Source organism: Trifolium pratense, linkage group LG2, assembly GCF_020283565.1.
Source record: "Trifolium pratense cultivar HEN17-A07 linkage group LG2, ARS_RC_1.1, whole genome shotgun sequence".
NCBI classification, from domain to species: Eukaryota; Viridiplantae; Streptophyta; class Magnoliopsida; order Fabales; family Fabaceae; genus Trifolium; species Trifolium pratense.
Genome location: NC_060060.1, coordinates 47,041,626 through 47,113,488, shown reverse-complemented (window position 1 = coordinate 47,113,488; position 71,863 = coordinate 47,041,626). Strand labels below are relative to the sequence as shown.

The 71,863-nt window shown below is 32.1% G+C and overlaps 8 protein-coding genes and 1 long non-coding RNA gene across 25 annotated transcripts; all 9 read right to left on the bottom strand.

The window, feature by feature from the left end:
* Positions 1–7,063: 7,063 nt before the first annotated feature.
* Positions 7,064–11,726, bottom strand: LOC123905929 (pentatricopeptide repeat-containing protein At1g12300, mitochondrial-like). Its single transcript, XM_045955737.1, has 2 exons — positions 11,658–11,726; positions 7,064–11,534 (listed from the first exon to the last, which is right to left on the bottom strand). Exon 2 carries the CDS (start codon positions 11,479–11,481, stop codon positions 9,829–9,831), a length of 1,653 nt encoding a protein of 550 aa, XP_045811693.1. The 5' UTR covers positions 11,482–11,534; positions 11,658–11,726; the 3' UTR covers positions 7,064–9,828.
* A 4,510-nt stretch (positions 11,727–16,236) lies between these two features.
* LOC123905931 (pentatricopeptide repeat-containing protein At1g12300, mitochondrial-like) lies at positions 16,237–21,197 on the bottom strand. Of its 2 annotated transcripts, XM_045955739.1 has the most exons (4): positions 21,099–21,197; positions 18,748–20,804; positions 17,758–18,067; positions 16,237–16,835 (listed from the first exon to the last, which is right to left on the bottom strand). In XM_045955739.1, the coding sequence occupies exon 2, from the start codon at positions 20,749–20,751 to the stop codon at positions 19,102–19,104; it is 1,650 nt and encodes a 549-aa protein (XP_045811695.1). In that variant the 5' UTR covers positions 20,752–20,804; positions 21,099–21,197; the 3' UTR covers positions 16,237–16,835; positions 17,758–18,067; positions 18,748–19,101. The 2 variants fall into 2 exon arrangements, with proteins under 2 accessions (XP_045811695.1, XP_045811694.1); XM_045955738.1 differs by having other exon boundaries at positions 16,237–18,067.
* On the bottom strand, positions 16,237–29,804 carry LOC123905935 (pentatricopeptide repeat-containing protein At1g62670, mitochondrial-like). Of its 2 annotated transcripts, none has more exons than XM_045955744.1 (2): positions 28,074–29,804; positions 16,237–18,079 (listed from the first exon to the last, which is right to left on the bottom strand). In XM_045955744.1, exon 1 carries the CDS (start codon positions 29,730–29,732, stop codon positions 28,107–28,109), a length of 1,626 nt encoding a protein of 541 aa, XP_045811700.1. In that variant the 5' UTR covers positions 29,733–29,804; the 3' UTR covers positions 16,237–18,079; positions 28,074–28,106. The 2 variants fall into 2 exon arrangements, 1 of the variants encoding a protein (XP_045811700.1); XR_006808636.1 differs by lacking the exon at positions 16,237–18,079 and adding an exon at positions 26,232–26,830 and having other exon boundaries at positions 27,753–29,804.
* A 4,954-nt stretch (positions 29,805–34,758) lies between these two features.
* LOC123905937 lies at positions 34,759–43,025 on the bottom strand. Of its 9 annotated transcripts, none has more exons than XR_006808640.1 (13): positions 42,605–43,025; positions 42,380–42,472; positions 42,195–42,285; positions 41,574–41,650; positions 40,654–40,755; positions 39,693–39,769; positions 39,233–39,309; positions 38,522–38,621; positions 38,304–38,358; positions 38,087–38,159; positions 37,055–37,413; positions 36,085–36,199; positions 35,504–35,901 (listed from the first exon to the last, which is right to left on the bottom strand). It is a non-coding gene; the product is annotated as an uncharacterized LOC123905937 (long non-coding RNA). The 9 variants fall into 9 exon arrangements; XR_006808639.1 differs by having other exon boundaries at positions 37,055–37,174; positions 38,050–38,159; positions 42,605–43,023; XR_006808641.1 differs by having other exon boundaries at positions 37,055–37,174; positions 42,605–43,022.
* Positions 43,026–46,689: 3,664 nt separating this feature from the next.
* LOC123905934 (pentatricopeptide repeat-containing protein At1g62670, mitochondrial-like) lies at positions 46,690–49,165 on the bottom strand. Of its 2 annotated transcripts, XM_045955743.1 has the most exons (2): positions 47,649–49,158; positions 46,690–47,050 (listed from the first exon to the last, which is right to left on the bottom strand). In XM_045955743.1, exons 1-2 carry the CDS (start codon positions 49,062–49,064, stop codon positions 47,042–47,044), a joined length of 1,425 nt encoding a protein of 474 aa, XP_045811699.1. In that variant the 5' UTR covers positions 49,065–49,158; the 3' UTR covers positions 46,690–47,041. The 2 variants fall into 2 exon arrangements, with proteins under 2 accessions (XP_045811699.1, XP_045811698.1); XM_045955742.1 differs by lacking the exon at positions 46,690–47,050 and having other exon boundaries at positions 47,061–49,165.
* Positions 49,166–51,494: 2,329 nt separating this feature from the next.
* LOC123905928 (pentatricopeptide repeat-containing protein At1g12300, mitochondrial-like) lies at positions 51,495–54,738 on the bottom strand. Of its 2 annotated transcripts, XR_006808635.1 has the most exons (3): positions 52,892–54,738; positions 52,655–52,751; positions 51,495–52,112 (listed from the first exon to the last, which is right to left on the bottom strand). XR_006808635.1 is itself a non-coding variant. In XM_045955736.1 (1 exon), the coding sequence occupies exon 1, from the start codon at positions 54,639–54,641 to the stop codon at positions 53,010–53,012; it is 1,632 nt and encodes a 543-aa protein (XP_045811692.1). In that variant the 5' UTR covers positions 54,642–54,738; the 3' UTR covers positions 52,772–53,009. The 2 variants fall into 2 exon arrangements, 1 of the variants encoding a protein (XP_045811692.1); XM_045955736.1 differs by lacking the exons at positions 51,495–52,112; positions 52,655–52,751 and having other exon boundaries at positions 52,772–54,738.
* Positions 54,739–57,057: 2,319 nt separating this feature from the next.
* LOC123904810 (casein kinase 1-like protein 3) lies at positions 57,058–59,137 on the bottom strand (the record flags this gene model as incomplete). Its single annotated transcript, XM_045954421.1, has 8 exons — positions 57,058–57,297; positions 57,677–57,803; positions 57,909–57,996; positions 58,103–58,163; positions 58,241–58,302; positions 58,472–58,542; positions 58,642–58,737; positions 59,012–59,137. Coding segments are annotated over 8 exons (744 nt in total), but the record flags the coding sequence as incomplete, so codon positions are not given.
* On the bottom strand, positions 58,759–60,622 carry LOC123905927. Of its 5 annotated transcripts, none has more exons than XR_006808634.1 (6): positions 60,230–60,612; positions 60,012–60,105; positions 59,708–59,809; positions 59,552–59,583; positions 59,197–59,270; positions 58,761–59,014 (listed from the first exon to the last, which is right to left on the bottom strand). XR_006808634.1 is itself a non-coding variant. In XM_045955734.1 (5 exons), the coding sequence occupies exons 1-4, from the start codon at positions 60,436–60,438 to the stop codon at positions 59,205–59,207; spliced, it is 471 nt and encodes a 156-aa protein (XP_045811690.1). In that variant the 5' UTR covers positions 60,439–60,622; the 3' UTR covers positions 58,759–59,014; positions 59,197–59,204. The 5 variants fall into 5 exon arrangements, 3 of the variants coding, with proteins under 3 accessions (XP_045811690.1, XP_045811689.1, XP_045811691.1); XR_006808633.1 differs by having other exon boundaries at positions 58,761–59,057; positions 60,230–60,611; XM_045955734.1 differs by lacking the exon at positions 59,552–59,583 and having other exon boundaries at positions 58,759–59,014; positions 60,230–60,622.
* Positions 60,623–61,775: 1,153 nt separating this feature from the next.
* On the bottom strand, positions 61,776–64,695 carry LOC123905926 (putative pentatricopeptide repeat-containing protein At1g12700, mitochondrial). Its single transcript, XM_045955732.1, has one exon. The coding sequence runs from the start codon at positions 64,385–64,387 to the stop codon at positions 62,711–62,713; it is 1,677 nt and encodes a 558-aa protein (XP_045811688.1). The 5' UTR covers positions 64,388–64,695; the 3' UTR covers positions 61,776–62,710.
* Between the last annotated feature and the right edge of the window lie 7,168 nt (positions 64,696–71,863).

The following is a 71,863-nucleotide window of genomic DNA, read 5'->3' as shown; positions in this document are numbered from 1 at the left end:
TCATTTGGCTTCTTGACATTAGTTTTATTGCCATCTTTGTCAAGAACCATTGGTGGTTCCCATCCACGTAACACAGCCTTCCATGTCCTGCTGTCAATTGATTTTATGAAAGCCTCCATTTTAGATTTCCAATAATCATAGTTCTCAGGACCTGTCAGTAAGGGGGGTTTAGACACTGACCCTCCTTCTTTATCCATTGTACCAGAAAGTACTCTCCCTGGAGCTCACCCAAAATAACAGAACAGGGTGCCTGCTCTGATGCCAATTGAAATTCTGGTATCACTAGAATGATGTTGGCTAAGATGTCCCAACACCTACTTTGTGAATAATGTTGTTTTCTATTGTTGGCACATCTTATATAACATATAAAAACTGACAGAAAATAAATAAATGACACAAGTAATTGTTAACCCAGTTCAGCCAACTGCCTACTCTGGGGGATACCAATCCAGGAAGGAAATCCACTAATAGCTCTAGTTACTAAGACCTCCAGCAAACCCTAGGATTTACGCCTTACACTAAGGCCTCCAGCAAACCCCTGGTTTACGCCTTATAACCTCGACACTACTCATGCAACTTCTGCCTAGGAACTTCCTAGACATGAGATCCCATCTCACTTCCACTCACACAACACAACCTGTGTTGATTATACAATGTTAAGAATGATGTGGCGACAACTTGTCAAGACAATACTTCACTTTTGCTTAAAAGCTTTAAGTGAATCACACACGGTAAACTCCGTACTTCAAAGCTTAGGAGTAACCTTAAAATAATAAACTTACTTCTTAACTCGTGTTATAGAATCCACAAGCAAGAATTACAATCAAATAATAAAACACTCAACAAAGACTCAATAAAGACTCAATATGTGTAACTAATATTTTTCAATGAGATATCTATTCTTGAGCTTGGTCTTCGTATATATAATGATCTAGCACGCTCCTCTTTCTTCATTACTGATAGGACGCTCCTTGTAGCTCATAAAAGGTGATCTGATTCTCTTTTGATCTTCATCAAGAATGTATAGAAACTTTCCAAAAGTGTTTAAGGATTTTATAGGATAATTGTGATCATACCGTTGTACCATTAAGTCTTATCTTATCCTTAAAATTCCTGATCAGATCAAATCTCCATTGAGCGTGCTCTTTAAGTGGATTTCCATAAATAGCAGATGCTCTCATAAATGCGCGAGATTTCCTTGAATAAATATGATGTTGTAACATGTTTTCCAACATCTTGTTAGTATATTTGTTTTAGCAAAATTAAGCCAATTCAAATATCCAACATTAACATTCTGAGATGTTTCTCAATCACCTTGTTAAGTGCAGTTATAAGTTGAGATTTGGAACAATCAGAAAATACCTCATCTGTAACCTCTGAATCTGATTCTGATTCTTCCTCTGAGTCTGCATCTGAGTCAATTGAAGCCATTAAAGCTAGATTTGCCTCTTCCTCTTCCTCAACTTCTTCCTCAGACGACAGCTCCTCAAAGGTAGCCATTAGACTCTTCTTCAACTTACTTTTGAATTGCTGCTTCTTTGAGCTGTATCTTTTGCTCTTGTCTTTAACAGACATTTCTGGACAGTCAGCAATGAAGTGTCCAGGCTTTTTGCAGTTGAAACAGTTCTTCTGATCATCCTTATTGCTGACAGAGTTTCTTGAGTTGTTTCCTCTGAAGTTTCTTTTGTTCAACCTGTTCCATTGCTTAAACTTAGTGAATAAAGCAAACTCATCCTCATCCATCTCATCCTCTTGACCATCAGCAGAAGATTCTTCTTCAATATCAAGAAGCTGAGTCTTAAGAGCCTTAGAAGTAGTCTTAGTTGACTGTAAAGCCATTGACTTAGACTTCTTCTTAGTTTCTGAGTCAGCATCCAGAACCATCTCATGGCTTCTGAGATTGCTTATCAGAGCTTCAAGACTCAGAGTCTTGAGATTTTGAGCTTCCTCTATTGCAGTGACCTTAGGTCTCCAAGCAATAGGAAGACTCCTCAGAATCTTCTGAACATGGTCATAAGTAGAGTAACTTCTCTTTAGAGCTTTAAGACCAGATACAAGGATTTGAAATCTTGTAAACATAGTCTCAATAGTTTCATCATGTTTCATAGTGAACAACTCATATTGCCTTATCAAGAGACTAGCCTTAGCCTCTTGAACCTTTTCATTACCATCATAGGTAGCACACATAGAATCAAAGATAGATTTAGCAGTAGACTTGTTCTCTATTCTGACATAGTCCTCATGTCTAATAGCACCAACAACAATGTCTTTTACTCTATGATGCTTAGTGTAGGTTTTTAAGTTAGCTGGTGTGAGTAACTTTCTATGCTCAATGGACAACCTTCCATGTTCATTTAAGTTTTCAAAAGTTACTCCCAACTCAACCAAATCCCACAACTCATGATCAATAGCAGTAATATTGCTATACAGTCTCTCTTTCCACCACTCAAATAATGAAGCATCACCATTGAATATAGGGGCTTTTCTGTTGCCACTATGTTCATGTGATTCATTACTTAAGTAGTCAAAACCAAAAGCATTTCTAGGACCACCACCAGCACCACTGGCCTCACCGGCTTCACCGGTTGTTCTAGTACTACTATCATCTCCTCCAAACATAGTGTTCTCACAAGATCTTTACTGTCTCACTGTTAAGTGAAAGTAACAGACCAGGTGCTCTGATGCCAATTGAAGGTGTGAAAACACAAGAAGGGGGGGTTGAATTGTGTTTTAGCTAAGTTAAAACTTTTTCAAGTTCTTAACTCAACTACGTTAGCAGCGGATAAATAACACAAATAATAACAAGAGAGAGAGAGAGAGATCGCACAGGCAATTTATACTGGTTCCTCTCACAAAACGAGAGTAGTCCAGTCCCCTTGCACTTCCAAGGGATTTCACTATAATCACACAAGATTACACCTGCTCAAGCACACAAGCAAGAGACTTCTCAACAATGCTCAAGCACACAAGCAAGAGACTTCTCAACAACTTCTTAAGCACACAAGCTTAAGACAACTTACTCAAGCACACAAGCTTAAGTTTCTCAAGTAACAGAAAAGTATATAACAATATACAATTGCTCTTAACAGAACCTAAAGAGAGCCAATACAAAGAGTACAGAGTATTAGACTAAAGTGCAAAAACACTTAACAGAGGTTCAGAGCTTGTATATCACAGAGTTCAGAGTTTGTTCAGCACGAGTTCAAATCTTGATAATTCTATATCTTTGTTGTAGCTGAATCTTCTAGTATATATACCACTAGAAAAGAGTCGTTGCAAAAGGAGCCGTTGGAGTAGTAAATAATTTTTACATCAGCATTAAATATCAATTAAACTCAAGTTTGATTCTTATAAAAGAAATAAAATCAAATTAATAAATTATAAACTAAGTTTTTTAAAGAGTTTTAGGTAAATATGATCCTTTTTATTATTGTTACACATTTAACTATATTTTTCATAATAAATTTTCAATTAGATGATAATTTTTTATGTTTTAATTGATATTATTTTTACAAAAATGACATAAATTTTTTGTTAACGGGCCGTCCCGAAGCCCATTGGACTACATGGGAATGGGCCAAAAAGGCGCAGTTTCAATTGGGTTAGGTTTTTTGAGGCCTGATCCGCCCAAACCCGTGGGCTAATCGGCCGGCCCATCAACCCGACCCATTTTTGACAGCTCTACCCCTAATTGCACCTTGTTTATCTAGTTTTTCTATCTTTGTCTTGTCTAGGTGTTAAATTATTTGAAAAATGAAAATTTATTGATCAATGAAATTTTAAATGCAGTAACAAAGTTTTAATTTAACTCGTTAAAACTGATTTGCTCTATCGGTCACCCGTATGACCTGGCACCCAAACAAACTAGAGATGTAGACGGTTGGATTGGATCCAAATTAAGATGATGCAGTTTTTAAGAGTTTAGCAATTTTTGTATAGTAAAAAAAAAAGGGTTTAACAATTTTTGACCCAAAACCCAATCAAATTCGTCCAATGCTCGGCCCTAATTTTATCTCTTGTTCTATAAAATTTTACTTTGTTTCTCATTAGTCCCTATGAATCGATATTTTTTATTACGACGATAATCTCTTATTAGTGACAGGCTATCATTACTCATATTAGGGAGCAGATCCTCTCCCGTGTCCAGTATGTGCATTTAAATTTGGACCACATACTATGAGTTCGAGTGACACCAGATACCATGAGTTCGGGTTTGAGATTATTCAAACTTGCACCCGAAACCCGTAATCACACCTAGTTAGATGTTAAATTACTTATTATCCCTATGTATATATAAGTGTATAAATATTCTATGTTTTATACAAAGTTTGTAACTTTTATAAAAAAATTTAGTACATAGCTTCAATTTGTTGTACAGCATTTTATTTACAATTTTATAGTTTTTTTGTTGCAAAAAAATATTTGAATGTTGGAATCTTGTCATGAAAAGGGAAAAGGTCAATGAATTTGGGCCGAGTTCGAGTCGGATCGGGCAAGTAATTAATTTTGCGTGTTCTTGCTGCGGGTTCGGATTTGGGTAGAAAAATCCGAACCCAACAGGTGTGGGTGTGGGTGTGAGTTTTGTTTTGCCACCCGAACAGCCTTAGAGTTCGGGTGGTGGTTTTGGAAGCGGGTTTGGGAAGGGTAAAACCTACACCCGACCCTACCTGTTGCCATCCCTATTTGAAGAAGGTGAGATGAGTTTTCAAATTGTAGTGGTGGCAAGGTAAAAAAGTTTAGCGGCGCGCAGCTTGTTGTCCGCCTACCTTTCATTCATGTGTAATTATTTTGGATATACCGTCTCCGACTTTATTTATAAGCAAAAGTCAACAAAATAGTTTGGCCTCAAATATAAGCAAAAGTAAGTTTACTAAATGCTATCATTCCAAAAGTACCCATAATTAGTTGTTCCACTTTTTGACATTACTACAAGTCTCGATGCAAATTTAATGTATTATAAGGGATACTTTAGTAAAAATAACAATTTTTTTATAAACAAAGAGTATTATTATAAGGGAGTACAAGAGGTACTCAAACCCTTACAATTGACATCAGAAAGTCAAGAACTTTGAATACAAGACACCAGGTCTAAACACCAACTAGGAAATGAAATACAAGCATTACGGCCATAACGACGAGAAAACCATAGCCAAGAAAAAAGCTTAATATCCTCTAATAGAGACGACGCGTCCGGGATGGCTCCTTTGAAGATAGTATTATTCCTGTATTTCCATATATTTCAAGTGGTTGCCAACCAAACTAAGTGACGAACCCGCCCCTTATCTATAACAAATTTCTCAATATGTGTGAAACAAGATTATGACTATGTCAACGTTTTTGTGTGACATAGCCACATTAATGACTAAAACGAAAATAATTTGAAATTACATGGGCAAATTGAAAGAAATTTGTTTAGGGACTAATACCCAAATTCATTAACATTACAAGGACCAAAACACACATTTTACCCTTTACATTTATTTTCATTTGAGTTTTGTTTGTAAAAACTAGGGTTAAACATGTTTTTGGTCCATATAAATATCCTAAATTTTGTTTTCGATCCATATAATTAAAGTTGAATAAATAAATATTGGGTAATTACAAACGGGCAACAAGCTATGTCGCTAACATTATTTTAATGACAAAACCAATTTTCTTAAAAACAACATTCATAGCTCTAGGGGACACAGCATTGTTATTCATAACATTTTGAACTCTTCCAGAAGACTCACAACCTCTGGTGAGAGGAAGCCAAAAGTGGTATAAAAGCATATTCATTGTCAGAACATATTTTCTCATGTTTGGTCACTTTACATTAAGCAACTTTGAGGGGTGTCTGTCCCACAGTAAAAGTCTCAGCTCTTAATCCAACAAGTGGAGAAACTCCAGTCAAATCCACTGATGCATGCTTTCCGCCTACCCACCCATACACCATAACATCCGTCGATCTAAGAGGTTATCGCCCTTCTTGTGGGTTGGTCAAAAACACTTTGTCACTCAAATATTTTCTGTCATTATTTTTGGTCCATGTTTTTCGGTCAACTCATTTATATCACTTAATTTAATTCTTTTTTCGACGGTCGTGTTTAATAAATTATATGAATCTCTCATGCAAAAGTTTAAATTTTCTTAACAAGGGAGGAATTAAATATTACTTTTCAGTTTTTTTCGCATAAAAATTCATAAATAATTCATCATACGTTAAAAAATTCTAAATTTTTGTGGGAGGAGTTCTTATAATATTATAAACATGAATACATAAAATCATTGAAAAATGTGAAAATACACAAAAGTTTAATTAAAAGTATGAACCAAAAGTTGTGATAGAAAATATTTGAAGAACCAAAAGTTGCTGAAATTTTTTATAGGGACTAAAAACAAAATTCGAGATATTTATAGGGAACAAAAACTTATTTAACCCTAAAAACTATAACATAATGTAACCTTTTTTTTCACAGTAGCCAATGAGATCGAATTTAGTACCTCATGCATTGTACTTAAAGCCCTCACTAGTAAATCAAATCTAAGTGATTTATAATGTAATGTAACTTTTTTTCTTTGCACAAACGGTGGCCAGATTCTATTTTTAAGTAATCCAAGCTCTGTCATTTCTGCTAAATACATAATGGTCAATGTTAGTGACACTGCTTGAACCAAAAAATAAGGTTCCCCCTTAGGTAGGTACTAAATCCTGAATTTCAGAATCTGAAACATTCAGGAACAAACTTTCAAATGATTTGAACAAAGGTATAAAAGAATGATACTTGTGAAGACACTTTGATACTTGACATTTCAATAATACATTCAATTTTTTCATAGTTAAGTCAAATTCGTAAATTCAAACAGATCCAAAAATTTGCTGGCCAAAGCTGCGGAGCAATTTCTTTCTTACTAATATCAATTGATGCCTTACAGTTTGTGAAATACAGTTAAGAAATCTTCTCTACGGATAAAATTCCTCTATTAAATTGTGAGAAGGTTGATAAAATTCCTATAAAAAAATATTAAGCTAGTACAATGAGTCATGCACCCTATACCAGATTCAATATAGCACAAAAATAAGAAATTGTAACAGACCCATGACAGTGACACAAAAACTTGTACCAAACTCAACAACACCAATCTATACAAGTCTAACACAGGACAACGTATCACATACCAATGTTTCTTGAACTGTATCACGGATGACAAACACCAGCCAAAGATCACAAATACGACAAGAAAGGCAAGGCATAAACAAACTATAGCACAACCAACAACCATAAGTAGTAACATCAAATCATGCTAGCTTATATTCTCCTTCCATATGTCCTTTGAAAACAAGCTGGTCCATCTGTCAGAAGTTATCATCACCTCTGTTAATTATCATAATTGACCTATAATTAGATTGATATCCCAAGAACCCTGCAGGGTGAGTGGGAACATGACAAACCCCATTCAAAACTCATATTAGATTGATAGCCCGTATCCATGCCGTTTCCAATTTGGATGCAAGTTTAATATTATTTTTTTTTTCTCTACAAATTGCATCTAATTTCTAGACAGCCAGACTGTTCATATTACCAAAACCTGTCAAACGTTCCTACTTTCTGCTTTGCAGCAAGGCAGTCCAAAAAAACATACAAGAAAAAATTATGCAAAACTGATGAGAATTCTAACTGACATTCAATGAACAAATTAGTAGTATCCTCCTCTTCTAACTGACACATTGTGAAGACTCTTAAATGAAATTCATTTCTATTTTCAACTTTTTTATATAGTCTTTGACCCAATTTCTAAGCGACACGCCTTAGAACAGACACAATGTTGAACTCAATTCTCTCAACTGAATTTGCCAGCTCCCACACTTACCTTTTTAATTTCAAGGTACATCTACCCTATGCAAACTCAACTAACTAATACATTTCAGACACAATGCTTTCCAAAACCTTTCCTACCTATAAAGGTTTATAAAGAAAAGTAACGAGCTTAGATTAAGAGTGTGAAAAATCATTAAACATTACACTGTCAACACACATCCATTAAATCCTAACTATAATATAACGACAAGACTGTAAATCTTAAATGACATCAATGTAATACAAATGCAATACAGAGAACAATCTATCTCAGCATAACAGGCTGGAGCCAAATGCACTCTTGCAAAATCCAAAACTAAAAATTCATCAACCAATCTATCAATGTACCAACACTTGTGGAATTACTAAGTTTCAAAACCCACTATCCAAGTTGACTCCCACAATACCTTCACATCTTGCCTTCGAAAAGCCTCTACTTACCCTTGCTGCTACTGCCACTCGATGAAATTCAGCACCAACACTCAAAACTTTCCTCTATGATAAAACACCTTTATAATCTGTTTTTCCTGCATAGATAGTCTGCCACTACGACAGTAAGGACGAGAAAACTACCTACTCACACTGATAGCTCTGAAGCTTAACAACAGACCAACACGCTTTAACTTCACCACCACTGCTTATGATACTCGAGTTGGATACATTCTGACAACAACCATGAAGCTGGTTGACAGTACATTGCAAAGATAAAGGATTAGTGTGCCAAAAAGAATCAACCATTAATGTCATTATAATATCGAAATGATCATAACAGCAACACATGTATTGTGATTAATATCAAAGTTATCGTGAGGCCATTGAGTAGTCCACCTTTTCTTTTGTAAATATAACTACCAACAAAATAAATAAATCATATTAATTACATAATTGTCATGCGGTCGTAAGTCTCCTGTTGTGATTTCGAACATACACCAAGTCTATTAAAAGACAAATGTGCACCAATCAACATATCATCATGCCAACCGTATTTGCTACCCGGCTTATGTGTTTCCGTCTAAGAGAAGAAGCGGGTCTAACTACACAGCCAGCATTAGGATCATGCTGGTGGATTAAGTATTGATGTCCACCAGAAGGTGATGGTTCAGAGTGTGGTGGTAAGGAGATGGCCAAATTAATTGAGTAGATAGAAATGAGAGAAGCAAGTATAATTTGAATTGCAATTTATAAATTTAATGTTCTGAGGTTTAGATACAGAGAACTAGTGTTGTGTTATTAGTTGCATCACTAAAGTAACTAGCAACTAATGTAATTGAAAACAATTAGTTACTGAATATAACAGAATTTACGAGAAATAATCCGTGCAGCTGTAGAAACATCAACAATCATGTGAACACGACAGAATGCAACACAATAGAATCCAATGTGTTACATTGAAATAATTGTAAAACATATTTTACATACATTAAATAGTTGAAAGACGTAAAGCTAGCCGAAAGGTTAACCTAGTGTTTATTCTTTATATACCCCGAAGCTTCCAAAATTATTATTTATGTTCTGAAGTGGCAAAAAAGTAATGATATAAATCCCTCAAAACGTAAAAGAAAAGGAAGAGCTCATCCAAAAGAGAAAGATACAAATACATAAAGTGTCAAATCAATATATGAAAGCAAGTACTTACATGTTTAGCATTGATGACTCGTGAGATAACTAGTACATTTGACTGGGAGACGATGGAATATGATTTGCACAGCTTGGTCGTTTCAATGAAGAATAAACAAGCAAAATATGGGGAAAATTGAAAGAACAGCAGATGTTCAACAAGTATAAATTTACAACGGAAATTGGACTAATTGAAACAATAGTAGAACAGGAAAAACAACAAGTTGATTAAAAAAAGACTTTGCTGATGCTAACCAAGAATCCTTAAGCTGAGTGAGGACTGAGAAGTATCATATCCTCAAAATACTGAGCTCGTGTATATCCATTCCTGCATTAGAACCAATTGAAACTTTTACTCAAACTGGTTCTCCTCTTACATTAGACCACTGCCAATCATTTCATGTAAAAGTTTCAATGCCTTATCATTCTCATCATTTTCAAAGAGAGCACGGATAATTATTTCATAAGTTATAGCATTAGGAACACAGCCATTGTCTTCCATTTTTAACAGTAGGGACTCAGCATCATCAAACAAGCCCTCAGAACAAAGACCATGGATCATAATATTATATGTGCGGACTGTAACATTGTAGCCTTTAATCAAAAGATCATGAAAAATCACTTGTGCGTCCAGAAATCTACCTTGTTTGCAAAGTCCATCCATGAGTATATTGTATGTGTACATATCTGGTTGAATGCCTTTGTCTTTAATTTTCTTGACCAATGCAATTGCCTTATCAACATGATGGTTTTTACATAAAGCATGTAATAAAGAACTGTAAGTGATCACATTGGCAGGTTGACCCCTATCTTGCATCTCATCAAGAAGCTCCCAAGCATGAGAGATTCTCCCTGATTTGCACAAACCATCAATAAGAGAATTGTAGGTTACTGCATCAGGAATAAGCTTCTTGTTTTGCATTTCTTTTAAGAGGTTCATGGCTTCATCCATCATTTTAATCTTACACAACCCATTAATCATGACATTATAGCAACAAACATTAGGAATCACTCCTCTTTGAACCATAGTGTTGAATATAACTTTGGCCTTGTTGACTTCATTAACTAGGCAATACCCATCTAGTAATGAAGTATAAGTAACAACATTTGGTTTGATACCTTGTTTCACCATAACAGCTAACACATTTTTAGCTTCTTTGACATTTCCTTCCTTGCATAAAGCATCGAGCAATATACTAAAGATATAAACATCTCCATTGAGTTTTCTGAATACAAACATTTCATTTAAAAGTCCAATTGCTTCTTTTAATTGACCAACTATGCAAAATCCATATATCAGAGAAGTGTAAGTAATAACATCAGGAGAAATGCCCTTTACAATCATTTCAGAATATAAATCCTTAGCATCTATTAAAAGCTTATCTTTACACAAACTATCAATAATTGTGTTGTACATTACTGCATCAGGCTTGACCAATTTCCCTTCGATTCGTCTTAGAACTTGCAAGGCAGCCCTTGTTTCTCCATTTTTACACAGTCCATTGATCAAGGTCCCGTAGCTAACTTGGTTGAGGTGAAATCCATGTGCAACCACATGGTCGTGAAAATGCAGTGCTTCCTTCACCTTACCGTTAAAACACAAACCTTTGATAAGAGTCGTTAAAGTTATGACATTGGGCTGATAACCCAACTTGAGAATCTTAGCCAATAGAGAAAAGGCAAAAGTCATATGACCGACGTGGCAGTAACAATTGATCAATATACTGAAAGTAACAATATCAGGCATAATTCCATTGAATTGTAATTGGTTAGAAAGGGAAATAGCAGTGGGATAATGTTTCATCTTAACAAGATAAGTTAAAATCTTGGCAAATTGTACAATGGATGGGGTTGGATTCATACGAAGCATGCTATGGAATGAAGAAACAGCATTATCAACATTATTATTAACATCATTGTGAGTGAATCGAGATTTAGATGAGAAGGAATGAAGGAAAGCGGAAGTTGTGATATTATTATTAGAACGAAGTAAAGCTAACCTTGAGAGTGAGAGTGAGAACGACATTGTTATGTGTCTTATGTGTTAGAGAGAGATTCGCAACATCGCAATACAAAACCCTTCAAACAACAAAAACCAAGTACAATTTGAGCTAAGAAACAAAACCATGAATGCATTTTCCAATTTAACAACACAAACAAACATGATCTGCAATGCAAAGTTCAGTATAAATGGAAACTAACCTTTTAAGCCAAATTATTGAGAACGCGATTCTTCGACATCGCCGACGAGTGAATAGTTGGCGGAAGAGAATGCTATGAATATTTAGTATTTAAATTATAAAAAAAAAGTATTTAAAAAAATTGTCACCCCTAATTAGAGCTGTCAAATAGGCTGCCCCGGCCCAGTGGGCCAGACAATATGGGCTAGCCTGGCTCGGGCCGGATATTATTGCGCTACACATTTATGAGTCCGGCCAGCCCGTGTGGGCCACGTGGGCTAATGGGTCTGGCCCGACCCATTTTATTTTATTTTTTCTCATTTATTCGATCTTTTTTTATATGATTTTGATGTATTAGTTCCTCCTAATTATCAATTTTATTGAAATATAATTTTATGCAAGTGTAAATAATTTTTACATCAGCATTAAATATCAATTAAACTCAAGTTTTATTCTTATAAAAGAAATAAAATCAAATTAATAAAGTATAAACTAAGTTTTTTAAAGAGTTTTATGTAAATATGATCCTTTTTATTATGTTTACACATTTAACTATATTTTTCATAATAAATTTTCAATTAGATTATAATTTTTTATGTTTTAATCGATATTATTTTTACAAAAATGACATAAATTTTTTGTTAACGGGCCGTCCCGAAGCCCACTGGGCTAGCCCGGCCCAGCCCAATTTTCATTTGGGCTACATGGGCATGGGCCAAAAAGGCCCGGTTTCAATTGGGCTAGGTTTTTTTAGGCCTGATCCGCCCAAACCCGTGGGCTAATCGGTCGGCCCATCAACCCGACCCATTTTTGACAGCTCTACCCCTAATTGCACCTTGTTTATCTAGTTTTTCTATCTTTGTCTTGTCTAGGTGTTAAATTATTTGAAAAATGAAAATTTATTGATCAATGAAATTTTAAATGCAGTAACAAAGTTTTAATTTAACTCGTTAAAACTGATTTGCTCTATCGGTCACCCGTATGACCCGGCACCCAAACAAACTAGAGATGTAGACGGTTGGATTGGATCCAAATTAAGATGATGCAGTTTTTAAGAGTTTAGCAATTTCTGTATAGTAAAAAAAAAAGGGTTTAACAATTTTTGACCCAAAACTCAATCAAATTCGTCCAATGCTCGGCCATAATTTTATCTCTTGTTCTATAAAATTTTACTTTGTTTCTCATTAGTCCCTATGAATCGATATTTTTTATTACGACGATAATCTCTTATTAGTGATAGGCTATCATTACTCATATTAGGGAGCAGATCCTCTCCCGTGTCCAGTATGTGCATTTAAATTTGGAAGCGGGTTTGGGAAGGGTAAAACCCGCACCCGACCCTACCTGTTGTCATCCCTATTTGAAGAAGGTGAGATGAGTTTTCAAATTGTAGTGGTGGCAAGGTAAAAAAGTTTAGCGGCGCGCAGCTTGTTGTCCGCCTACCTTTCATTCATGTGTAATTATTTTGGATATACCGTCTCCGACTTTATTTATAAGCAAAAGTCAACAAAATAGTTTGGCCTCAAATATAAGCAAAAGTAAGTTTACTAAATGCTATCATTCCAAAAGTACCCATAATTAGTTGTTCCACTTTTTGACATTACTACAAATCTCGTTGCAAATTTAATGTATTATAAGGGATACTTTAGTAAAAATAACAATTTTTTTTATAAACAAAGAGTATTATTATAAGGGAGTACAAGGGGTACTCAAACCCTTACAATTGACATCAAAAAGTCAAGAACTTTGAATACAAGACACCGGGTCTAAACACCAACTAGGAAATGAAATACAAGCATTACGGCCATAACGACAAGAAAACCATAGCCAAGAAAAAAGCTTAATATCCTCTAATAGAGACGACGCGTCCGGGATGGCTCCTTTGAAGATAGTATTATTCCTGTATTTCCATATATTTCAAGTGGTTGTCAACCAAACTAAGTGACGAACCCGCCCCTTATCTATAACAAATTTCTTAATATGTGTGAAACAAGATTATGATTATGTCAACGTTTTTGTGTGACATAGCCACATTAATGACTAAAACGAAAATAATTTGAAATTACATGGGCAAATTGAAAGAAATTTGTTTATGGACTAATACCCAAATTCATTAACATTACAAGGACCAAAAACACATTTTACCCTTTACATTTATTTTCATTTGAGTTTTGTTTGTAAAAACTAGGGTTAAACATGTTTTTGGTCCATATAAATATCCTAAATTTTGTTTTCGATCCATATAATTAAAGTTGAATAAATAAATATTGGGTAATTACAAACGGGCAACAAGCTATGTCGCTAACATTTTTTTAATGACAAAACCAATTTTCTTAAAAACAACATTCATAGCTCTAGGGGACACAACATTGTTATTCACATAACCTTTTGAACTCTTGCAGAAGACTCACAACCTCTGGTGAGAGGAAGCCAAAAGTGGTATAAAAGCATATTTATTGTCAGAACATATTTTCTCATGTTTGGTCACTTTACTTTAAGCAACTTTGAGGGTTGTCTGTCCCACAGTAAAAGTCTCAACTCTCAATCCAACAAGTGGCGAAACTCCAGTCAAATCCACCGATGCATGCTTTCCGCCTACCCATCTATACACCATAACATCTGCCGATCTAAGAGGTTATCGTCCTTCTTGTGGTTTGGTCAAAAACACTTTGTCACTCAAATATTTTCTGTCATCATTTTTGGTCCATGTTTTTCGGTCAACTCATTTATATCACTTAATTTAATTCTTTTTTCTACGGTCATGTTTAATACATTATATGAATCTCTCTTGCAAAAGTTTAAATTTTCTTAACAAGGGAGGAATTAAATATTACTTTTCAGTTTTTTTCGCATAAAAATTCATAAATAATTCATCATACGTTAAAAAATTCTAAATTTTTGTGGGAGGAGTTCTTATAATATTATAAACATGAATACATAAAATCATTGAAAAATGTGAAAGTACACAAAAGTTTAATTAAAAGTATGAAGTGATAGAAAATATTTGAAGAACCAAAAGTTGGTGAAATTTTTTATAGGGACTAAAAACAAAATTCGAGATATTTATAGGGAACAAAAACTTATTTAACCCTAAAAACTATAACATAATGTAACCTTTTTTTTCACAGTAGCCAATGAGATCGAATTTAGTACCTCATGCATTGTACTTAAAGCCCTCACCAGTAAATCAAATCTAAGATTTATAATGTAACATTTTTTCTTTGCACAAACGGTGGCCAAATTCTATTTTTAAGTAATCCAAGCTCTGTCATTTATGCTAAATACATAATGGTCAAAGTTAGTGATACTGCTTGAACCAAAAAATAAGGTCCCCCCTTAGGTAGGTACTAAATCCTGAATTTCAGAATCTGAAACATTCAGGAACAAACTTTCAAATGATTTGAACAAAGGTATAAAAGAATGATACTTGTGAAGACACTTTGATACTTGACATTTCAATAATACATTCAATTTTTTCATAGTTAAGCTCAAATTCGTAAATTCAAACAGATCCAAAAATTTGCTGGCCAAAGCTGCAGAGCAAGTTCTTTCTTACTAATATCAATTGATGCCTTATAGTTTGTGAAATACAGTTAAGAAATCTTCTCTACGGATAAAATTCCTCTATTAAATTGTGAGAAGGTTGATAAAATTCCTATAAAACAATATTAAGCTAGTACAATGAGTCATGCACCCTATACCAGATTCAATATAGCACAAAAATAAGAAATTTAACAGACCCATGACAGTGACACAAAAACTTGTACCAAACTCAACAACACCAATCTATACAACAGGACAACGTATCACATACCAATGTTTCTTGAACTGTATCACGGATGACAAACACCAGCCAAAGATCACAAATACGACAAGAAAGGCAAGGCATAAACAAACTATAGCACAACCAACAACCATAAGTAGTAACATCAAATCATGCTAGCTTATATTCTCCTTCCATATGTCCTTTGAAAACAAGCTGGTCCATCTGTCAGAAGTTATCATCACCTCTGTTAATTATCATAATTGACCTATAATTAGATTGATATCCCAAGAACTCTGCAGGGTGAGAGGGAACATGACAAACCCCATTCAAAACTCATATTAGATTGATAGCCCGTATCCATGCCGTTTCCAATTTGGATGCAAGTTTAATATTATTTTTTTTCTCTACAAATTGCATCTAATTTCTAGACAGCCAGACTGTTCATATTACCAAAACCTGTCAAACTCGTACCTACTTTCTGCTTTGCAGCAAAGCAGTCCAAAAAAACATACAAGAAAAAATTATGCAAAACTGATGAGAATTCTAACTGACATTCAATGAACAAATTAGTAGTATCCTCCTCTTCTAACTGACACATTGTGAAGACTCTTAAATGAAATTCATTTCTATTTTCAACTTTTTTATATAGTCTTTGACCCAATTTCTAAGCGACACGCCTTAGAACAGACACAATGTTGAACTCAATTCTCTCAACTGAATTTGCCAGCTCCCACTCTTACCTTTTTAATTTCAAGGTACATCTACCCTATGCAAACTCAACTAACTAATACATTTCAGACACAATGCTTTCCAAAACCTTTCCTACCTATAAAGGTTTATAAAGAAAAGTAACGAGCTTAGATTAAGAGTGTGAAAAATCTTTACACATTACACTGTCAACACACATCCATTAAATCCTAACTATAATATAACGACAAGACTGTAAATCTTAAATGACATCGATGTAATACAAATGCAATACAGAGAACAATCTATCTCAGCATAACAGGCTGGAGCCAAATGCACTCTTGCAAAATTCAAAACTAAAAATTCATCAACCAATCTATCAATGTACCAACACTTGTGGAATTACTAAGTTTCAAAACCCACTATCCAAGTTGTCTCCCACAATACCTTCACATCTTGCCTTCGAAAAGCCTCTACTTACCCTTGCTGCTACTGCCACTCGATGAAATTCAGCACCAACACTCAAAACTTTCCTCTATGAGAAAACACCTTTGTAATCTCGTTTTTCCTGCATAGATAGTCTGCCACTATGACGAGAAAACTACCTACTCACACCGATACCTCTGAAGCTTAACAACAGACCAACACGCTTTAACTTCACCACCACTGCTTATGATACTCGAGCTGGATACATTCTGATAACAACCATGAAACTGGTTGACAGTACATTGCAATGATAAAGGATTACTGTGCCAAAAAGAATCAACCATTAATGTCATTATAATATCGAAATAATCATAACAGCAACACATGTATTGTGATTAATATCAAAGTTATAGTGAGGCCATTGAGTAGTCCACCTTTTCTTTTGTAAATATAACTACCAACAAAATAAATAAATCATATTAATTACATAATTGTCATGCGGTCGTAAGTCTCCTGTTGTGATTTCGAACATAAACCAAGTCTATTAAAAGACAAATGTGCACCAATCAACATATCATCATGCCAACCGTATTTGCCACCCGGCTTATGTGTTTCCGTCTAAGAGAAGAAGCGGGTCTAACTACACAGCCAGCATTAGGATCATGCTGGTGGATTAAGTACTGATGTCCACCAGAAGGTGATGGTTCAGAGTGTGGCGGTAAGGAGATGGCCAAATTAATTGAGTAGATAGAAATGAGAGAAGCAAGTATAATTTGAATTGCAATTTATAAATTTAATGTTCTGAGGTTTAGATACAGAGAACTAGTGTTGTGTTATTAGTTACATCACTAAAGTAACTAGCAACTAATGTAATTGAAAAACAATTAGTTACTGAATATAACAGAATTCACGAGAAATAATCCGTGCAGCTGTAGAAACATCAACAATCATGTGAACACGACAGAATGCAACACAATAGAATCCAATGTGTTACATTGAAATAATTGTAAAACATATTTTACATACATTAAATAGTTGAAAGACGTAAAGCTAGCCGAAAGGTTAACCTAGTGTTTATTCTTTTTATACCCCGAAGCTTCCAAAATTATTATTTATGTTCTGAAGTGGCAAAAAAGTAATGATATAAATCCCCCAAAACGTAAAAGAAAAGGAAGAGCTCATCCAAAAGAGAAAGATACAAATACATAAAGTGTCAAATCAATATATGAAAGCAAGTACTTACATGTTTAGCATTGATGACTCGTGAGATAACTAGTACATTTGACTGGGAGACGATGGAATATGATTTGCACAGCTTGGTCGTTTCAATGAAGAATAAACAAGCAAAATATGGGGAAAATTGAAAGAACAGCAGATGTTCAACAAGCATAAATTTACAACGGAAATTGGACTAATTGAAACAATAGTAGAACAGGAAAAACAACAAGTTGATTAAAAAAAGACTTGGCTGATGCTACAATTTGAATCCTTAAGCTGAGTGAGGACTGAGAAGTATCATATCCTCAAAATACTGAGCTCGTGTATATCCATTCCTGCATTAGAACCAATTGAAACTTTTGTACTTATTATAACATCACTATGAATCCCACAATTTGATTTCTCTAATATTTCATATGTTGAAAATTTATAGGCTTAACTACACATTTTGATCCCTTACGTTTATTTTAGGTTTTAATTTGGTCTCTTACGTTTAAAAAGTATCAATTTTGTCCCTTACGTTTATTTTAGGTTTCAAGTTAGTCATTTCCGTTAGTTTTGCCACTAACACCGTTTGAACAGTATACGCGTCAGTGTGTCCAAGTGCCACGTGTCACTCCACATATGCAAATTGACTGGCACGTGTGACAAAATTGACGGAAAGGACTAACTTGAAACTTAAAATAAACGTAAGGAACCAAATTGATACTTTTTAAACGTAAGAGACCAAATTGAAATCTAAAAAAGGACCAAATGTGTAGTTAAGCCGAATAATCGAACTCGGGACACTATAATCACCAAATGCGCTGCTTTACCAATCAGCCAAATTCAATCTTATGATGGCAACTAGGGGTGTGCATAAATGTTTCTACAATTGTAAAAACTAATCACTAACAAATCATTCCCCTTAGGGCACAAGTTAACATGACCCTTATTTTTTCTATTTTTCTACAATTTATAAATGCTAACTTGGGCCCACATGTTAACAAGTACTTACATGAAAGCAAGTACTTACATGTTTAGCATTGATGGCTCGTGAGATAACTAGTACATTTGACTGGGAGACGATGGAATATGATTTGCACAGCTTGGTCGTTTCAATGAAGAATAAACAAGCAAAATATGGGGAAAATTGAAAGAACAGCAGATGTTCAACAAGTATAAATTTACAACGGAAATTGGACTAATTGAAACAATAGTAGAACAGGAAAAACAACAAGTTGATTAAAAAAAGACTTGGCTGATGCTAACCAAGAATCCTTAAGCTGAGTGAGGACTGAGAAGTATCATATCCTCAAAATACTGAGCTCGTGTATATCCATTCCTGCATTAGAACCAATTGAAACTTTTACTCAAACTGGTTCTCCTCTTACATTAGACGACCACTGGCAATCATTTCATGTAAAAGTTTCAAGGCCTTATCATTCTCATCATTTTCAAAGAGAGCACGGATAATTATTTCATAAGTTATAGCATTAGGAACACAGCCATTGTCTTCCATTTTTAACAGTAGGGACTCAGCATCATCAAACAAACCCTCTTTACAAAGACCATTGATCATAATATTATATGTCCAGACTGTTACATTATAGCCTTTAATCAAAAGATCATGAAAAATCACTTGTGCGTCCAGAAATCTCCCTTCCTTGCAAAGTCCATCCATGAGTATATTGTATGTGTGCATATCTGGTTGAATGCCTTTGTCTTTAATTTTCTTGACCAATGCAATTGCCTTATCAACATAATGGTTTTTACATAAAGCATGTAATAAAGAACTGTAAGTGATCACATTGGCAGGTTGACCCCTATCTTGCATCTCATCAAGAAGCTCCCAAGCATGAGAGATTCTCCCTGATTTGCACAAACCATCAATAAGAGAATTGTAGGTTACTGCATCAGGAATAAGCTTCTTGTTTTGCATTTCTTTTAAGAGGTTCATGGCTTCATCCATCATTTTAATCTTACACAACCCATTAATCATGACATTATAGCAACGAACATTAGGAATCACTCCTCTTTGAACCATAGTGTTGAATATAACTTTGGCCTTGTTGACTTCATTAACTAGGCAATACCCATCTAGTAATGAAGTATAAGTAACAACATCTGGTTTGATACCTTGTTTCACCATAACAGCTAACACATTTTTAGCTTCTTTGACATTTCCTTCCTTGCATAAAGCATCGAGCAATATATTAAAGATATAAACATCTCCATTGAGTTTTCTGAATACAAACATTTCATTTAAAAGTCCAATTGCTTCTTTTAATTGACCAACTATGCAAAATCCATATATCAGAGAAGTGTAAGTAATAACATCAGGAGAAATGCCCTTTACAATCATTTCAGAATATAAATCCTTAGCATCTATTAAAAGCTTATCTTTACACAAACTATCAATAATTGTGTTGTACATTACTGCATCAGGCTTGACCAATTTCCCTTCGATTCGTCTTAGAACTTGCAAGGCAGCCCTTGTTTCTCCATTTTTACACAGTCCATTGATCAAGGTCCCGTAGCAAACTTGGTTGAGGTGAAATCCATGTGCAACCACATGGTCGTGAAAATGCAGTGCTTCCTTTACCTTACCGTTAAAACACAAACCTTTGATAAGAGTCGTTAAAGTTATGACATTGGGCTGATAACCCAACTTGAGAATCTTAGCCAATAGAGAAAAGGCAAAAGTCATATGACCGACGTGGCAGTAACAATTGATCAATATACTGAAAGTAACAATATCAGGCATAATTCCATTGAATTGTAATTGGTTAGAAAGGGAAATAGCAGTGGGATAATGTTTCATCTTAACAAGGGAAGTTAAAATCTTGCAAAATTCAACAATGGATGGGGTTGGATTCATACGAAGCATGCTATGGAATGAAGAAACAGCATTATCAACATCATTATCAATATCATTGTGAGTGAATCGAGATTTAGATGAGAAGGAATGAAGGAAAGTGGAAGTTGTGATATTATTATTAGAACGAAGTAAAGCTAACCTTGAGAGTGAGAACGACATTGTTGATGATCATATGTGTTAGAGAGAGATTCGCAACACCGCAATACAAAACCCTTCAAACAACAAAAACCAAGAACAATTTGAGCTAAGAAACAAAAGCATGAATGAATGCATTTTCCAATTTAACAACACAAAGAAACATGATCTGCAATGCAAACTTCAGTAGGGAGGGGATCCTCTCAATTGACATTACCGTCCAGTCACATCCCATCCATTCATTTGTTTTCATCATATATAATTTTAATTATCACTAAAATCATGAAGGGTGAGGATTAACACTTGAATCTCTCCAGTGATAATTCCACTGGAGACAACCCTGTCCCACTTCGGTATAAATGGAAACTAACCTTTTAAGCCAAATTATTGAGAACGCGATTCTTAGGGAATAGTTGGCGGAAGAGAATGCTACGAATAAAGAGAATGAATGAATAGAAATAGAAATTGAAATTTGGGGTTAAATGAAAATTAGGGTTCAATTTCCCTATTTTGAAATTTTAAAATTAACAATTTTTAATATTTAGTATTTAAATTATATAAAAAAAAAAGTATTTAAAAAAATTGTCACCCCTAATTAGAGCTGTCAAATAGGCTGCCCCGGCCAGTGGGCCAGACAATATGGGCTAGCCTGGCTCGGCCCGGATATTATTGTGCTACACATTTATGAGTCTGGCCAGCCTGTGTGGGCCACGTGGGCTAATGGGTCTGGCCCGACCCATTTTATTTTATTTTTTCTCATTTATTCGATCTTTTTTTACATGATTTTGATGTATTAGTTCCTCATAATTATCAATTTTATTGAAATATAATTTTATGCAAGTGTAAATAATTTTTACATCAGCACTAAATATCAATTAAACTCAAGTTTGATTCTTATAAAAGAAATAAAATCAAATTAATAAATTATAAACTAAGTTTTCTAAAGAGTTTTAGGTAAATATGATCCTTTTTATTATGTTTACACATTTAACTATATTTTTCATAATAAATTTTCAATTAGATGATAATTTTTTATGTTTTAATCGATATTATTTTTACAAAAATGACATAAATTTTTTGTTAACGTGTCGTCCCGAAGCCCACTGGGCTAGCCCGGCCCAGCCAATTTTCATTTGGGCTACATGGGCATGGGCCAAAAAGGCCCGGTTTCAATTGGGCTAGGTTTTTTTAGGTCTGATCTGTCCAAGCCCGTGGGCTAATCGGCAGGCCCATCAGTCCGAGCCATTTTTGACAGCTCTACCCCTAATTGCACCTTGTTTATCAAGTTTTTCTATCTTTGTCTTGTCTAGGTGTTAAATTATTTGAAAAATGAAATTTTATTGATCAATGAAATTTTAAATGTAGTACCAAAGTTTTAATTTAACTCGTTAAAACTGATTTGCTCTATCGGTCACCCGTATGACCCGACACCCAAACAAACTAGAGATGTAGACGGTTGGATTGGGTCCAAATCAAGATGAATCAGATGATGCAGTTTTTAAGGGTTTAGCAATTTTTGTATAGTAAAAAAGAAGGGTTTAGCAATTTTTGACCCAAAACCCAATCAAATTCGTCCAATGCTTGGCCCTAATCTTATCTCTTGTTCCATAAAATTTTACTTTGTTTCTCATTAGTCCCTATGAATCGATATTTTTTATTACGACGATAATCTCTTATTAGTGCAAGGCTATCATTACTCATATCAGGGAGCATATCCTCTCCCGTGTCCAGTATGTGCATTTAAATTTGGACCACATACTATAAGTTCGGGTTTGAGATTATTTAAACCTGCACCCGAAACTCGTAATCACACCTGGTTAGATGTTAAATTACTTATTATCCCTATGTATATATAAGTGTATAAATATTCTATGTTTTATATAAAATTTGTAACTTTTATAAATTTTCTAGTACATAGCTTCAATTTGTTGTACAACATTTTATTTACAATTTTATAGTTTTTTGTTGAAAAAAATATTTGAATGTTGGAATCTTGTCATGAAAAGGGAAAAGGTCAATGAATTTGGGCCGAGTTCGAGTCGGGACCGGGCAAGTAATTAATTTTGCATGTTCTTGTTGCGGGTTCGGATTTGGTAGAAAAATCTGAACCCAACAGGTGTGGGTGTGGGTGTGAGTTTTGTTTTGTCACCCGAACAGCCTTTGAGTTCGAGTGGTGGTTTTGGGAGCGGGTTTGGGAAGGGTAAAACTCGCACTCGACCCTACCTGTTGCCATCCCTATTTGAAGAAGGTGAGATGAGTTTTCAAATGGTAGTGGTGGCAAGGTAAAAAAGTTTAGTGGGGCGCAGTTTGTTGTCCGCCTACCTTTCATTCATGTGTAATTATTTTGGATATACCGTCTCCGATTTTATTTATAAGCAAAAGTCAACAAATTAGTTTGGCCTCAAATATAAGCAAAAGTTACCAAAAGTAAGTTTAGTAAATGCTATCATTCCAAAAGTACCCCTAATTAGTTGTTCCACTTTTTGACATTACTATAAGTCTCGATGCAAATTTAATGTATTATAAGGGATACTTTAGTAAAAATAACAATTTTTTTATAAACAAAGAGTATTATTATAAGGGAGTACAAGGGGTACTCAAACCCTTACAATTGACATCAAAAAGTCAAGAACTTTGAATACAAGACACCGGGTCTAAACACCAACTAGGAAATGAAATACAAGCATTACGGCCATAATGACAAGAAAACCATAGCCATGAAAAAAGCTTAATATCCTCTAATAGAGACGACGCGTCCGGGATGGCTCCTTTGAAGATAGTATTATTCATGTATTTCCATATATTTCAAGTGGTTGTCAACCAAACTAAGTGACGAACCCGCCCCTTATCTATAACAAATTTCTTAATATGTGTGAAACAAGATTATGACTATGTCAACGTTTTTGTGTGACATAGCCACATTAATGACTAAAACGAAAATAATTTGAAATTACATGGGCAAATTGAAAGAAATTTGTTTAGGGACTAATACCCAAATTCATTAACATTACAAGGACCAAAACACACATTTTACCCTTTACATTTATTTTCATTTGAGTTTTGTTTGTAAAAACTAGGGTTAAACATCCATATAAATATCCTAAATTTTGTTTTCGATCCATATAATTAAAGTTGAATAAATAAATATTGGGTAATTACAAACGGGCAACAAGCTATGTCGCTAATATTTTTTTAATGACAAAACCAATTTTCTTAAAAACAACATTCATAGCTCTAGGGGACACAACATTGTTATTCATAACATTTTGAACTCTTCCAGAAGACTCACAACCTCTGGTGAGAGGAAGCCAAAAGTGGTATAAAAGCATATTCATTGTCAGAACATATTTTCTCATGTTTGGTCACTTTACATTAAGCAACTTTGAGGGGTGTCTGTCCCACAGTAAAAGTCTCAGCTCTTAATCCAACTAGTGGAGAAACTCCAGTCAAATCCACCGATGCATACTTTCCACCTACCCACCCATACACCATAACATCCGCCGATCTAAGAGGTTATCACCCTTCTTGTGGGTTGGTCAAAAACAATTTGTCACTCAAATATTTTCTATCATTATTTTTGGTCCATATTTTTCGGTCAACTCATTTATATCACTTAATTTAATTCTTTTTTCTACGGTCGTGTTTAATAAATTATATGAATCTCTCATGCAAAAGTTTAAATTTTCTTAACAAGGGAGGAATTAAATATTACTTTTTAGTTTTTTTCGCATAAAAATTCATAAATAATTCATCATATGTTAAAAAATTCTAAATTTTTGTGGGAGGAGTTCTTATAATATTATAAACATGAATACATAAAACCATTGAAAAATGTGAAAGTACACAAAAGTTTAATTAAAAGTATGAACCAAAAGTTGTGATAGAAAATATTTGAACAACCAAGAGTTGCTGAAATTTTTTATAGGGACTAAAAACAAAATTCGAGATAATTATAGGGAACAAAAACTTATTTAACCCTAAAAACTATAACATAATGTAACCATTTTTTTTTCACAGGCCAATGAGATCGAATTTAGTACTTCATGCATTGTACTTAAAGCCCTCACTAGTAAATCAAATCTAAGTGATTTATAATGTAATGTAACTTTTTTTCTTTGCACAAACGGTGGCCAAGATTCTATTTTTAAGTAATCCAAGCTCTGTCATTTCTGCTAAATACATAATGGTCAAAGTTAGTGATACTGCTTGAACCAAAAAATAAGGTTCCCCCTTAGGTAGGTACTAAATCCTGAATTTCAGAATCTGAAACATTCAGGAACAAACTTTCAAATGATTTGAACAAAGGTATAAAAGAATGATACTTGTGAAGACACTTTGATACTTGACATTTCAATAATACATTCAATTTTTTCATAGTTAAGTCAAATTCGTAAATTCAAACAGATCCAAAAATTTGCTGGCCAAAGCTGCAGAGCAATTTCTTTCTTACTAATATCAATTGATGCCTTACAGTTTGTGAAATACAGTTAAGAAATCTTCTCTACGGATAAAATTCCTCTATTAAATTGTGAGAAGGTTGATAAAATTCCTATAAAAAAATATTAAGCTAGTACAATGAGTCATGCACCCTATACCAGATTCAATATAGCACAAAAATAAGAAATTGTAACAGACCCATGACAGTGACACAAAAACTTGTACCAAACTCAACAACACCAATCTATACAAGTCTAACACAGGACAACGTATCACATACCAATGTTTCTTGAACTGTATCACGGATGACAAACACCAGCCAAAGATCACAAATACGACAAGAAAGGCAAGGCATAAACAAACTATAGCACAACCAACAACCATAAGTAGTAACATCAAATCATGCTAGCTTATATTCTCCTTCCATATGTCCTTTGAAAACAAGCTGGTCCATCTGTCAGAAGTTATCATCACCTCTGTTAATTATCATAATTGACCTATAATTAGATTGATATCCCAAGAACCCTGCAGGGTGAGAGGGAACATGACAAACCCCATTCAAAACTCATATTAGATTGATAGCCCGTATCCATGCCGTTTCCAATTTGGATGCAAGTTTAATATTATTTTTTTTCTCTACAAATTGCATCTAATTTCTAGACAGCCAGACTCTTCATATTACCAAAACCTGTCAAACTCGTACCTACTTTCTGCTTTGCAGCAAGGCAGTCCAAAAAAACATACAAGAAAAAATTATGCAAAACTGATGAGAATTCTAACTGACATTCAATGAACAAATTAGTAGTATCCTCCTCTTCTAACTGACACATTGTGAAGACTCTTAAATGAAATTCATTTCTATTTTCAACTTATTTATATAGTCTTTGACCCAATTTCTAAGCGACACGCCTTAGAACAGACACAATGTTGAACTCAATTCTCTCAACTGAATTTGCCAGCTCCCACTCTTACCATTTTAATTTCAAGGTACATCTACCCTATGCAAACTCAACTAACTAATACATTTCAGACACAATGCTTTCCAAAACCTTTCCTACCTATAAAGGTTTATAAAGAAAAGTAACGAGCTTAGATTAAGAGTGTGAAAAATCTTTACACATTACACTGTCAACACACATCCATTAAATCCTAACTATAATATAACGACAAGACTGTAAATCTTAAATGACATCGATGTAATACAAATGCAATACAGAGAACAATCTATCTCAGCATAACAGGCTGGAGCCAAATGCACTCTTGCAAAATCCAAAACTAAAAATTCATCAACCAATCTATCAATGTACCAACACTTGTGGAATTACTAAGTTTCAAAACCCACTATCCAAGTTGTCTCCCACAATACCTTCACATCTTGCCTTCGAAAGGCCTCTACTTACCCTTGCTGCTACTGCCACTCGATGAAATTCAGCACCAACACTCAAAACTTTCCTCTATGAGAAAACACCTTTGTAATCTCGTTTTTCCTGCATAGATAGTCTGCCACTATGACGAGAAAACTACCTACTCACACCGATACCTCTGAAGCTTAACAACAGACCAACACGCTTTAACTTCACCACCACTGCTTATGATACTCGAGTTGGATACATTCTGATAACAACCATGAAACTGGTTGACAGTACATTGCAAAGATAAAGGATTACTGTGCCAAAAAGAATCAACCATTAATGTCATTATAATATCGAAATGATCATAACAGCAACACATGTATTGTGATTAATATCAAAGTTATAGTGAGGCCATCGAGTAGTCCACCTTTTCTTTTGTAAATATAACTACCAACAAAATAAATAAATCATATTAATTACATAATTGTCATGCGGTCGTAAGTCTCCTGTTGTGATTTCGAACATACACCAAGTCTATTAAAAGACAAATGTGCACCAATCAACATATCATCATGCCAACCGTATTTGCCACCCGGCTTATGTGTTTCCGTCTAAGAGAAGAAGCGGGTCTAACTACACAGCCAGCATTAGGATCATGCTGGTGGATTAAGTACTGATGTCCACCAGAAGGTGATGGTTCAGAGTGTGGCGGTAAGGAGATGGCCAAATTAATTGAGTAGATAGAAATGAGAGAAGCAAGTATAATTTGAATTGCAATTTATAAATTTAATGTTCTGAGGTTTAGATACAGAGAACTAGTGTTGTGTTATTAGTTACATCACTAAAGTAACTAGCAACTAATGTAATTGAAAAACAATTAGTTACTGAATATAACAGAATTCACGAGAAATAATCCGTGCAGCTGTAGAAACATCAACAATCATGTGAACACGACAGAATGCAACACAATAGAATCCAATGTGTTACATTGAAATAATTGTAAAACATATTTTACATACATTAAATAGTTGAAAGAGGTAAAGCTAGCCGAAAGGTTAACCTAGTGTTTATTCTTTTTATACCCCGAAGCTTCCAAAATTATTATTTATGTTCTGAAGTGGCAAAAAAGTAATGATATAAATCCCCCAAAACGTAAAAGAAAAGGAAGAGCTCATCCAAAAGAGAAAGATACAAATACATAAAGTGTCAAATCAATATATGAAAGCAAGTACTTACATGTTTTGCATTGATGACTCGTGAGATAACTAGTACATTTGACTGGGAGACGATGCAATATGATTTGCACAGCTTGGTCGTTTCAATGAAGAATAAACAAGCAAAATATGGGGAAAATTGAAAGAACAGCAGATGTTCAACAAGTATAAATTTACAACGGAAATTGGACTAATTGAAACAATAGTAGAACAGGAAAAACAACAAGTTGATTAAAAAAAGACTTGGCTGATGCTAACCAAGAATCCTTAAGCTGAGTGAGGACTGAGAAGTATCATATCCTCAAAATACTGAGCTCGTGTATATCCATTCCTGCATTAGAACCAATTGAAACTTTTACTCAAACTGGTTCTCCTCTTACATTAGACCACTGGCAATCATTTCATGTAAAAGTTTCAAGGCCTTATCATTCTCATCATTTTCAAAGAGAACACAGATAATTATTTCATAAGTTATAGTATTAGGAACACAGCCATTGTCTTCCATTTTTAACAGTAGGGACTCAGCATCATCAAACAAACCCTCTTTACAAAGACCATTGATCATAATATTATATGTCCAGACTGTTACATTATAGCCTTTAATCAAAAGATCATGAAAAATCACTTGTGCGTCCAGAAATCTCCCTTCCTTGCAAAGTCCATCCATGAGTATATTGTATGTGTGCATATCTGGTTGAATGCCTTTGTCTTTAATTTTCTTGACCAATGCAATTGCCTTATCAACATGATGGTTTTTACATAAAGCATGTAATAAAGAATTGTAAGTGATTACATTGGCAGGTTGACCCCTATCTTGCATCTCAACAAGAAGCTCCCAAGCATGAGAGATTCTCCCTGATTTGCACAAACCATCAATAAGAGAACTGTAAGTTACTGTATCAGGAATAATCTTCTTGTTTTGCATTTCTTTGAAGAGATTCATGGCTTCATCCATCATTTTAATTTTACACAGCCCATTAATCACGACATTATAGCCATTAACATCGGGCATCACTCCTCTTTGGGCCATACTGTTGAATATAACTTTGGCCTTATTCACTTCATTGATTAGGCAATACCCATCTAGTAATGAAGTATAAGTAACAACATCTGGTTTGATACCTTGTTTCACCATAACAGCTAACACATTTTTAGCTTCTTTGACATTTCCTTCCTTGCATAAAGCATCGAGCAATATATTAAAGATATAAACATCTCCATTGAGTTTTCTGAATACAAACATTTCATTTAAAAGTCCAAATGCTTCTTTCAATTGACCAACAATGCAAAATCCATATATTAGAGAAGTGTAAGTGAAAACATTAGGAGAAATATTCTTTGCAATCATTTCAGAATATAAATCGTAAGCATCTCTTATAAGCTTATCTTTACACAGGCTGTCAATAATTGTGGTGTATATTACCACATTAGGCTTGACCAATTTCCCTTCAATTTGTCTTAGAACTTGCAAGGCGGCTCTTGTTTCCCCAATTTTACAGAGTCCATTGATCAAGGTCCCGTAGCTAACTTGATCGAGGTGAAATCCATGTGCAAGCACATGGTCGTGAAAATGCAGAGCTTCTTTCACCTTATCGTTGAAACACAGACCTTTGATAAGAGTATTTAAGGTTATGACATTGGGCTGATAACCCAACTTGAGAATCTTAGCTAATATAGAAAAGGCAAAAGATATTTGACGAAGGTGGCAGTAACAATTGATCAATATATTGAAAGTAACAACATTAGGCATAATTCCATTAAATTCCAATTGGTTAGAAAGTGAAATAGCAGTGGGGTAATGATTCGTCTTAACAAGATAAGTTAAAATCTTGTTAAATTGTACGATGGATGGGGTTGGATTCATACGAAGCATGCTATGGAATGAAGAAACAGCATTATCAACATCATTATTAACATGAAATGGAGAGTGAGAGTAAAATCGCCTTAAGTAAGAAATGGAAGAAGAAGAAGAAGATCGAAAGGTGAACCTTAAGAATGACATTTGAGCGATGATGGAGAGGAACAAACGGAGCTTCAATTTAGGGTTTCATTTTCAATTGGAATGGAGTACACACTGTTTAGAGAATATAAATGTAAAAGTGAGATATTAAGGGTGCCTTTGATTCGTAAAACACCAAGAACTGGACAGAACAGTACAGGACAGAACAAGATAATGCAGGACAGGACAAACCTGTACCGGAAAGATATAGGACGATAATATTTTTATATTCGAAAATAAAATGGGTATTTTCGTATTTTTTATATTTATACTGTGGACAAAAAGTTGTCCCATGGTTTAGTGAGGGACAAAAAATCTTGTTTTTGTCCTGTCCCTTGCTATCTAATTTGTCCAGTCCCATAACAAATTTCAAATCAAACAGAGTACAACAAAAGTTGTCTTGTCCAGTCCCCTGTTTTTTTAGCAAATCAAACGCACCCTAAGTGTAACAAGAAAAAAAGTGAGACATTAAGTGAGTCCAAATATCATTTATACACCCAAAAAAATTTAAAAACTTTGATAATGGAAGAAATGGAAACAATAGATAATTGAGAGGATCCCAACCGGTATTATCCTAGCATTTATAAATTGTAGAAAAATAGAAAAAATAATTAGAAAAACTAATGTATATAAGAAAATTCAAAGAGAGTATTTTTAAAGGATTAATCTAGCGGTAAAAAGATATAGGTCTTGAATTCAAGAGGTTCTGATTTCAAGCTACACTAGTGTTTTTAGAGGGAAATAAATATGTAAATATTTTTGTAAGCATTATTTGAGCCTTAGATATTTCCTACCTTGGACTTGGACACTATCCCCTAATGGCGGAGCTAGACTATAAATTGTTGGGGAGGGCCGCAATGTAGCATGAATTTTTTTTTCTTCTATCATGGGCTAAAAATACATAAATTGTTAATTTTTGTGAGTCTTAATAACATGTCAAATATACCAAATGATTTTAAATTTCTATACATTTTACATGAATTATATATATGATATAAATTTTCAATTTGAATGATATATTTTATACTCGTTAAAATATATCACCGTAAGCTTAGCTCAATGGTAAGGACATCAATAAAAAAAGTAAATTTTGTACTTATTATAACATCACTATGAATCCCACAATTTGATTTCTCTAATATTATATACGTTGAAAATTTATAGGCTTAACTACACATTTGGTCCCTTACATTTATTTTAAGTTTTAATTTGGTCTCTTACGTTTAAAAAGTATCAATTTTATCCCTTATGTTTATTTTAGGTTTCGAGTTAGTCCTTTCCGTTAGTTTTGCCACTAACACCGTTTGAACAGTACACGTGTCAGTGTGTCCAAGTGTCACGTGTCAATCCACATATGCAAATTGACTGTCACATGTGACAAAATTGACGGAAAGTACTAACTTGAAACTTAAAATAAACGTAGGGAACCAAATTAATACTTTTTAAACGTAAAAGACCAAATTGAAATCTAAAAAAGGACCAAATGTGTAGTTAAGCCGAATAATCAAACTCGGGACACTATAATCACCAAATGCGTTGCTTTACCAATCAGCCAAATACAATCTTATGATGGCAACTAGGGGTGTGCGTAAATGTTTCTACAGTTGTAAAAACTAATCACTAACAAATCATTCCTCTTAGGGCACAAGTTAACCCTTATTTTTTCTATTTTTGTACAATTTATAAATGCTAACTTGTGCCCACATGTTAACAAGTACTTACATGAAAGCAAGTACTTACATGTTTAGCATTGATGACTCGTGAGATAACTAGTACATTTGACTGGGAGACGATGGAATATGATTTGCACAGCTTGGTCGTTTCAATGAAGAATAAACAAGCAAAATATGGGGAAAATTGAAAGAACAGCAGATGTTCAACAAGTATAAATTTACAACGGAAATTGGACTAATTGAAACAATAGTAGAACAGGAAAAACAACAAGTTGATTAAAAAAAGACTTTGCTGATGCTAATCAAGAATCCTTAAGCTGAGTGAGGACTGAGATGTATCATATCCTCAAAATAGGATAGTGACAGGATAAGATATACAACAGGATAGTGATAGGATAGAATATCAGCATGATAACAGTTATCCTCAGTTATCCTATTATGTGTTTGGTGCACACAGGACAACAAACATGATAACTATTATATCATATTTTTAATACATACTTGTTCATACCAATATGATAAGATACATAACATATTTAAATGACAAAATTACCCTTGTAAAACAGTTGTTATTTTTTAAAAATTATATTGTAATACTTTGAATTTTATAAATAAAAATATAAATAAGTAATCAAATAACTTTAAATTTTAAATACAAATCATGAGAAAAAAAACAAATTAAGTTTTTTATATGAATCATGATCAAATAAATAACTCAATTATACATGTTAGATAGACTAAATAAATATATGATATATCTCATATGTAAATAAATTATAAATTTGTTTATACCATATGATTTTATATTATATTTGTTAGTATGACCAATAAATAATTTCACATAATATTTCGATATCATTATAAATTAAACTAAATATAATCCGACCTTTTCATTAGATTAGAGGAATAATCATTATACAACTCACTCATTATGTAAGTCATCTATAAGGTTGATTGAAAATCAGACTAATAACAACATAATAAAACATCACATGGTTCTTAAAATATAAGCTACATGGCTTTAATGCACTTTTGAGCCCCTATTTTGAAAAACATGAACTTTTGATCCTTCAATTTTAAAAGCCAACTTTTTGATCTCTCTATTTTGAAAAACTTGAATTTTTGATCCTCTATTTTAAAAGCCAACTTTTTGATCCCCTATTTTGAAAAGCATGAACTTTTGATCCCCTATTTTAGATTTTTCTGAATTTTAGTTGCCGAACTCAATTTGGTCAAATTTATGCTGATGTGTCAAGCTCATTAATGACGTGGTAGTATCTATGTTGACAAAACACTTCCATGTCTTTAATTTTTTTACATCAAATATTTTAAAAGTATTAAACAATATATTAATTAAATAATTAATTAATAATAATTATAAAAAAAGTAAAATTAACCTCAATACATATATATAATTAAAAATTCTTACCAAAAAAATATATATAATTAAAAATCAGTAAATTACCCAAAAAAAATTAACGATTGAGAACAAAGTCAATGAACGATTGAGAGGGAGCGAACAAAAACGAAGGATATTAACACCAGCGTGATGATTTGTGTTTTTGATTTCTTAGGGTTCCATTATTTGGGAACCAGCATTTGCTTTTCTGACTTTTTTGAGTAAATTACTGATTTTAAGTTATATAATAATGTATAGAGGTTTCTCTTAGTTATTATTATATAATGTAAAGAGGTTCATTTTATTGTTTTTTAAATATCATTAATTATTTTATTTTTTAATACTTTTGAAATATTTAATTTTTAAAAAAGTTTAATGACATGGAAATGTTTTTTTTAATTATCATTAATTATTTTATTTTTTTAATACTTTTAAAATATCATTAATGAGCTTGACACATCAGCAAAATGTTGACCAAAATGAGTTGGAGGACTAAAATTCAGAAAAATCTAAAATAGGGAATTAAAAAGTTGGCTTTTAAAATAGAGCGATCAAAAGTTCAGGTTTTTCAAAATAGGGGATCAAAAAGTTGTCTTTTAAAATAGGGGATCAAAAGTGCATTAAAGTCAAGCTACATTAAACAAATGATCAAGGCAAACATTAATAATAGTACCTCCAACTTCTTTACAAACATTAGGTCATCATTTTTCTGCCCAATTGAAAAAAAAGTGCGTATAAGTAGAAATCTCAAGCTAATGGGTTGAGTCAAATTAATAATAGCACCATCAGCTTCGTTACAAACATTAGTTCATATTTTCTCTGCCCAATTGAAGAAAAAATGTGTGTATGAGTAGAGATCTCAAGTTAATGGGTTGAGCCAAATTAATAATAGCACCCACAGCTTCGTTACAAACATTAGCTCATCATATTCCTGCCCAAATGAAAAAAAATGTGTGTATAAGTAGAAATCTCAAGATAATGGATTAGGCCAAATTAATAATAGCACCTCATCTTTGTTACAAATATTAGCTCATCATTTTCCTGCCCAATTGGAGAAAAAAAGTGTGTATAATTAGAGAACTCAAGCTAATAGGTTGGGCCAAATTAATAATAGCACCCACAACTTTGTTACAAACATTAGCTCATCATTTTTCTGCCTCATTGAAAAGAAAATAAAAAAAGTGTGTATAAGTATAGATCTCAAGCTAATGGGTTGTGCCAAATTAATAATAGCACCCCCAGCTTCGTTACAAACATTAACTCATCTTTTTCATGCCCAATTGAAAAAGAAAAAAGTGTGTATAAGTAGAGATCTCAAGCTAATGGATTGAGCCAAATTAATAATAGCACTCTCAGCTTCGTTACAAACATTAGCTCATCCTTTTTCTGCTCAATTGAAAAGAAAAAAAAAGTGTGTATAAGTAGATATCTCAAACACAACTAAGTATGTAAATAACATGAGCTCTATGACACTTTATCTACCCAATAAAAAATTTGTACTATTAGCATTCCTTTGAATGAAACATGTAAGAATTTAGATAACTAATATCTTTTATATCCTTTTAATTTTAAGCAAATTTGTATAATAATTGGTAGGCTTGAAAAAATAAGAAACTCCTAAGAATTCATAATACGCAACATTTGCATAATACAAACATTAATTATTTATATAGGCGAAGAAAACTTAGTTTAAACTTAGTTTAACAATTAACTATATAATGAAATAGAATATGAACTTAAAGAGAATGTGGTATATCTTAAAAAATTAATGTTAATATAGGAGAAAATAACGTTTTGCAATCACCAAGGTCAAGTTCTTGAATGAATTTTCAATATATTTCTCCTTGTATCTCTCCTTCCCTTAAGCTCCATCCATCACACGCTTGTGTTCTTTGTCCTCCAACTTGATTGATCTTGTTGAATGACCACAGTAGCTATTGGCTCTAAACATGATATATTGAAAATGGGAAGCCACTTAGCTACATCCAAAGAAAACTAATTCTTTCAATTACTTTGTTCATCCTCACTTGCACTGATTTTTCAATAAAATGTAATACATCAACAAAGGCTAATTTTGAAATTAAACCAAGTCATGAAATAAACCATAACCTCCAAAACAGAGCTGATGCATATTTAGTTATTTTTCAATAAAGTGTTATATATCAACAAAGGCTAATTTTGAAATTATCAACTTATGTGTCTATGGCTTAAAAATATCAGGAAGGTTTGTTCATGCAAATGAAACACTAACTAAAATTTCCTACTAATAAGACATATCTTAATATATTGAATCAAACTAACTGTCACTCTTCCTATTTAATGGCTGATTTATATGCACATAAGGAAAAGGGGAAAGAAACCAAACATCTTCATTATTGTGACAAAAAAAAAACTCAATCATGTCATGTACTTATAGGTTTATTTTCGTAGCGCTGCTATGCTAATACATGAGTAGTGAAGATAAACGACATCAGTGCAGTGAACTTTAATGCTTACCCAACTAAGTAAAAAATAGATTTTTTTATATTGAAATTAATTCTTGCTCTTGGGGAATGCCAAAACATTTAGGCATTTAATCACAAAATGAGCGAATTATAGATACAATTTCACGGTCTGTGACTCTGGAAAGCCTGATCACAACTTGGTTCAGCTCGGTAGCTAGAATCATATTTTGTACGCGGTCTATCGTAGAAGCAATTGAGTTAAGGAATGAACAAAATCATGGCATACATATGATTCTTATTCGTTTATGCATAGAACTGTCACATTTACAAAATCTGATCATAATCAAAATAAGTACCAGGGTTGACTACTGGCTGGGACAGGGAGAAATCCTGTTCTAATTTTAGTATTTAAAACATAATAAAATGTGAAATGAACCTTATTCTATAGAGTCAATATGACATGGAACAAACAACTTAGTGAAAACTTTAAAGAACATTCATGTTTCCTTTTGCTGAAAATATATATTCTGATTGCTGTAGGACAATTTAGACGCGCGCAGCCAATGAGATCAGTGTTTGGTTTTTGGCTTCTTCACAATCATCACAGTGCAATGAGCATGATGAGCACAGTAGTCCTTACACTACCTAATACCGCCCTGCAATTAAATTCAATCTCAAAGAATAAGTAAATAAGTACCTATATGTTAAGCGCCTACGCGAACAACTTTTCATTAAGTTGTTTATCCGAACATGAAGTAATTATCAGACACTCATTTCAATCAATGATTGTAAATTTGTAATGCAATTGAATGATAAATGTGATCAGAATGAACTTGTACCTTTTTATAGCTCCATAACCATGACTACCAAGAACCAATATTGAAGCATGGTGCTTCTCCACAGCATCACAGAGAACATTTCTAGCATCACCTTCCACCACTTCCACTACTATGTCTTACCCGATAAAAAAACTATATCAAATGATAATTCACATGTTTGCCCACACAATATACTGAATTTTGATTGTAAGACATCAGAAATTAAGTAAAATTATATAGTATTAACAATGAATAATTATACCTCTCAGATGAGTAACATAAACATTTGAAGCCATTATTAGAATTAAGGTTAATTGGTATACACCGACAGTGTAAAACTTTTTCACACATGTATCAAATCATAAACTAACCTATAAAAGTGACATTATGGTGTCCCCCCAAAGTGACCTATGAAACCAAACCTCTTCAAAGAAGTAATAAACTAATCACCATAAACTCATGCACAGAGTCAACTCAAGAACATCCCAATAGAAAATAAGTATGAGTTTCCTACACCATTCACTTAATACACTAATTGCCTTTAGAGAAACAAAAGGAAATAACATTAATTGCCTTTATAGATACTAAATTGAAGTTAGGTAACAGTCAATCGGATAGATATTTTATAGAACAATACATTTACCAAATGTAGTCATATGCATATAAAGTTTAAAGGCGATCAATAAAAAATAAATACAAAACATGAGAATAAATCAAATTAGAGTTTTCAAATACAATGAAAGCTAAACATGAACAGAACAAAATAAACAAAGAAAATCTAATTAATTCTATCTTTTAAATCTCCAATCACATTTTGAATATCATACAATAGATATAGATATTAGCCAAGAGTTGCCTTAATTCTCAAAGCACACAAAGAACAAAGTTGATGCACATTCCAAACTTACAACGAAAATTGGATGAGCTAGAGCAAATTTAGATTTCAATGATTTATCTATGTATTAAAATGCTAACAGTTATAAGAGTTTACCGTATCAATGTCAGAGAGTGAGGAATGTAAAATATTTTACTCACAATAATACATGTGCTCAAAGGAAACATGTTAATTTTGCTCCATCATATTCTTAGTTACCATCCTTTGAACTCAAACCTACAATTTTAGACAATGAGGGTGTCAAAAATTAGCACTTAACATTGTAAAACATTAATATGAGGTTAGTCTAATTCTCTTGGAAATTCAAGCTCTAATCTTCTTGGAAAAAATAGCTAGCACTTAAAAGTGTAGCATAGAAAAGTTGTTGCATGTATGACATCTTAAATTTTGAGGGTTAAACATAAGGTTAAAATCAAAACTATCAAAGTAGTCAAATAGTCTACAAATCTTTTGGCCTGCAAAGTGCAAATAGAGTATTACAGTTGATTTCATACAGTTTTTGCAAAAATTTAAATAAATCATTTAAAAAAATATGATGAAGAAGACACCATTTTTATGAAATTTCTTAAAGCTGGTGATGTAAAAGCTAACAAATTATCTATTTTCACTAATTCTTTCACTAATTGCATACAAATGATAGTATAGAAAATCATAAAAAAATAAGACCACAATTGAATGATATATAAGACCAAAAAAATAAAGCCAAAGAAACTGAAACAAAAAAACAAAAATCGGTGGTCTACTCTGTCAGCGGCAAACGATCTATAGGAGAATCTGGAAGAAAGGAAAAATGCAATCAAAGCTATGTACCTCACCAACTCTCACTAAAGTAAGGAATTCAAATAATGACAATAATCCTTTCTATCTAAATCAAACTAAAAGTAATTAAAAGTATCAAACTATAAGTGGTCTACTTATACGGTGACAGAGGCATCACAAAAACACTATCCACAATGAAGTGTTTGTGCTACATTAGATGTAGTTGTATCGAATAGTACCTTTAATTTTAAGTTATATATGAAAACAAAGAACAAAATGAAAGAAGTGATGATCATTTCATGATGAAAAAAAAATGGAGTGATTGATTATACCTCTGAAGTAGTTGTGGTATTATAGAATAAAATATACCTCTGACGAACCAACAAATTTAGTATTTCTGCATAACCAAATAGCTTTAGAGATGCATAACCAAATCAATATTCTGCAAGAGAACCAATAACCAAATAGCTTTAGAGAATAAAAAAAACTGTAACTATAATTCCATAACAGTATCTTAGCTTGACTACTAATTCCACAACAATATCAAAATTGAGTTGCTACATTCAAATTGGTCAAATTCACTTACATATCAACTTCTCAAATTGAGTTGATATGATCGTTCACCTTAACTTTACATAAACCTGAAAAAGGGGAGCAAAGAAGAAGCTACATATAAGTAAAAGAAGCAAGCCAAAGAACAATTCATAATTACGCTTTGGCTAAGAGACTCTAAAGGATGGTTAGACGGTAATGAAAATGACCAATTCTCGAAATCAATTAAGAGATAAGTGAGAGGCAAAAGACCTGTAACGCTTTGACGTTTCCATCGTACAAATAATGCCATCTTTATTGGGTGAACTTTCATTCTATAAGGCAACTCAGAATTAGTTCCTAGATTACACACCTGAAATATTGATAAAGTTACTCAAACTATAGAATTCATGCAATTCAATTTCAGACAAATCTACTTCAACAAAACAAAACATCAAATCCACGATATAAAGCTAAATTCAAATCAGCGAGAACAAATTTGTCGCATTGTAAAACAAACAAACAACCAAACATTCAATCACATCACAAATTCTCAACACAAACAGCAAAAATCACAATCAAAATCAGACCAGATTCTTCTAATCACGTTGATTAGACTTTTTTTACTACAAAATCAAATCTCCAAAATTTCATAATCGAACTCAACATCAAAAAATTTCAGGTAATTACCTCAACTCACGAGTTCTTTCTATTTAAATCAAACTAAAGTAATTAAAAGTATCAAACTATAAGTGATCACTCAAACAATAGATCAATTCCGTTGAAAATTAGAAATCTACTAATAAACAATGGTTTAACTACAAATCATAATAAGCTAAGCAAGTATACCTTTAGGAAAAACTATATTTTATTGGCCAAATTAATCAATTAAAAAAATCAAACAAAAAGGGATTCAAGGCATTAAAATTTAGCATGATTGAAGGAGTGCTGTAATTCTATACATGTTAGAAAGAGTAGACATACAAAAATCATAAGCTGGTGCAATGGTGCTCTCTAATTTCATCCAAAGGACGATCAAAGGATGATGGATGTGTCTCCTCCTGCAAAAGAGGGTAGGGACTGTATCAATCATTCACAAAAACAGAAAAAATAATACATGTATAGCAAATGAGTTCCATTAGCAGCAAATAACACACAAAGAAGAAAATAGATACTAAATTGAAGATACCAAGACAGTCAATTGGATAGATACTTTATAGAACAATACATTTACCAAATGTAGTCATATGCATATAAAGTTTAAAGGCGGTCAGTAAAAAATAAATATAAAACATGAGAAGGAACGACAAAGGCTGATTTTTCTTCTATGGTAGGCTTTATTTTTCTTTCACAATCATCGAGAGTTTTCAAATACAATGAAAGCTATGTTAGCATGATTGAAGGAGTGCTGTAATTCTATACATGTTAGAAAGAGTAGACATACAAAAATCATAAGCTGGTGCAATGGTGCTCTCTAATTTCATCCAAAGGACGATCAAAGGACGATGGATGTGTCTCCTCCTGCAAAAGAGGGTAGGGACTGTATCAATCATTCACAAAAACAGAAAAAATAATACATGTATAGCAAATGAGTTCCATTAGCAGCAAATAACACACAAAGAAGAAAATAGATACTAAATTGAAGATACCAAGACAGTCAATTGGATAGATACTTTATAGAACAATACATTTACCAAATGTAGTCATATGCATATAAAGTTTAAAGGCGGTCAGTAAAAAATAAATATAAAACATGAGAAGGAACGACAAAGGCTGATTTTTCTTCTATGGTAGGCTTTATTTTTCTTTCACAATCATCGAGAGTTTTCAAATACAATGAAAGCTATGTAGCTCACCAACTCTCATTAAAGTAAGGAATTCAAAGGATGACAATGATTCTTTCTATCTAAATCAAACTAAAGTAATTAAAAGTATCAAACTATAAGTGATCACTCAAACAAAAGAAAGAGATTCAACTGAATATGACAAAATCAAATAAAGTTCAGAAAGAGATTCTACCTGCACACATGAAATGCTTTTATATGGGATATTTTAAGCCAATAAATTTCTAGATGCAAAAGAAAATGAACCTATGACTCTTACCTTTCTTGTCTAGAACCAAAAGATTACTAATGAAATGTGAAATAAAAGCTATAAAAGCTAGTACTGATGTAGTCTTTTATAATATAAGTGTCATGTCAAAACTATGCTTCACTTACCTCATTTCCCCTACACATACCCACATCCAACACAACAATTTCCATTCTTCTTATATTTGAAACAATCACAATGACAAATAGCTTGAAGACATATAAAGTATATATACCTTAAGTAATATGTAAAAAAGAAAACATGAAAGCACATACACACATAAAATACATGAGCAAGGAAAAAAAGTTAGTTACCATTCAAACAAACTTGTTCTCTTTTCTTCTTTAAGCAAATGAGCATTCCAATAATTGTGACGTTACAAATATTTGGACATAGTTGGGCTTCTAATAAACACCCTGTTTGCATAAGCAAAAGTAACACGACATAATTAGAAAACAAATATAAATGAACTTTAATTATATTGTTGAATCAAAATATAACCAAGAATAAAGAAGTAGTAGTCGGGTAAACTTTTCAATTCAATTATTCAAGTTCAAAGTTAAATCATACACATAGACATGTAATGGTGAGGAGAAGGAGAGAACTACTAAATGTAGTGTGCTTCATAACACCATAATCAAACAACACCATAATCCAAACCGAATTTTCAATTGATATTTGAGAGAGAAGTTTCAGAGAATCTTGGATTTGAAGTTTGAAAGGAATGAGTATGGGGAAGAGGAGAGAGAAGTTTGAGAGAATCTATGTACTTTACAGCTGCTATTGTTTTTGAAATTTCTAGAGGGATTTAGAAATTTGAATTTGTCCATGGCAGCAATTTGGTAGAGTACATATATTCACTAAAATGAGTCTTTTTGTGAAGATGAGTAAGGAAGAGAGTGAAAACTAAGAAAAAAAGGAAAGATTTCAAACAATTTTTTGGTCTGTCATAGCACATACAATGACAGCAACAATTCTCCTAATAAAATGTTTCCTAAGCTAGCTAATAGCATCCCAAATTCAAAATAAAAAATGACTGAGAAAGAAAAAGAATAAAGACAAACAAAAGGGTAGTATTAGTATTAGCTATCAACTTTGAAGTGCAGATATAAATATAAATATTAAAATAACTATCCAAATGACTCATTTACACAATGATAGGTAGTATTTCAATAAATTTAGCCAAATTTGAAACTACAGATGATCAAGAAACATGGTTTCAAATTATCATTACCGAAAAAGGGGCATTGAAACTCATCACTTGAAGTCCAACATCAGCCGCTCTATCACATCATCCAAAGTTCAAAGACTCTGTATGTAACTAAATGTAGTATTAGCAAACAAATAAAACCAATCATAGGAAACAAATATGCTAATTAGTTTGTGTTTCCCCGAGCTAAATAATAAAAATAAAAAACTCATTGATAGGATATTTTATATTAGTTGCTAATTTTAAATCAAATTAAAAAGAGGTTGTTACTGATTGAGAAAAATTAGGAACCAAGGTTATCCAACAATCAAAACTTATTTACCAAAAAAAAAAAAAAACAGAGAAAGCCAGTAACTACAAACTTTGTTGCAAGGTCAATGTGAAAATTGCAGAAACCCGTGCCTTTAGATACATGAAAGAAGAAATCCCAATTTGAACATGCATTTAATTAGTCATGAAATCCAAAGCCAAAAAATAAATAATAATAATAATAATAATAATAATAATAATAATAATAATAATAATAATAATAATAATAAAAAATCATGAAATCCAAGGCAAGAACAAAAATAAAAAAAAATTAGGGAGAGAGAACAGCTACCTCCAAATTCATCAAACTAAAGATGATACTGTTAAATGACATACCTTTCACTTAAATTCATTAGCAGCAATCTCTGATTTGCACATGAAGAAGAAAAGAAACAACGTGAGGAATGAAGATTGAAGAACAGCATCCCTGTAAATTGAAAGAACAAAAATATAATAGATCTGGAATCCGAAAAAAAAAATGAATCTGTAAATAAAAACGAAAATGGATCTGAAGTGCATACCTTACTTCATAATTTTCTCGCCGCTGGGTTTGTCAAAAGTGATGGAGAAACGAAGGAATCTCTCAAATTTGTGTGTAGAGAGGAAGCTTGACCCTTTTAGTTCAAAGAAATCAACAAAAGATGGAGAGAGATGAGTAAGAAAATTTGTAGATATTGAAAGAGAAGGAGAAATTGAATTTTGAAATTCAAACGGTAGTATCAGCGCTGCAAATGAAAGTGACGTACAGGAGTTTTAACTTGTTCATCCACGTGTGGGCTTGCCATGTTTGAATGAGGTGGGACAGAAGAAGCTTGCATAGATTTGGGATTTTGATTTGTTTTTGAATAAATTGTTTCTTACTTGTTAGCCAAAATAAGGAAACATTGCAGAGAAAGAAAACGACGTATCAGTCCTTTCTTCTGCCATCAATTTTTTTTTTCCTCCAGTTTTGGGCTTAAACCACATGGGCCTTGCATTTGCGGTCCATTTTAAGGCCCTTTCATCATTCCTTCACAAAATTTTCCCTCCAACTCCAAATTTGAAAATATTGCCTAATTGAGGTAAAATTTTTGGAATTTAATGAAACCTAAAATCCTATGTGGAGGGGCTTAGAGATTGACACTTGTCTTTTTTTGCTATTTGGTGTAGCTCACTTGTGTAGTTTTAAAGATTAAGATTAAGATAAAACTAGTATAACTTACCCGTGCATTGCACGGGTTAATATTCAAGTAAAAATATAAATTATTAAAAATTTATTATTCTGGTACCAAAAAAATAAATTATTATTAGTGTGCAAAATTATATTAGCATGAAATTGAACAGGGAGGAGAAGTGTCTCCCGCTTCCCGTGTTTTCTCTTTCATTCCCGTAGAAATTTTGAAAATTATTATTTTATTGTATAAAATTATATTACTATGGAATTGAACATGGTGGAGAGTGAAGTCTCGCTTCCCGTATTTTCTCTCTCATCCCCGTATAAATTACGGAAAAAATTATGGTAATGTATTAATATATAAATATATGTCTCATGTAAATTACCAAAAGGTTATGCATGTGTATTAATATATGAGTATAAAATTTTAGCCACATAGGAATTGAAAAAATAATATGATACCATATAAGACTTGGATCATTGAGAGGTTGCCACTTATGAGTTGGACTATGAGAGAGAAACTCTCAAAAATAGAATTTATGAATTTAAAAAACATGACTAAAAAGGAAATTTTGAAATGTCGAATAATTAATTATTTTTCTTACAGTACGGACTAAATAGTTACATACATATTTTTTTTTTGGATTGCAAAAGGGGCTAGCGCCCAATACATACAAATTATTATTGGGTCTAATTTTAGTACAAATTTAATGCATTTTGAATAAATATAGAATGCTTTTAAAGTCACATACATTATCTCTTTGTTTAGTTAGATCTTGTGTGTGATTTATTTCATAATAATATGCACTGAATATGGTTTATATTTCTTCGGATCGTTCTAACATTGAGCCATTCTTTACAATTAAAAGGATAATAAATTTTCATAATATTGATTAAAACAATATTACAATATATTGTAAAGACGTTACTTACTGAAAGAAATGTTTGAACATGCAAAATATTTCTCTAAAAATAAGCTACATACACATATGCCGGTTACAAAGTAATTGATATACATTAAAAATAATGAGTAAAAAATAGAGTACAATATTTATCAATAATAGTATAATTTTTTTTTATAAATATGATTTAAACCAAAAATACATATATGAATAACAATTTTTTTTTAATAAGTAAACTTTATAATTGATAAACACCAGCAAAAAAAAAAAAAAAGAATAACACTTGATTATTTATATTACAAAAATTAAAACAAACTAATTATACGATCAACACATATTTCCTCATAACAAATAGAGTATACAGGATCAAATCGTAAATACATGTTACAAAGATAGATGAATGATATTTTGGCTTCTTTAAAAAAATAGTTTAAAAAGAAAGATGAATAATGTTTGACTTTAGAGAAAAAAATGATTTCTCTTTTTTATTTTGAATCCTCTTGTCGATAGTCTTGTCTCCCGTGTACGTCTTCTATTAGTTTTAGGAAATCAATGCACAATTAGTATGTCCTTCAAACCACCACCAAGTGTCTCATTGTCGCAAAAAAATACGGAGTAGTATACATAAGAGTTATGAAAAATTAGAGGAAAGGACAATGATTACAAATAATATATAGTTTTTTTTACTGCAACAAATAATATATAGTTAGCACAATAAAAACAAAACATTAAAATATTTAGAAAAATATGTTAAAGACATGCAACCATTTTTTGTAGCGCTATAAAACTCGAAATAACACTGTTATAGAAATGCACGGTATCGAAGTTGTATATATTCCTGAATTTTTTTTTTTTGGAATAACACTATTATGGAAGTGCACCGTCCCGAAGTTGTATATATTCCTGCAAAAAAACAAACAAAACATTAGTCAATTATGCTTTAGGATGAAATTACAAATTAAGTGAGAAAACATGCAAAAAGAAAAAAACTTAGAAGGAATATCAGAATGATGTGAGGAATGTTGTGAGTTGTAATATTTATAGCAAAAAATACCATCAATCTTATCAAATATTTCTAAAATTAACTAATGAGAATTAATTACAATTCTTTTGGACTTGATAATGTAACTTTTTTTGTTTGACGTGATTTTTTTTTATTCCAATATATTTTATTTCTTATTATGATAATGATGCTTTTATAATACATTTATGAAGAATTTTAATAGTTTGTTGACCAATATTTTTAAATATGTCTATATATGGAGATGTAATAAAGTCTATTTTTTATTTATTTATAATCATTTGCATGATTTTCCTTTTTTAAGAATCCCCTTTGCATTGCATTCAGTCAAAGAGAGAATCCCTTTTTCATGATTTTTTGTTTTTGGTCATGACCCTTTTCATGACTTCTATTTCTTATTTCTTATAATTCTTTAATTAGATTTTTATAAATCATTCAAATTAGAATTTTTTATTAATATTTTTGAAATGTGAAAGATTTAAAAAATAATTTTTTTTTACTAATTTTTTTGAAAATATAAATGTTATACTTGATTATATATTAATTATATATTCAAAAATAAAACATTACCTCCCATAAAAACTATTATAAGTGCTTATTATATTACCTCCTATAAAAATAAAACATTACCTCAATAACAATTCATAAAAAAATTTCTTTACATTATTTTTTATTTTGCTTATTTTTTAATATATAGAATAATACAATATTTTTAAATTAAATTATAATACGAATTTTTTAAAATAGTAAATATTAATTTTATTACGAAATTTAAACGTTTCATATTCTAAAATATTTTAAAATAGTAATCAAAATCAAAATAATTTTAAAAATAGATCATTTTTTAAAAAAATGTTGAGGCTAAAAAGTACAATCAAAATAGATCATTTTACAAAATCTATTATTTATTAGTTTGGGAGTTTCTCTCTCCATTAAATAAAATCACTAAATTATTTTGAAGTAAAAAGATGAAAATCATTAAAGAATGGCTAAGAGAAAGTATAATAATGACACGTCAGATAGAGAAGCATTGGAGAATGCCACGCATGCGTAGGATGAATGTGATATTGCCACGTTAGAAAATTGCATGGAGAGAGAAACTCTCAAACTAATAAATAATAGATTATCATTGCAAAAGAATTATATTTAAGTTGTTATTAAATTTAATTTAATATTCCTATTTTGCAATTTTTTAATAATTATTTTACTTTAAAATATTGTAATTTTAGGAGAATTTTGATTTTTTAGATTATATAAATTACAAAATTACCCTTGTGAGAAAAATTTCAGTTTTTTATTTTAAAATATATTTTATAGAATAAATCAACGATTTTTTTTCTTATCCTATCTTGCTGGTAACCCAGCTCAAATTCAGGATAAGGATTCTAACTAGATAAACAGAATAGGATAAACTTCAGGATTAATTTATCATATTCTGCTGTGTCACCAAACACTGGATTGAGACAGGATATGATACAGTTATCTTATCCCGTCTCTTATCCTGTGCACCAAACGGGCCCTCAGAAGCATAAGCCATGGCTTGAATCTGCATCTTAGATGGCATGTCAGTATCTTCTATCATAGCTTTACCGTCCAATATCTTTGAAGTTACTGTTAAAACCATATCTCTAAGGTCAGAAAAGAGATCTATGCATTGATATATAAATTTTCTATTTTGTTGTCTAAAGAGAAAGAATTGAAAGATTAGACAGACCAAAAAAAGAAATGTAAGGTTAGAAAATATCAAGCACAAAATGGAACTAAATCCTCAACCAACTAGAGGAATAACAATATTCAGATAATCCATATTGTGTATGAAAATGAACCGCAGTCATGCACCCTATACCAGATAGTAACAAAATAAGAAAGTGATTAGACCCATGACAGTGACACAAAAACTTGTACCACTCAACAACAGCAATTTGTGCAAGTCTAACACAGGACACATGAACTGTATCACACACAACAAACATCAGCCAAAGATGAGAAATACTACAAGACAGACATGGTATCAACAAACGATAGAACAACCAAAAAAAGTAATATCAAATCATGCTAGCTTATATTCTCCTTCCATATGTCCTTTGGAAAACTGTTGGTCCATCTGTCAAGAACCCTGCAGGGTGAGAGCGAACATTACAAACCCCATTCAAAATTTACATTAATTTCAGCTTAGTTTGTGATTTGCAACTCAAAGAATGACCAATGAGTGAAACAAATCCTTACAACTGTATGAAGAAAATGAACAGTACATTGGAAAGAAAAATATGATTATGTCAAGAATAAAATAACATCAACCAATTGTATCATTATAATAGCAAAATCAACATAGTTTTTATTTGATTTCATGTGTTTTTATGTTGATCATTGTGTGGTCGATCATCCTTTGTATATGTAACTATTAAGTAAATATTTAAACGAATAACAAAGATTAGACCATTGTCATCAAAATTCAAAGTAGCCTAATAAGTTGCAAGAAATCATCTTAACTAGTCTTTCTCTTAGAATAGACCTTTAGCAATCATTTCACGTAGAAGTTTCTCTGCCATTTCATTCTTATCATTTTCAAAGAATGAGTGAATAATTGTTTCATAAGTTACAACATCAGGAATGCATCCATTGTCTTCCATTTTTGACAGCAGGGCCTCAGCTTCATCAAGCAAGCCCTCTAGACAAAGACCATTGATCATAATATTATATGTCCAAACTGTTACCTTATAGCCTTTAATCAAAAGATCATTAAAAATCACTTGTGCGTCCAGAAATCTCCCTTGTTTGCAAAGTCCATCCATGAGTATATTGTATGTGTGCATATCTGGTTGAATGCCTTTGTCTTTAATTTTCTTGACCAATGCAATTGCCTTATCAACATGATGGTTTTTACATAAAGCATGTAATAAAGAATTGTAAGTGATTACATTGGCAGGTTGACCCCTATCTTGCATCTCAACAAGAAGCTCCCAAGCATGAGAGATTCTCCCTGATTTGCACAAACCATCAATAAGAGAACTGTAAGTTACTGTATCAGGAATAATCTTCTTGTTTTGCATTTCTTTGAAGAGATTCATGGCTTCATCCATCATTTTAATTTTACACAGCCCATTAATCACGACATTATAGCCATTAACATCGGGCATCACTCCTCTTTGGGCCATACTGTTGAATATAACTTTGGCCTTATTCACTTCATTGATTAGGCAATACCCATCCATTAATGAACTGTATGTAGCAACATCAGGTTCCACGCCTGCTTTCATCATCACAGCTATCACATTTTTAGCTTGTTTCACCTTTCCTTCTTTACATAGAGCATCGACCAGTGTAGTAAAAGTATAAACACTTGGGTTGATGTTTTTCAATGGCATTTCATGGAACAAATCAAATGCTTCTTTCAATTGACCAACAATGCAAAATCCATATATTAGAGAAGTGTAAGTGAAAACATCAGGAGAAATATTCTTTGCAATCATTTCAGAATATAAATCCTTAGCATCTATTAAAAGCTTATCTTTACACAAACTATCAATAATTGTGTTGTATATTACCACAGTAGGCTTGACCAATTTCCCTTCAATTCGTCTTAGAACTTGCAAGGCAGCCCTTGTTTCTCCATTTTTACACAATCCATTGATCAAGGTCCCGTAGCTAACATGGTCGAGGTGAAATCCATGTGCATCCACATGGTCGTGAAAATGCAGTGCTTCCTTCACCTTACCGTTAAAACACAAACCTTTGATAAGAGTCGTTAAAGTTATGACATCAGGCTGATAACCCAACTTGAGAATCTTAGCCAATAGAGAAAAGGCAAAAGACATTTGACGAAGGTGGCAGTAACAATTGATCAATATATTGAAAGTAACAATATCAGGCATAATTCCATTGAATTGTAATTGGTTAGAAAGGGAAATAGCAGTGGGATAATGTTTCATCTTAAAAAGGGAAGTTAAAATCTTGCAAAATTCGACAATGGATGGGGTTGGATTCATACGAAGCATGCTATGGAATGAAGAAACAGCATTATCAACATCATTATTAACATGAAATGGAGAGTGAGAGTAAAATCGCCTTAAGTAAGAAATGGAAGAAGAAGAAGAAGAAGAAGATCGAAAGGTGAACCTTAAGAATGACATTTGAGCGATGATGGAGAGGAACAAACGGAGCTTCAATTTAGGGTTTCATTTTCAATTGGAATGGACTACACACTGTTTAGAGACTGGTTAAATTAAATACAGTTTTAAACAAAATAAGGTTATTTTGTACTACCTATTTCTTTTCTTTTTCTTTTTTGATATAAGAAATGATAAATCCATTAAAAACTCATAGGAAGTAGTGTGACTGGGGTTCGAACCTCGGTCATGATGGCCAAGGCTAGCAATTTCAGGATTTTCACCATTTGAGCTAGGATTTGTGGTTCGACCTATTTCTATTATGCTAATATCTATCCATTATTTTAATACTTTTAATTTATCCTTTACAGTATATATTTGTTAGGCTTAACAACACATTTGATCTCTTACGTTTATTTTAGGTATCAATTTCGTCCTTTACGTTTATTTTATGTTTCAAGTTAGTCATTTCGGTTAGTTTTGTCACTAACACCGTTTGAACAATACTCGTGTTAGTGTGTCAAAGTGTCATGTGTCTATCCACATATACAAATTGGCTACCACATGTGACAAAATTGACTGAAAAGACTAATTTAAAACATAAAATAAACGTAATGGGCCAAATATGTAGGTAAACCTATTTGTTATAAATACTTGCATCAATTCATCGCGTCACCCTTCTTTTTTTTAGCAATTTTGGTTTTGGTATTTGGTATAAAAACCTAAAAGTTTAATTTATTTTTTTATAAAGTATAATAATTGAAATTGAAAATAAATTAAAAATAAAATTTCAAAGAATAAAATTTAATAAGAGATTTTATTTAAATTAATAATGTCTTTTATGTTTATAAGTCAGTTGAACCACTAATTTTACCAAACACTTCAGTTAGCTTATCATCAGCTATAAGCTATCAGTCATCAACTATAAGCTAACTTATCTGTTATCCGCTATTTTTGTCAAACCGAGCCTTAGTCTAACAGTAAAAAGATAGGTCTTGAATTCGAGAGGTTCTTATTTCAAGCCCTACTAGTGGTTTTAGAGGGAGGTAAATGTAAATATTTTTGTAAGCATTAATTCTTTGAGCCTGAGATCTTCTTTCCTAACTTTGACCGGGACATTATCCCCTGACCCTAAAATTCCATTATTAAAAAAAGAAGTTCAAAGAGAGTTTATAAAAAAGCACAAGAAATTTTTGCATGAAAATTTATATTTAGGGATGAAGGTAGTACAATTTTACAAAACTAAAATGTTTTAGAAAAACTGTACAGTATTTGTCAAAAAAAAAAAAGGTGTACAATAAATTAATTAGATAGTACGGTTGGTCATTATAACCAAGTTTGTTGGGACATTAATAATAAAATTCGAACATCGAACACTCCATTTATTCACATTTAAAAAGAAAAAATTCTAGTCACTAGACTATTTGATAAAAAAAATTGAAATTATATTAAACTATATATGTTCAATGTCCAATAAACACATTGAAAATTGAATTTCTAAAAATTTAAAAAATATTTTTTTTGACGTAAAATTCCATCTTTAAATTCCTTAATTAATGAGTATTTTAAGTTGGATGTACAAAAAAAAAAAGTATTTTAAGCTGGTATCACCCTTAAATTATTTACTTTCATTTCATTGTTGTGTTGATTGTGAGATCAAAGGCAAAATGACTAAACTAGATTTTGGTTAAATTAATTTTTGTAAAATTAATTTTAATTAAAAGTGAATTTATGTTCGTGTTTTTATAAGTGTAAATTGAAAAATAAATTTAAGCAAAGTATATATGTTTGCTACTCTTTGAAATCTAAGTTGAAGGATTGAATCATTCCATCGTATGTCAGAGATGCATTCATATTTTCTTTATACATCAGAGTAATTGTTATTGTATTATTTCGTAAACAAACTACATATTACCACATTTCTCAGAGTAAAAAACTCTAATGGAAGTCATGTCCTTGGATAGATCTTTAGGTAAGCCAATGACAACAGAACGAAAGGCCAACATTCCCAAGTAGACATATATAAACTTTAAGACAGAAAGTTCCAGTAACAAACCACAGGCCATCATAGGTAAGTAAGGTTATTACTTTTCATTATCAGTGTTGTCAATCGCGGGTCTTGGAAAATAGCGGTTTGTTAAAAATCTGTGACGCCAGCATTTGCAACACTTCGTACTAAATAGCGAAACGCAGAACAATAGTGATTAATTAAAATTCTGCTACGCAATAGAGCCACTATAACAGCAGTTTAACAACTTTGCGTTATTGGTCTCTTCATGTGGTCTAAAACTAGCTTCAAGACATTTGATGTGTCTATTCGAAAGAAGGAGAAAAATTGACTTTTAACCAGATATTTTTCACCTCATTTTTTTAGATTTAGGGACAGAAAATATTCTAAAATAACATAGTATTATTTCATCCCTTTGAGCCTGAAAGAAAGGAAGAGTTAGTAAACATACCCCTATCTTGCATATGGAGAGAACCTGAGCTCACAGAATATGGCAGCTTTGTGAATATATTTGCATGATAAACTTCACAGTCGGCTAAAATAGAATAGAGTTACAGTCCAAATGAAATTCAAGAATCATAGAAGGCCAGAATACATCTTGTGGTAAAGCTTTAAATATGATGTTACATTATTACTAGCAACATAAGGACGTCTTAAACACAGTTCAGTTCACCCAAAAAATAACAGTTTGGTTTGGAAAAAAAATTGTATGACAACAGTTCGGTTCGAAATTAAGAACTGGTTCACCGAACCATTAATCCGGTTCAGTTCGGTTCGGAGGAAGACTATAGCATTTCGGTTCAGTTCTTCTGAACCATTGTTATGGTTCGGTTTAGTTATCTATCTGAACTGAACAGTCCTAGCCCAATTATAAAATTATTTTCAGACCTTATATTATATAACATGAGACTCTTAACACACTCCACCCACACTCAGGAATGAACATCTAGAGCGTAACTTGAGTGGTCCGATAGAGCGCAACAAACCAGATTAAACACAATATGTACTTCAAAACAATCAGAGTAGGTACTAGATAGATCATCAAGTTCTAAAATGCTTGCCACCTGCATAAATTTGCAGTATCGTCTCAGCATAACAGGCTGAAGCCAAATGCACTCACTACTGGAAAATACACATTTTAAATCAGACATTTTAAATCGGTTACAAAAAACCCAATTTAAAGAACTAGTGTTGTGTTATTAGTTACATCACTAAAGTAACTAGCAACTAATGTAATTGAAAAACAATTAGTTACTGAATATAACAGAATTTATGAGAAATAATCCGTGCAGCTGTAGAAACATCAACAATCATGTGAACACTACAGAATGCAACACAATAGAATCCAATGTGTTACATTGAAATAATTGTAAAACATATTTTACATACATTAAATAGTTGAAAGACGTAAAGCTAGCCGAAAGGTTAACCTAGTATTTATTCTTTTTATACCCCGAAGCTTCCAAAATTATTATTTATGTTCTGAAGTGGCAAAAAAGTAATGATATAAATCCCTCAAAACGTAAAAGAAAAGGAAGAGCTCATCCAAAAGAGAAAGATACAAAAACATAAAGTGTCAAATCAATATATGAAAGCAAGTACTTACATGTTTAGCATTGATGACTCGTGAGATAACTAGTACATTTGACTGGGAGACGATGGAATATGATTTGCACAGCTTGGTCGTATCAATGAAGAATAAACTAGCAAAATATGGGGAAAATTGAAAGAACAGCAGATGTTCATCAAGTATAAATTTACAACGGAAATTGGACTAATTGAAACAATAGTAGAACAGGAAAAACAACAAGTTGATTAAAAAAAAGACTTTGCTGATGCTAACCAAGAATCCTTAAGCTGAGTGAGGACTGAGAAGTATCATATCCTCAAAATACTGAGCTCGTGTATATCCATTCCTGCATTAGAACCAATTGAAACTTTTACTCAAACTGGTTCTCCTCTTACATTAGACCACTGCCAATCATTTCATGTAAAAGTTTCAATGCCTTATCATTCTCATCATTTTCAAAGAGAGCAAGGATAATTATTTCATAAGTTATAGCATTAGGAACACAGCCATTGTCTTCCATTTTTAACAGTAGGGACTCAGCATCATCAAACAAGCCCTCAGAACAAAGACCATGGATCATAATATTATATGTGGGGACTGTAACATTGTAGCCTTTAATCAAAAGATCATTAAAAATCACTTGTGCGTCCAGAAATCTCCCTTGTTTGCAAAGTCCAACCATGAGTATATTGTATGTGTGCATATCTGGTTGAATGCCTTTGTCTTTAATTTTCTTGACCAATGCAATTGCCTTATCAACATGATGGTTTTTACATAAAGCATGTAATAAAGAATTGTAAGTGATTACATTGGCAGGTTGACCCCTATCTTGCATCTCAACAAGAAGCTCCCAAGCATGAGAGATTCTCCCTGATTTGCACAAACCATCAATTAGAGAACTGTAAGTTACTGTATCAGGAATAATCTTATTGTTTTGCATTTCTTTGAAGAGATTCGTGGCTTCATCCATCATTTTAATTTTACACAGCCCATTAATCACGACACTATAGCAATTAACATTGGGCATCACTCCTCTTTGGGCCATACTGTTGAATATAACTTTGGCCTTATTCACTTCATTGATTAGGCAATACCCATCCATTAATGAACTGTATGTAGCAACATCAGGTTCCACGCCTGCTTTCATCATCACAGCTAATACATTTTTAGCTTCTTTCACCTTCCCTTCTTTGCATAGAGCATCAACCAGTGTAGTAAAAGTATAAACATCTGGGTTGATGTTTTTCAATGGCATTTCATGGAACAAATCAAATGCTTCTTTCAATTGACCAACAATGCAAAATCCATATATTAGAGAAGTGTAAGTGAAAACATCAGGAGAAATATTCTTTGCAATCATTTCAGAATATAAATCGTAAGCATCTCTTATAAACTTATCTTTACACAAACTGTCAATAATTGTGGTGTACATCATTGCATCAGGTTTGACCAATTTCCCTTCAATTTGTCTTAGAACTTGCAAGGCAGCCCTTGTTTCTCCAATTTTACACAGTCCATTGATCAAGGTCCCGTAGCTAACTTGGTTGAGGTGAAATCCATGTGCAATCACATGGTCGTGAAAATGCAGTGCTTCCTTGACCTTACCGTTGAAACACAGACCATTGATAAGAGTATTTAAGGTTATGACATTGGGCTGATAACCCAACTTGAGAATCTTAGCTAATATAGAAAATGCAAAAGACATTTGAGGAACGTGGCAGTAACAATTGATCAAGATGTTGAAAGTAACAATATCTGGCCTAATTCCATTAAATTCCAATTGGTGAGAAAGTGAAATAGCAGTGGGGTAATGTTTCATCTTAACAAGGGAAGCTAAAATCTTGCAAAATTCAACAATGGATGGGGTTGGATTCATACGAAGCATGCGGTTGAATGAGGAAATAGCATCATCAGCATTATTATTATTAACATGAAATGGAGAGTGAGAGTATAATCGCCTTAAGAAGGAAACAGAAAAAGAAGAAGAAGAAGAAGATCGAAAGGTGAACCTTAAGAATGACATTTGAGCGATGATTGAGGAGAGGAATGTCTATCAGAGAGAGTTTTGAGACCAACAAACGGAGCTTCTTCAATTTAGGGTTTCAACCCATTTCAATTGATTATCAATTTTAGAAATTCAAAGAGTATATATGAGTTGACTTAAAAACAAGAATCAACCGATCGTTAGTTGGTTCAGTGGTGATTGGTGCTGAACTTGGTAGGGAGGACCGCGGTTCGATCCCCCACAACTGCGATCGGGAGGGGGCTGGAACCACTTGATGCCAGAACTGACCCCCCGAACCAGATTCAACTGGTGGTGAAAAGCCGAAAAAAAAAAAAACAAGAATCAAATATTGTGACAAAAAATATTTAAAGGACTAAAATATGCTAAAAAGAATACAGGGACTAAAAGTAAAATTTTAAATATTTATAGAGATGAAAAATTTCTTTTAACTCTTTTATAAATATATTTTTTATCCGTGCTTGGCACGGGTCCGGATACTAGTTTTCTTCAATTTAGCGATGATGTAGAGTATATATACACGGTTAAATTTAACTGAATTCGAACATCGAACACTCCATTTATTCATATTTGAAAAGAAAAAATTCTAGTCACTAGACTATTATAAAAAAATTGAAATTATATTAAACTATATATGTTCAATGTCCAATAAACACATTGAAAATTGAATTTCTAAAAATTAAAAAAATAAATAAATAATTGACGTAAAATTCCATCTTTAAATTCCTTAATTATTGAGTATTTTAAGTTGGATGTACAAAAAAAAAGTATTTTAAGCTGGTATCACCCTTAAATTATTTACTTTCATTTCATTGTTGTGTTGTTTGTGAGATCAAAGGCAAAATGACTAAACTAGATTTTGGTTAAATTAATTTTTGTAAAAGTAATTTTAATTAAAAGTGAATTTACGTTCGTGTTTTTATAAGTGAAAATTGAAAAATAAATTTAAGCAAAGTATATATGTTTGCTACTCTTTGAAATCTAAGTTGAAGGATTGAATCATTCCATCGTATGTCAGAGATGCATTCATATTTTCTTTATACATCAGAGTTTTGTTATTGTACTAGGGTGTTACCCGTGCGAATACCCGTGCTTCGCACGGGTGGATTAAATTTAAAATTAAATTTTTATAATATCAATGATAAGAATTTTGGGAGATTAAAACTTAGATTAAAATTATGATGTATCATTGAAAATATTTCTGTGTAATTATTTTATGATAAATATTTTGATTATTAGGGATGACAATGGGTAAGGTATGGTAAGAGTACTATGATACTTATTCTCATACCCGCACGTTGAAAAAATACATGTATCCATTCTCATACCCGCTTGGGTACATAAGTATCCATATCGTACCCGCTACCCGCATTTTTACGAAAAATTCATCGATCAATTATAAAATATCACATAATTTTAAGAGAATTAAAAAAAAAATTAAGCGATTTTAATGTCGGCTAATGAAAATTATAAACAAAATCATTACCAACCTCATGCTAAAATTCATATATTTGTTGATATATTCACATTGAGTTTGCATTATCTTATAAATAAACATTTTTATTAAAAATGTATAAGGTTTAATAGAGTTTTATTTTTTAAAATTGATATACATATATTATTATATAATAATATAAATAAAATAAATAGATATATATTATGTGGGTATGTGGTGGGATATAAAATAAATTGATACCTGCACCCATACTCGCTCATTTTTATGGGTAATTACTCATATCAATGCTCGTATCCAAATGCGGGTTTTACTCTACCCATTGCGGGTATTTTGTCCGGGTGCCCACTGTGGATGGGTCAAATTTTCATCCTTATTGACTAATCATATTTAAGAGACACGTAGTAAAGAGAATACACAATATTTTTTAATAATTATTGCCTATCAATTGTTTTGCAACTATAATAAAGAAAATACACAATTTCTTATTTAAAAAATACACAATTTTTGTTTTTTGAGGTAGAGCTGTTAAAATGGACTAACTTGTTTGGTTGTCTTGCCAAACCCAAATATATATAGAGTTTGAACCTTAAAATATTAGCCCGATTATTTTTTATGACTTTTAGCCCGATCATAAAATTCAGTTTAAAATACGGGCTAGCGCATATGGGACACATGTAGCCCGTTATTTGTATAAAGCAAAATAAAAAAAATAAAATAAAGTTTGTGAATATAAGATAATGCATTATCTTATATCGTTTTACCTCCAGTGTAAGATGCAGTAGTTTCTATGATGCATCTTAACCCTCAAGTTATGGCATGAACATTGTAAAAAATTTCATGAAATTGTTAGATCAAGGAAAAATAGGTTTAGTACTCAAAACAAGATTCCATATAACAATTTCAACACGCAGAAACAAAAATTCACAAAGCATAATAGAGCTCAACAAAGAGAAAAACTAATTGAGAGAAAGATTGATTATTTCGAATTGATACAATGAGAAAAGTTGATTACAATAAGTGTAAGGTACACTTTATACAATGATCCTAACTAAGTTTACTAATCTTCACAAACTTTCAAAATGGAAATTCAAACTCGGCAAATTAAGGAATCACGCACAATTGATAGATTATGTTCCTTTGCCTGTTGAATCTCCTGATATTTTAAAATCGTCCAGTCATATAAATAGTCAGCCTCATATCCTGCCAAACAAGATTCAATTGCATTATTAGATGACGTATATATAAGAATTGAATTACGTATCGGTTTAGTATTTGAAATTGTAGGAATCAGACACTTCAGTCTCTGAAATTAATGAAATTAAAACCCTCGACCGTATGAAGACCTTCTGGAACAGTCAATTTAGTCCAATAAAACTGTCTCGGAAGGACCAATGATATCGAGAATTATCAACTTCACAGACCAAATTGCCCGGGACTTGGACCAGCTTTAATCTTAACTATGCAAACAATGATACAATGACATTTAATGGCAATCAGACAAAATTAATCAACCAACGTTTATGCAAATTGACATCTTAAACAAATCATTACTTGTGCATGATAAACATTCAGTTAATACCTTTAGAAGTGAACAATTCACGAAACAGGCGCTTCAAATATCCATAATCTGGTCGTTGATCAAATGACAAGGAGCGGCAATAATGAAAGTAAGACGCAAACTCCATGGGATATGACTTGCAAAGTACCTAAGAACAAGAAGTTTGTAGTCACGAAACTATTTTAGATGTACTTTTTCACTTATGTTCAATTCCGGAGCGAGTATGTAACAAGGGGAAACAAGATGCGCATACCTCAACACGAGTTGAGAACTTCATGTCGTAAAATTTTTCATATTTTTGCATTCTGGTGGCAGCTTGCAGACCCTGCCAAGGAAGGCTAAAATGCAAGAACCATATAGTTAAGCCCTACATTTACCTAAAGAAACTCGGAGCAACTGATAGTCACAAAAAGTGGTGACAGTACAATCATTAGGGTGAGACGTCTTCCTCTTAAAAAGTACAAAAGAACATAGCCAAGAGACTCCAAATCATCTCTGCGACTTTGCTCTGAAGAAGTAAAACCAAAATTTAGAGAGAAAATTGTTGGTTACATATAAAGAAGGCGAAATTCTTTAAGTACTCACCAATTCCTTTATGAGTATTGCAACTTGCATAACACGCTGTTCCTGTTAAGTTTTTGTTCTCTCTGGATGAATTTATCAAAGTAAAACAAAACATTAAGGCATAAGACACTAAAAATGAATCCAAAATTCAAAATGAATTTAATTCATTAACATGTTATCATGTAAATGAATTTAATTTTCATCAAGAGAAAAGACTCGCAACAGAAAAGTTGAAACAGAAAATTCTTATACCTGTAAGGGATATGCCTGTAACTGATAGGATCCATATATCCTTTTGAAAGTCCAAAATCAATCATACAAACCTGCGAGGGTAACATATTTCATAAATTATCATATATTAAAAATTGGAAGTATAAAGAGGAATTATACATAGGAAAAAATATACTAATTAAGCTAGCTACCTGAGTTGCTTTCTTCCCAAGACCCATGAGGAAATTATCTGGTTTGATATCGTTGTGCAGTAATCCCTTCGAATGTAGAAACTCTATCCTCATAAGCTGTATTCAGAGAAATAAAAAAGGCTTATTCTATGTATGGATCAACTTATTTTAGTTTATCTACTGACATAAGTATTTCTGTGGCTATTTGGAAGAGCTTGTGAAAACAGCTTATTACATGTCCACAAGCTGTTTTCAGTCGAAAACAGCTTATATGAAAACAGTTTGAGTTTATTTTATCTTTCTTTATAAAAATAGCATATACATAAGCACTTATATGATATGTGTTCCTGCTATAAATATGTAACAAGTCATGAAATGAATGAATGATTACCATCTGATCAGCCAACATCAAAACCGATTTTAGCGAAAACTTGCCACTACAGTAGTAAAGGACGTCATCGAGACTCGGTCCCATAAGTTCAAGGTATACGAAATACAAACATAAATACTCTGATAAATTTCATGATTTTCTATCAGATTGAAGAATGAATGAATAACCCAAACGACGTGACGTACCTGGAGATTTAGAGCAAACAATCAAAAGCAAGAATGGTACCAGATGGTCTATAGTGTAACTTTAACCATGGAAGCTGCAAAGAATCAACATACACAAAAACGAATGGAAAATATCCATTAATGACAAACACATAGAAGCAAATCTTGGTGCTGAAACCACATCATGTATCGTGATAAAAAAAAACAAACACGTTGAGTTCACAAACAGCAAATACAATACAACATGTAACTAAACAAAGGGTTGAATCAAATTTTGATTTAAATCAATGAAATAACTCCATTGTTAGATGAAAAAGAAACAAGATACAAAATATACAAAATAGAATAACAAATAAAACAAGAAATAAATTCAAACCTTGAAATGAAACAAAGAATTAATATCAAATCCTGCAAAAGAAATAAAAATCACAAATAAACCCTTCAATTAAACGACCAAACAACCAAAACACACAAAATCTAATGAGAAGGAGAAAGAATAAATAAGGATAAAAATTGTAAAAACAATACACACCTTGGCATCAACCACAAACAAAACATAGACAAGTCTTTCCTCCAACTTCCTCTGAAACAGGTATAGCAGCTGCTTCCGAACAGTAGTGTGAATTTTTCCACCCTAGAATTTGAAAAACGAAATCACCACCACAACAAACAAAAAAGATCGAATAACAAAAATCTCAAACAATATGTAAAAAACGAAATCACCACCACAACAAAGCAAAAAGAATAACAAAAATCCCACACAACACAGCATAACAAAGAAACACAAAAATCAACAATAAATGAACCATAAATCAACAATAAAACAAGAAACAAACCTTAGCATCAAGAAGAACCATTCCCTCAGATAACCAGTCACCTCCCAAATCCTTGTAACCCTGACCTTGAAACGCCAAGAAGTTCTTCCCGGCACTGCATAGTACAAAAAATGGAACAAAATCATGATCAAGCCAACAGGAAAACACATGAATCAACCACAATCCCAAAACCGAACAATAAATAAAAAATCATCAATAAATAAAGCAAGAAAATAAACCTTGGAATCAAGACGAACTCAGATAACCAGTTACCTCCCAAATCCTTGCAACCAGTCTGAGACAAACCTACCAGCCATCTGAGACAACCCCAAAACAAACAACAAAGAAAGAGAGAGAGAGAGAGAGAGAGAGAGAGAGAGAGAGAGAGAGAGAGAGAGAGAGAGAGAGAGAAAGCGAATGAATGAAAATGAAACCCAAACCCATCCATATATATCAAAAAGGAGACAAAGGAAATCGAAAAGGAAATTGAAAAGGAGATCAAAAAGGAAATTGAAAAGGAGATAGAAATCGAAAGTTTTCTGCACAAACCTTTCCGCCGAATCCAGACGAACCCAAAAGGAGAACGCGAAAAGCTTACAGAACGAAAAGGGAACGAAGGAGACCTGAGGAGAGGCGACGCGGGCGTGAAGGCCACGCAGCAACTTGCAGCCGAATTGATGCGTGAAGGCCACGCACGAGGGAGGGCTCTTAGCTCCCATTCGGTTCAATCCCCTTGTAAGAATTATTGATTATTTGGTAAGCAAACTACATCTTACCACATTTCTCAAAGTAAAAAACTCTAATGGAAGCCATGTCCCTGGATAGATCATAGATCTTTAGGTAAGCCAATGACAACAGAACGAAGGTCAACAATCCCAAGTAGACACATATAAACTTCAAGACAGAAAGTTCCAGTAACAAACCACAGGCCATCATAGGTAAGTCAGGTTATTACTTTTCATTATCAGTATTGTCAATCACGGATCTTGGAAAATTCGGTTTGTACAAAGGAAGAGTTAGTAAATCAGTCTTCATAACATACCCAATACTTGCATATGGAGAGAACAAGTCTTCATAACATACCAAAAACACAGAATATGGCAGCTTTGTGATAACATTTGCATGAAAAACTTTCAGTCAACTAAAATAGAATAGAGTTACAGTCCAAATGTAATTCAAGCATCATAGAAGGCCAGAATACATCTTGTGGTAAAGCTTTAAATATGATGTTATATTATTACTAGCAACATAAGGATTTCTTAAACACAGTTCGGTTCACCCAAAACAATGGTTCGGGAAAAAACTGTATGACAACAGTTTAGTTCAGTTCGAAACTAAGAACCGGTTCACCGAACCATTAATCCAGTTCAGTTCGGTTCGGAGAAGACTATAGCATTTCGGTTCGGTTCTTCTGAAACATTGTTATGGTTCGGTTTAGTTTTCTGTCTGAACGGAACCATGAACAGTCCTAACACCCACTTATAAAATTATTTTCAGACCTACTCTTAACACACTCTACTCACGCTGAGGAATGGTAGCATTGAGACAAGGAAAAGAACTAAGGGCCCATTTGGATTAGCTTATTTTTGAGCTTATGCAAACATCTTATGTAATATAAATTAGGTTTTATGCTATTTTATAAGTTCACACTAGTAAAAATTGTATTTTTATAAACTAATTTATCATAAACTATCTTGACAAACTTATAATAATACATAAAAATTGCATAAGCTCAAAAATAAGTTAATCCAAACGAACTCTAATTGGCCTTACAGCTGTAACAGAGTAAGCGGATACTCCAGAACCATGGCAATTGTTGATTCAAACAGAATATTTTCCAGAACCTTTCCTACCCTATTACAGAATTTAAAAAGAAAAGGAATGAGCTTAGATTAAGAGTGTGAAAAATCTATACACTGTCAACGCATATTCATTAAATCCTAACGAAAATATAATGACAAGACTCTAAATCTTAAATGACATTGATGTAATATGAATGCAAATACAGAGAGAACTATAACAAAAATCACACAAACAGTCTGGCTTCAGCCCTCATTGATATAAATAAATAAAAAACACACACAAACAGTGACCAACAAAAATCTTAAATGACAAAAAATCACCAATTACAAATAACTTTTACAGATTAAATTATATAGATCAGTTAATTTAACATGTTCAACTTCAAGCCTAGGTGAATAGGGAAGGACAAAGGAACCTTTATATCACTACCTAACATAAAAAAGTTGTTAATTCACAAGTAGTAAAGTCTTCACTGCAAATTTCAAGCTCATATAGGGTAATAGAAGTTGGTTCAATACAATGGAAACAACATAAAGGTAGGACAAGAAAAGAAAAATCGCATAACCAATAAACCAACACAATAACAACTACAATTGCACGAGTTTGCTATTTTTTTTTTCTCAATGCTGAAAAGAATATATTAAAAAGCACAAGGCGTACAAAAAAAATAAAAATGTAGTATAAAATACAAGATACCGAAACAGGCCCCTAAAATGCTTCCAAGGGGATGGTCAATCCTAGTCTCCAAAAAATCAAAACCTGCTCCTAAAATATTTGACTCCTGCAGAAATTTGGAGTATCATCTCAGCATAACAGGCTGAAGCCAAATGCACTCTTACAACATAGCACTGAGTCGTAAGTTACGGCATCAGGAATGATACCATTATCCTCATTCCTCCTCTCCTACCCAAAACAACTTACTGCGTTTTACTCTTATAGTAGAGACCTTTAGAAATCATTTCATGTACAAGTTTATCTGCCCTATCTCTCTCACCTTTTTGAAAGAGAGAATCAATAATCGTTTCATAACTTACAACATCAGGAATGCAACCATTGTCTTCCATTCTTGATAATAATGCAAGTGCTTGATCAAACAAGCCCTCCTTACAAAGCCCATTTATCATAACATTATACGTCCAAACAGTTACATTATAGCCTTTAGTCAAAAGCTCCTGAAAAATCACTTGAGCGTTCTTAAGTCTTCCACCTTTGCATAGTCCATCAATTAGTATATTGTATGTGCAAACATTTGGCTGAATACCTTCGCCTTTAATTTTATCAACAAATCCAATTGCCTTGTCAAGTTGATGATTTTTGCACAAAGCATGTAATAAAGAATTGTACGTGATTACATCGGCAGGTTGACCTATACCATGCATCTCATCAACAAGCTCCAATGCAAGAGAGATTTTCCCCGATTTGAACAAACCATCGATAAGAGTACTGTAAGTTACTGTATTAGGTTCAATCTTCTTGCTTTGCATTTCTTCAAAGAGATTCATGGCTTCATCCATCATTTTTATCTTGCATAATCCATTAATCATGATATTGTAGCTCCGAACATTAGGAGTCACTCCCTTATCGGCCAGAGTGTTGAATATATTTAGGGCATCGTTCACTTGATTAACTAAGCAATACACGTCCATTAAAGCATTATAAGTAACAACATTTGGTTTTATACCATCTTTCATCATCATAGCCAACACATTGTTAGCTTGTTTCACATTTCCTTCCTTGCAAAATGCATCAATCAATGTACTAAAAGTATATACATCTGGGGTGATGTTTTTTAATACCATTTCATCAAACAAAGCAAATGCTTCTTTCAGTTGACCAACAATACAAAATCCATTGATTAGAGAATTGAAAGTGACAACATTAGGAGAAATTCTCTTTGTGCTCATTTCAGAATATAACTCATAAGCATCGGTTACAAATTTATCTCTACACAAACTATCAATGATTATGTTATGCATTACCACGTCGGTGTTGACCAATTTCCCTTCAATTTGTCTCAACATTTGTAGGGCGGCTCTAGTTTCCCCCGTTTTACACAAGCCATTAATCAAAGTCCCATAACTAACATGATTCAACTGAAATCCGTTTGCCAGAAGATGGTAATGAAAGTGCAATGCTTTCTGAACATGGCCACTAAGACATAGACCTTTAATAAGAGTGGTGAAGGTTATAGTATCTGGTTGATAACCCAACTTGAGAATCTTTCCCAATACAGAAAAGGAAAAAGTAATTTGATGACTTAGGTGACAATAACAGTTTATCAATATATTGAAAGTAATTAAGTTAGGGGTAATCCCCTTGAATTCCATTTGACGATAAAGGGAAATAGCAGTGGTGTAATGGTTTTTAGTCTTAACAAGGGAAGTTAAAATCTTGTTAAATTGAACAATGGATGGGGTAGGATTCTTACGGAGCATGTAATGGAATGAGGAAACAGCATTTTTAACAGCAATATCATGATTGGGAATGAATGTAGAGTGAGAGTATAATCTCCTTAAGAAGAAGGGAATAATAAAAGTGGGAATAGAAGAAGAAGAAGAAGAAGAAGAACCAAACCTGAACCTTAAAAGCGACATTTGATCGAATGTCTCTGTGTATCAACTCTCAGAGTTTTGAGACGAAACAAACCGAGCTTTTAATTTAGGGTAATCGCCTCCCTTAAGAAGGTAATAAGTAAAGTGAGATTTTAACAGTGTTTTCAGTTTTCACACCAACAAAACACAGAGCTTCAGCGTAAACCTCACCAAATTAGGGTTTTTCGCCCCAAATTCAATTTAGTGTATGTTTGGTTCCGCGTTGGGGAGACTAAAACGCATGTTTTTAGTGTCAAACGTTATTCACATCAGTTAGAACGTTGTTTGGATGTCTGCTTCAAAATTGATTCTTGCTCTGTAAAAGCGATTCCAGTTGAAGCGTAGCTTCTGCGAATGATATAAGGAGAGTGTATTAGATTGAGATTTTATGAGACAATTTTGGCAAAAAAAAATTTGATGATTTTATGAGATTTTGTTGGACTATATTTATTTTGTGAGATTTTAAAAAAAAAATTATAAAGACTTTTTTACTATCAAGATTTTTAACACATGATTTGAATGGATTTTGAGAGATTTTTTCAAAAAAACTTTTTTACAATCAAGATTTCATAACACTTTATATATTGGGGTATATTAGGAAAATTTTAAAAGAATCAATAAATTTTAATAAAAGAAATTATATTTTTTTGGGAATCCAAAGATTTAAAAAAAAAAAAAAAACCTTACATTTTTTTTTACGTATATGTTTCTTTTTTTTTTGGTACATTTTTACGTATATGTTTCTAATCACCAATAAAAAGGTTATCACCACCACCATTGATGGAAAATAGAAGCAGATGAATGGGTGACGAAAAAAATTTGTTTGCCGTTATAATTAATCAAAACTTTGTAAAAAAGATGTAGAATTTGTTAAAATATTTTTTTGCAAAAAAATATATTTGATAGGTAAAGAAGAAGAAGAAAACCGGTATAATGATGATGAAAGTAAAAAGTCTTGAAGAGTTTGAAAAATTCTCACAGGGGTAATTTTGTAATTTATATATTCTAAAAAATCAAAATTTTACTAAAATTACAATATTTTAAAGTAAAATGATTATCAAAAAATTGACAAATAGGGATATTAATTTAAATTTTATAAAAAATTAAATATAATTCTTTTGCAATAGTAGTTTTATTATTTACGTATGAGATATATCATATATTTATTTGGCTTATCTAACATGTATATATTATTGAGTTATTTATTTGATCATGATTCATATAAAAATTAAACTTGATTATTTTCTCATGATTTTTATTTTAAATTATATAAAGTTATTTGATTACTTATTTATATTTTTTATTTATAAAATTCAAAGTATTACAAAATAATTTTAAAAAAATAACAATTGTTTTACAAGAGTAATTTTGTCAATTAAATATGTTATATATCTTATCATATTATTATGAGCAAGTATGTATTAAAAACAAAATATAATAGTTATCATGTTTGTTATCTTGTGTGCATCAAACATAAGATGTGATAACTGAGTATAACTGTTATCCTGCTGTTATCATATCATATTTTTATCCTGTTTTATATCATATCCTGTCACTATGCTATTCTGCGCACCAAACAGACCCTTAGATGAGTGGTTTTGAGACAGTTGAAAACGAGTCCATATTATTATACCATAGTTTTGTTTGGACCATTGACATATTATACCATAGTTTTGTTTGGACCATTGACTATGACATTTTATATCTTATTAATCTAAATGAATAATGACAAGGACTCAAGGAGAAAATAATTCAATTTCAGTAATTATTTTTCCAATTTAATTTTAAACCCATTGGTTCAATGATTTATCCCCACATGTCTATGCCACTAAGTGAGGTTTGATTTTGAAGAAGAGAGACAAGACAAACACATGGTGTAATTGAAAAGGGAAATGTGTCTTGGTCTCCAGTTTAGTAATGATATGCCACTTCTGTTTTTTATCTTTTCCTTTATCTCATTAGTGTCAACAATATCACTATATTAAGCAACAAAGCAACTTGCCTTTAGAATTAAGGGCAATTATTTTATTTTTATATTAACCATCTTTTTCTCAAGAGAAATTAACCAAATAATTCAGAATTCAGTCGCGAGGTAAATAAATTTATTTAAGAATTGTTTCTCATGCAATACTTTAGCCCAATTGTTCTTTTTGAAGTTATATGGAATCTGAAACAGATGTCACCATTTCTTAGAGTAAATGGTAATATTTATTACCAGTACTTCTGTTCCTTTTTAAGTGAGGTTTTAACATAAAAATCTCAATCAAAAGGATGTTAGAGACGAAGTTTCCAAACCTTGTTAAATTTCAATTGAGAGGTGACTTATATTGTAATTAAGAGACATCCTTTGATTATACAACAATCCACCAAACTTTTCCTCAAAGCTAATTCCTACTAAATCTTAATCCAACAATCTGTTTCTTTACCCCCATTTTTTTTTTCACTTACCGTGTTTTAGAAAAAATTGCTTCTATCTAGTTATATTACTATTAGTAAAGAAAAAACCTCTAGCTTGCAAATCAAGATATTAGACTCAAGTGGTTAATAAGTTTTCTTAGGACGAATCATTCGAAAGAACATGAGTTTGATTTTTTTTACTGGACTTTACTTATTTCACGTCCGAACACTATATTACTGGAGCTCTCATCCCTTAAAAACTAGAGGGTTAATACCAAAAAAAAAACTGCCTTGCAAAGAGAAGTACATCGAATGTGATGATGAATATTTATGGATATTAATTATAGAGAGAAATTAAAATAACATTTTATCAAAAATAACAAACTACTACATAGAATGTGATGCTTTAAATGAAATTTTAAGGGGAATTCTCGTACAATTTTAGTTCAAAAATATGGTAGGAAGATAAAAAATAGTTAAATTTTAAAATAGTGGGACCAAAATTAAAATTAAGCTTAAAATGACCAATATGATGTTGAAAGAGTTGACTTGACTTAAAATGATGTTGATATTCTTGAAGTTGTTAATCTTTTACTCGATGTACTTGAACTAGAGGTTGCTCTTTTTGTGAAAATTGTTGTTTAATTTTGATGTTTTGTTGTCAATTGAAGAATTTGAATTATTTTTAAAGTATGATTTTTTTTGTATGTTTAATTATTTATTTAAACAATGAAATTTTATTTATATAATTATATTAAAAAAATTATACAGACGTACCCGTATCTTAGTTTTTTTCTAAAAATGTTGTATTTCGTACCAGTACCCGTATCGGGTACCGATACCGTACCCTGTAACTATGCAATGTGTGTGCCTAATGGAGTCGAAGAGAGCAGAGAGAATTGCAATTAACTAAGTAATTGAGTTAAATGGTTAATGAGTCCCGACTTAGAATGAATCATTTGAAAGAAGAAAATAAAAGATGAAATTCTTGTGTAGAAAAAAACAATCAATGAACTTAGCTTCCGTGATAGGGGCATCACATTTTATATTCACTTAGAGGAGTGCTAGCAACACACTCCAATAACAAACACACTCTAACACACTCTCTTCTATTGGTTAAAATTTATATGGGTCCTATAAAAGTTATATGGGTCCACATTTTTTTATGGGACCCATGTGAATTTCAACCAATAAAAGAGAGTGTGTTGGAGTGTGTTTGTTAAAGAACGTGTTGCTAGCATTATTCATTCACTTATGCACTTTCAAAAGTGAAATTCTAAACAACAATATATAACATCGCTAAAATTTTAAATATTTTACGAGGTATTAATTAATTCACAATAAACCACTATATTCATATTAGGATTTACTAGCAAATGTCTCGTGAGTTTAGCTCAATTGACAGAACATTGCATTATATATGTAGGGGATGAAGTTCGAATCATGATTATCTCACTTATTCACCTTAAAAGTGGAATTTCTAGTCACTAGACGCTACTAGAAAAAAAAAAAAAACTTTACTAGCAAATTAACTATCATGATTAAAATGTTTCTTAATCAGTATCATTTGTTCTTTTGCAGAAGCTTCAAGAAGCAAGATTTGTCTATTGTTAAAATTCAATTGATGACAGATAGGGCCAATATTGTTATAGGTTACTAGGTCAGCTATGGAGTAGTCTGAATTAGCCTTGTCTGGCATTTTTCATGTGAATATTAATTTATATTTTTTACGGAATCATGTGGATATTAGTAATAAAGTGAGACAACTAAGTACAATATTAATTATGATTTATTTTATAGTACACATGATACTTATGCAGGGTTAAATAATTTATATTGTTAATTTTTTAGAAGTAACCATGTGATCCTTGATTTGCCAGGTACTATCAAGATCAAATTGATTAACTCGGCTTCATTTTCAACTCCTAATTAGTACTATGCTAATGCTAATTAAACTACCATTTGCATTCATGATGTTTAATTAGTTGATACTCCCTCCGTCCCAAAAAGAATGACCCATTTTGAATATATGCACTATTCATATATATTGTTTTGATCATATTTTTCTACTAATAAATAAAAATAAATATTAACATATAAGATGTTGTTAGATTCGTCTCGATGAGTATTTTCAAAATATCAATTTTTTATAATTTTTACTATTATACAATTAAAGATATTAGTCGCCAAAGTTATGCATTGACATGCGTGTTTCGGTCAACTGGGTCATTCTTTTTGGGACAGAGGGAGTACTAATGTTATAAAATTAGATACGATAGGTGAGGTGTAGCATTCATGAGGACTGACCTGGTGTCAAATTCGAGATGCAACAACTTTAGCAATAACATATCTTTGTGCAATTGTGTGTGAGGGTCATAGAAGAGAAATTTTTAGGTGTGTTTGAATTAGGGAAAAGAAAAACAAATTTTAATATCATACTCCTGCTCAAATGTTTTACTCCCTCCGACTCCCAATTTGATTGATACAGTTGACTGTTTCACGTATGTCGATGCATAACTTTGACGATTAATATTTTTAATTGTATAATAGGAAAAATTATAAAATTTTGATATTTTGACAATACTCATCGAGACAAATCAAACATCTTATATGCTAATATTTTTTTTTATGAGTAGAAAAATAAGGTCAAAACAATATGTGCGAATAGTGCACAACAGTCAACTGTGTCAATCAAATTGGGACGAATGAATATTAAACTAGTTCTTAATTTAATCTACAATATATAAAAAAATATTGTACTCCCTTCGGGACACACTATACTTTTATACCTTTTTAGATTCATTGAATAACTATTGTATCTTTAAATATAGATCAGATGTATTCATTATTCAATAAATCTAAAAAAGTGAAATGTTTCTTATAGGGTGCGTTTGATTCGTAAAACAGTAAGGACCGGACATAACAGTATAGGACAGAACAAGATAATACAGGACATGACAAAATTATATTGGAGAGAGAGATATGTCGATAATATTTTTATATTCGAAAATAAAATAGATATTTTAGTATTTTTATAATTGTACTGTGGACAAAAAGTTGTCATGTGGTTCAATGGGGAGCAAAAATTCTTGTTTTTGTCGTGTCCCTTGCTACCTAATCTGTCCAGTCTCATAACCAGTTTTAAATCAAACACGGTACAACAAAAGTTGTCCAGTTCAGTCCCTATTTTTTAGCGGATCAAATGCACCCATAAAAAGGACCAGATGGAGTATATTGTATTCTAGGTTCCGTTAACCTATAAAATATAAGTACCGTGCCCATAAAGGAATATTTCGCATGTAACTGAATATTTAATTGTGTGCATTTAAAAGAATTTTTTATCCTTGACCAAAAAAAAAAGAAGTTTTTATCATAAAAATTTAAATATTTTTCCTACGAATTTGTCATTTTTAAATAATGCAATTTTGGTCTTCCTATTTTGTGCAATTCTAGTTCCCAGTTTTAAAAAATTCAAGTATTTAGTCTCCACTCTTTATTTAACTTTTAATTTTAATGACATGACATATTCTTTAAATAACATGACACCCCATACATGTTTATATGGTTGTCATGTCATATCTAATTTTTTATTTATTATTTAAATCACTTTTAACTATTTCTTAAATTAAAAATTACGAAATAATATATAAACAACATAAAATTTAAACACTGAGACAATGATAATATATAGCCTTTGCTAAGAAGAATGCCTACATTGTGATTGTACAATACTCACGGCTCATACAAGCCAAAAAGGGGAAAATTTAAACAGAAACATCTTTTATATTATAAGCTTGTATACACAAGCAAATCTTAAACCCTAATTTGTTTTTTCTATTTTCCCTCCATTTTATTTTACAATTTTTATTAAAAAATAATACAATTTTGTTTTGACTAGGATTCGAACTCGCAACCCTTCAATGGAAGGCAACATTTCCAACCACTATGACAAGTATACAAATTTTGATTAAAATTATGTGCAATAATTGATAAGCACCATAAATTTTAAAATAATATCATATCAAAATTATTGTTGACTATATTATTCATCACGAAATATTTTTATGTCTTTCCTGATCAATGTTTTTTTTATCATGTGAGATTTGGAAAGTTATTATCACGTGTAATTTGAAAAAGTTATTATCAAACTCAATTCTACTAAATCAATTTTTTTTGCAATACAACTAAACACAATCATGGTCATGTCACTAATCACATTCATTATTTTAATTTTAACATTGCAGATTTAATATTAACCGATGATCAATTGATACAATATGCACTAGCAGACCAATTGTGATTTAAATTATGTCCACAAAGTGTTAAGCTCCATCAACTTTCATAGGAAAAATTTCATACGATAATTAAGCACCATCAATTTTCATTGCACAATTTAAACAATTCAAAACCGATAATCTCTTAGCGTCAAAAAAAAAACCAATAATCTCTTATCTCTTATATTATAAGTTTGTTAACATAAGTTAACCCTAAACCAAATTTTTTTCCCTCTCATTTTCTCTTTCTTTTTATTGCAGCTTTATATTCAAAAAATACAGATTTGTCTACGATAGGAATCAAACATGCATCCCTTACTTACAATAAAACATTTCAACCGCTAAAACATGTGCTTCAATTATGAAAGAATTTAGGAATCCTAATATGTTAACCATGTTTTCAATAAATTTGAACGGCTGAATTAATCACAATTTTTATTTATTTATGGATGTCTACTTAAGTTTATGTTCTTGATTGTGTCTTTAATTTTTTTTTAACCTTTAATTATCATCAATTTTTTAACCTTTAGTTATCAGCAATTTTTTTAAAATAAGTAAACAAAACGATGGGGTTCCAAAATTATTTAAAAAATATATATAATAAGCACATAAACAAATATAGAATAATTAGTCCATGAAATTCCCTATAATATTGTTATTAAAAATGCTCTTAGAATTTTTGTATTTTATTTTTTATTGTTACACATTACAGCTAATTAGACTCATGAAACGCATGGGTCAAAGTTCTAGTTATTGTAGAAATTTTAATCACACAAGCGCTAAAAGAGAATTTTTGGATCGAAGGGTA

Coding starts and splice junctions, on each gene's coding strand:
- LOC123905929 (XM_045955737.1), bottom strand. CDS start 11,481: ATGTCGTTCTCACTCTCACTCTCAAGGTTAGCTTTACTTCGTTCTAAT.
- LOC123905931 (XM_045955738.1), bottom strand. CDS start 20,751: ATGTCGTTCTCACTCTCAAGGTTAGCTTTACTTCGTTCTAATAATAAT.
- LOC123905935 (XM_045955744.1), bottom strand. CDS start 29,732: ATGTCATTCTTAAGGTTCACCTTTCGATCTTCTTCTTCTTCTTCCATT.
- LOC123905934 (XM_045955742.1), bottom strand. CDS start 49,064: ATGTCATTCTTAAGGTTCACCTTTCGATCTTCTTCTTCTTCTTCTTCT.
- LOC123905928 (XM_045955736.1), bottom strand. CDS start 54,641: ATGTCATTCTTAAGGTTCACCTTTCGATCTTCTTCTTCTTCTTCTTTT.
- LOC123905927 (XM_045955734.1), bottom strand. CDS start 60,438: ATGGATGGGTTTGGGTTTCATTTTCATTCATTCGCTTTCTCTCTCTCT. Junction 60,106..60,229: donor GAGTTCGTCTTGATTCCAAG/GTTTATTTTCTT, acceptor TGTACTATGCAG/TGCCGGGAAGAACTTCTTGG. Junction 59,271..59,707: donor TGTTTGTGGTTGATGCCAAG/GTGTGTATTGTT, acceptor GATTCTTTGCAG/CTTCCATGGTTAAAGTTACA.
- LOC123905926 (XM_045955732.1), bottom strand. CDS start 64,387: ATGTCGCTTTTAAGGTTCAGGTTTGGTTCTTCTTCTTCTTCTTCTTCT.